The 66,513-nt window shown below is 37.4% G+C and overlaps 5 protein-coding genes across 5 annotated transcripts; all 5 read right to left on the reverse strand.

Moving 5' to 3' along the window:
- Positions 1 to 19,758: 19,758 nt before the first annotated feature.
- Positions 19,759 to 20,520, reverse strand: LOC139716683 (melatonin receptor type 1B-like). Its single transcript, XM_071628213.1, has one exon. The coding sequence runs from the start codon at positions 20,518 to 20,520 to the stop codon at positions 19,759 to 19,761; it is 762 nt and encodes a 253-aa protein (XP_071484314.1).
- An 18,016-nt stretch (positions 20,521 to 38,536) lies between these two features.
- Positions 38,537 to 42,640, reverse strand: LOC139716736 (thialysine N-epsilon-acetyltransferase-like). Its single transcript, XM_071628267.1, has 4 exons — positions 42,523 to 42,640; positions 41,549 to 41,716; positions 40,223 to 40,263; positions 38,537 to 38,787 (listed from the first exon to the last, which is right to left on the reverse strand). The coding sequence occupies exons 1-4, from the start codon at positions 42,638 to 42,640 to the stop codon at positions 38,575 to 38,577; spliced, it is 540 nt and encodes a 179-aa protein (XP_071484368.1). The 3' UTR covers positions 38,537 to 38,574.
- Positions 42,641 to 45,692: 3,052 nt separating this feature from the next.
- LOC139716684 (uncharacterized) lies at positions 45,693 to 46,325 on the reverse strand. The gene has a single exon (XM_071628214.1). The coding sequence runs from the start codon at positions 46,323 to 46,325 to the stop codon at positions 45,693 to 45,695; it is 633 nt and encodes a 210-aa protein (XP_071484315.1).
- A 598-nt stretch (positions 46,326 to 46,923) lies between these two features.
- LOC139716685 (uncharacterized) lies at positions 46,924 to 49,827 on the reverse strand. The gene has a single exon (XM_071628215.1). It carries the CDS (start codon positions 49,825 to 49,827, stop codon positions 46,924 to 46,926), a length of 2,904 nt encoding a protein of 967 aa, XP_071484316.1.
- A 3,922-nt stretch (positions 49,828 to 53,749) lies between these two features.
- Positions 53,750 to 60,405, reverse strand: LOC139716737 (thialysine N-epsilon-acetyltransferase-like). The gene is made up of 4 exons (XM_071628268.1): positions 60,288 to 60,405; positions 57,605 to 57,772; positions 55,647 to 55,687; positions 53,750 to 53,962 (listed from the first exon to the last, which is right to left on the reverse strand). The coding sequence occupies exons 1-4, from the start codon at positions 60,403 to 60,405 to the stop codon at positions 53,750 to 53,752; spliced, it is 540 nt and encodes a 179-aa protein (XP_071484369.1).
- Positions 60,406 to 66,513: the final 6,108 nt, after the last annotated feature.

The following is a 66,513-nucleotide window of genomic DNA, read 5'->3' on the forward strand; positions in this document are numbered from 1 at the left end:
TTGGTTTTTCTTTTTTTTTTCTTCTTCTTCTTTTTTTGGTACTTCTTACATCTATTGGCAACGAAGTCTTGCGTAACGCAACATCGTCGTCCATATAGTCGGTTGGTCGTTGCCCTAGCTGCCTGATTAAACTTTTACATATTATTGTATAAAGCCTGGGTTTTGCACATGAACTCTCGATACCTTGCAAGTCAGGTTGTTTGGCCTGCCCCTTGTCTTTTGCTGTGCTATTTTTTTCATTTGGTACTCTGAAACACATGTCGTTGAAACGTAACAATTTGTCACCTTTATCACGCCAGGTGTTCACATAGGCCACTTTCGTTTGAGGCGTAATGTATGTACCATCCTGGCCTTAGTGAGAAAGATTATCAGCCATTCAAAAGTCAATTTGAAAAGTGAGAGTCAATGATGTATTAAATGTTTCATACGGTATCTTCTGGCGACGAAGCCCTACGTAACACTCCATCGTCATTCACAGTCGGCTGGTCGTTGCCCCAGCTGCATCATTAGACTATTAACATAGATTTACAGTATGAGGTCCTCGACTTTGCACATGAACTCTGAATACCTTGCACGTCATATATTTTGGTATATTAATTCTTGAAGATGTAGGTCCAATGTGCTTGTGTTTGCATACACAATGACATGACTCATGATAAGGAAATCCTATGTAACAATAGAACAATTTTTTATGTTACTGTTGTTAAACAATTGTTATTAAAAGCGGGTTTTAGGGCTATTTTAAAACTTGGCAGTGAATTACGTTAGCTATAACAGAAGTCAATGATTTTCGCCCCAACCGTCCTCCATACACTGTATAGCATCTTCCGACGGTCACATTCCTTGAAATTCTTTTTTCGTTATTGTTTGTACATCCAATTGCTTTATTTTCTTTTCTTTTCTCTTCCCGCCACCCACGAATGATAGCCTCCAAGCCGTTTAAACTGTTGGCTACATCCACAGACATTATAAAGACGCTCATCGTAATTTGCGTAAAAATAGACTCAATGATTCAGAGCTCGCGGGTCATTGCTCTACTCCCCTCGTTAATTTCAATGCTGTTTATTTGTTCTGAAACCTGAAGTAACAACTGGCGTGAGCACTGAAGAATCCCTTACGTCACAATCTTTTGAGTTTTGCCACCCCGGCTCCAAGAGTGAAAAGTTTGTAATTCAAAGGTGAATTTTATTCTTTGGAACATTACTATTGTGTGTTGAAATGGGGACACGTGTCATCGTAATATTATGTAACGCATTATTGTTGTATGATAGCTAACAGGTTCTTTTACCTGCTCCCTGGCTTCTGCTGTTACACTATTTTGTTCTTTTGTTACTCTGCATAACACATGGTCGTTGATACGAACCATTTTATCATCTTTGTCATGTCACGTGCTACAGGTCTGTTTTCTTTTGGGGCATTATGTACGCACAATATCTTGGCCTCGATAGAAAAGCTTAAATCAAGGACTCTCGTTATTTATCTATTTATCTATCTATTTGGAAAGTGAGAGTCAATGTGTACAACAATACCTCATAGTATCTTTTGGCAATAAAGTCTTACGTAAGACACCATCGTTGCTCACAGTCAGGTTGATCGTTGCCATATAGCTACTATTACTTATAGTATAAAGTCTTTGATTTTGTGAATGAATTCTATTTTTTTTCATATATATATATATATAGCGAAATGAACTATGATAAGGAAATTTTACAGTAGAACATTTTTTTTCCAATGTTACTCCTGTTAAACAATTGAATGTTTGTTTTATAAAAGAAACAATTATTTTTTATTAGCCACTCAAAATCATTTTATTTCAGCCATTTTATTAAGTAATTCTATGTGGGTTATTCTAAAACTTGCTAATGAATCACGATATATAGCATAGCTATTATAGAAGTTAATGGTCTTCGCCCCAACCGTCCTCCATAGACTGTATTGCTTCTTCCGACGGTCACGTTCCTTGAAGTCGTTGTTTTGTTTTGTTTTGTTTTCATCTGATCCCTTTATTTTCATTTCCCGCCACTCGTAAATAATAGCCTCTAAGCTGTAAAAGCTGTTGGCTATTCTTCCACAAACATTATAAAGACGCTCACTGTAATTTACGTAAAAATAGACTCAATGACTTAGAGTTGACGGGTTATTGCTCCACTTCCCTAGTTAATTTCAATGCTGTTTATTCGTTCTAAAATGTGTAAAAACTGGCTTGAACACCACGAAGAGTCTTTTACGTAATAATCTTTTGAGCTTTGCTACCCCGGCTCCAAGAGCGAAACGTTAGCGATTCAAACGTGAATTTCGTTTATTGTAACATTACTATTGTGTGCTCAAATGGGGACACGTGTCATCGTAATATTACGTAACAAAGCATTGTTGTTTGATAGCTAACAAGTTGTTTGGCCAGCTCCCTGGTTTTAGCTGTTTTATTATTCTTTTGCTACTCCGAACACACGGTCGTCGACACGAAACATTTTTCATCTTTGTCATATCACGTGTAACAGGCCAGTTTTCGTTTGGGGCTTTATGTACGTAACATCCTGGATTCGATAGAAAAGCTCAAATCAATGACTCTCGCCATTTACAAATCTATTCGAAAAGTGAGAGTCAACGTGCCCAACATATTTCATACGGTATATATTTTGGCAACGAAGTCTTACGTAAAACACATCATTGTTATTCATTTATGGTTGGCTGGTCGTTGCCTTACTATTCAAAGCTGCTCAGTTCAATCTTTTGCACATGGGGCTGCAAAGTTTCACCCTTTCAGAGGGTGCTCACCTCTTATGAGGTGTTCGACTGGTATTTATCCCTAGGTTAATTTTAATATACCAAGTCGCGTCTCAGTTAGCTGTATCTTAGTTTGTCTCTTTGCTCTTGTTTTCCATGAGGGAAATTACAAAGCAGAGATTGTTGTACTTTCCGAAACGTATGAAATGACTATGGGCTACTGCCGCCCCCCCCCCCCCCTTGGGATTTCTGTGACGTAGGAGACCGGAGGTGTCTAGTGATTATTGATTCCGAGATAATTATATATGCATATACATGTAAATGTTTGATATGTTTGAAGAATAATTCAGTGATATGGATGATTTCTTTTCCTGCCAAGCAAATGTATATCGGTAAATAGCTGATTGTTTACATTTTTTTTCTTGTCAGTGGGAGCTCTGTCCACTTCCACTCTCCACTGCCTAGTACGTGTAGCACACGTCCTTGCTTGTTAAATAAGTTCATGTTAGGCATTGTACACGAGGCCATGGCCTTGTGTACCATCCGCAACGATGTTGATTCTGTGTCATCTGTGTTCGTGTTCATGTTCGATTCTCCCTGTTCTGTGTGTGTTTCATGTTTCTCTGTACGAATTTCGGTTTCCTTTCTTCTTTTAGGTCTGCATACCCCCACGTAGCTGCTGAGCTCTAGGACCAGACGGGAAGCCAGCTATTAATTCCCGAATGTTTTATATTTTAACCCATGGCTAACGCAACAAATTTTGCTTTTAATTCTTTGAAATAGTGATGAATTCTATAACACAGTAAGGCACTCTGAATCTGATCATGTAAATATTATTTCCAGTGTATATGAAGATTACATATCCGATAAATACAATACCTCAACACAAGAATTTGAATATAACTTTGACTCAAATGATCCAGTCCAGAGTCCATCGTGTGTTTATTTGACCGAAAATCAGTATAAAAAATCAGATTATGAATACAGTTGGTGAAAAAATTTTTGTTAGCTCACTTTAACATACGCAGTATTAACAAAAATTTTGATAAGTTGCGCTTACTCTTAGAAAACCCAGATCATAAATCTTGCTCCATCATAGGGTTAACAGAAACATGGCTGAACTCTAATATCAGTCATTTATTTTCTTTACCTCGGATTCGAATTTGTATTTAGAAATAGAAGCGAGAGAGTTGGTGGTGGAGTTGGTTTATACATCTCAAAAAAAATTTAAATATATTATACATGAGGAGATTAGTGTTATGAGCGATGTACTTGAATCCCTTTTTATTGAATTGATAAATCCACATGGAAAAAACATTATGATTGGCGTAATTTACAGGCCCCCTCGTTCGAATTTAAATGATTTTTTTGACTGTTTTGCAGGATTTAGTACAAAATCCCATGATACTTAATAAAGATACATTTTTTGATGGGCGATTTTAATATCGATCTCATGAAATGTAACTCCCAAAAACAGTTCAAAAGAATTTATAGAAACATTAATGTCTGCTTCGTTTTTACCATTAATCTCCAAGCCTACCCGTGTCGCCAGCCAATCGGCTACCCTCATTAGACAACATTTTTTTGTAATGTTTTTCCACTTCCTGAGTCTGGTATCGTCCTCTCAGACATCACTGACCATTTTCCTATATTTACTCAGGTACCAATTAAAACTGATTAAACAAAATAATTATTATAAGCGTCGTAAGATTACTGCAGATAATCTTATAAGTCTTCAAAAACAGTTTAAAAGAAATCGACTGGTCTTCTGTATACAACACTACCGATGTCAACTTGTCTTATGACTATTTTCATATCTACTCTTACCATCCGAAATCGATAACCATATTCCCCTGCGTAACATAAAAAATAGATATTATAAGCAAATTCCAAGACTCCCGTGGATAACCCAGTCTATATTACGATCTATAAACAGGAAAAACAATTTGTTTTATAAATATAGATGTAATCCCACTGAAAAAAAATAAGAAAAAATATGTTTCATTACAAAAACACACACTCACCAAATTATTACGTACGCAGAAGAAAATGTTTTATGTGAATCAGATAAGCAAATACAAAAATGATATTAAAAAACACATGGAAAAACATTAAAGAATGCTATGAATACATCTAACAATTCATCTAATATTTCTGAAATTCGGTGGGGCAATGCCTCCAGCAACACTCCCGCTGGCATGGCGGAAATATTCCATGACTTTTTCTCTTCAATTGGGAAAAATTTTTTCTCAAAATATTCCTCTTTCTAGTAAATCTTTTAATGATTTTTTAGATACACCTAACTCCAAAACTATATTTTTTGACCCAACATATAAAGAAGAAATAATAAAGATTGTTGCTAATTTGAAAGAAGGAAAAAGTCCTGGCCATGACGGAATTGACAACTATTTGATAAAAAACATAATTCCTCAAATAGTGGATCCCTTAGTACACATTATTAATTCATCGCTTACAACTGGCCATGTGCCAAATAGCATGAAAATTGCGAAAGTAATTCCTATTTACAAGAAAGGGGAGAAGGATGATGTCAATAACTATAGACCCATATCTCTATTATCTTCTATTTCTAAGATTCTTGAAAGAATAGTTTATATCAGAACAGTACGTTTTCTTAAAACCTGCGACATATTCTCAAACTTTCAATTTGGATTCAGGGAAAATCACAGCACAACACACGCACTACTTGCCCTCATCGACAAAGTCACACACGCACTCGACACACTTTCACACACAATAGGTATCTTCTTGGACTTCTCCAAGGCCTTTGACACGATTAACCACGGAATACTTCTCGCCAAACTGTCTCATTATGGAATACGTGGAAAGGCCTTGGAGTGGTTCACGAGTTACCTATCAGAAAGATCCCAATTTGTACATGTCAACGGCTTTGACTCTCAAAGTAAAACAATTGCATCTGGTGTTCCACAAGGGAGTTTATTAGGCCCATTGTTATTCATTATTTATATATTAATGATTTTCATAGATCCTCGGAGAAACTATCATTCATATTATTCGCGGATGACTCTAACCTTTTTTTTTCTCACCCTGACCCAAACATTTTAATAAGAACAGTCAATGAAGAACTGAAAAAGGTTATACAATGGATATACGCAAATAAATTGTCATTAAATATTAAAAAAACAAAAGTTATGCTTTTTAGTAATTCTTTAAATAGCCTCCCAGGCAATATAACATTTGATATTACTCCTTTAGAAGAAGTTTCTTCCTTTAAATTTCTTGGTGTTTGTGTCGATAACAAGCTTTCATGGAGGAATCATATTGATAACATATGTAAAATTATATCACGTAACATTGGTGTAATGAATAGATTAAAATATTATCTTCCTTCATCTGCATTATTAACTCTTTATTCTAGTTTGATACTACCTTATCTAAACTACGGGATTCTTGCTTGGGGTAATACATGTCAGATGTTACTTGATAAACTTCTTTTACTGCAAAAGAAAGCGCTTAGAATTGTTTTTCATTTACATACCCGAGAACATACAGATGCTTTGTTTTCTGACCATAAAAATATTAAAAGTAAATGATTTGTATGTGTTTCAACTTGGCCAGTTTATGTTTAATTACAACAGTAACTTTTTACCTAAAATATTCCATGATTCATTTCATCGAAATAGTCATGTTCATAACTATCCCGACGCGACGATCCGACGAATTTCATCTTCCATTAATGAGAACCGCACATGCCCAAAATACATTTCTTTATACCGGACCCAGACTTTGGAATAATTTAGATAATAGTTTAAAAGATTCCCCCAAATTTGTTACATTTAAATACAAACTCAGAAAATATTTACTTTCTACTTATAATCTTAGATAATTTAAATTGTTTTGATTTATGCTTGAGCCTTCACTTGTCCTGATGTCGCAGCACTTGGCGTGTTCTGTGTGCAGACTTCTCTTCTTTCTTCTCTCTCCTCTTCCTTTCCTGTCTCTTGTTCTTCGTAGACTTGTATTGTTACCGTCTTCTCTCCTCTCGGTACTGTCTCGCGTCTTACAGTGTATACGTGAGGGTAATTGAATGTGTGTACGAACGTGTTGTCCTTGTCATATTTTCCCGGTACACGTGGTTCAGTGAGCAGTGTCCGGGCACTAGCATTGGTATTCTATATTTTTTCCCAACCGGTGTATCTCAAAATAATTACATGTATATTGTTATAGAATAGAATATAATTTACTCATTATTTGTCTAGCGATCCACGTCCGACAAGCTATGCTTTTTAGTGGATCACTATTTTCCATAATCGAATTTATTTTCCGCTCGCCCACGAAGTATTTATACAGTGTTTTCCTAAATATTGTACATGTTATATGTTGTTCTATAATATGTCTCGTATATATATTACATGAATCTTAATGCAAACGTATGAACAATATTTCATCACATGTATACTTTGTACTATGTTTTTTTGATTTTCGATGATTGGAAATAAACTATGATTGAATTGATTGAATTGAATCTGCTCCTCTACAGTATGTCCCCCAAAGAATTACCATCGGATTTCTGCACTGATAACTTTTCAAACTGAATTTAACTGTCTGAATGCTGTTTTTTACTTCAACAAAATATAACGTTCTTATCTGTATTTTGCAGAAAACCCCATTCAATTTGGTAAAGTGGTCACAGAGAAATGTGGATCATTTCAAAGCATGTCGTAGATCTGTTTCTTCCAAGTGTAGCATTTGGATGCTCTTGGAACTGCATATTAATGTGTGAACACAATGGACAAAACTTAGAGGGAAGGGATTCTTGACATGCTCTACAAAAATCCTCCTTTCTATTCAAATGACCAATGAAGCAAATCAGATGGGGTTTTCTGTAAAATGTACATAATAAATTACATTTTCATACCCTGAAATTGTGTTTGGATTGATTCACTATTTTCAAAGTTATCATTGAGGAGGGTCCCATTTTAATTCTTTTTGGACATACACAGAGACTCCAAAAAGAGACTCCCGCCGAAAACCCATTTTTGCAAAATCTCCCATTCTCCCGTTTGAGATTTAATTTCTCCCGCCCTGGCTCTGTGTCTCCCGTTGGAAAGGATTTCTTACTTATTGCTATCATATGTTGAAAAAATAAGCCTTAGATCGCACTAGAGAGCATCTAGAACCCTAGGAACTTCGCACACATCAACTTGGAGTCTCCCGTTTGGTAGGGATTTCAGGCGGGAGAATCTCCAGATCAGAAGGTGCTTGGGGTAGGAGTCTCTACATACGGGGGGGGGGGGACATAAAGGCACAGGGAATTTACTCAGTAAGCCAGTTCAGAGTAAGCTAGGTCAAGTGCACATGAGTACAAAGATGATCTTCTGTTTGTTTGTTTGTTTGTTTTTTCTCAGTTGGTTAGGCACTAACTTGCTTTCAAAGTGCATCTAAAGGCTTGCCAGACATAACAATTTACAGAGCTACTAAGTCTCACGCATTCTGCATGAGACTCATGCATTTAGGGCCTGTCTCACGATCTCACGCAGGGCACCTATTTTTCTCATGCATCGGGTGAAGTCTGCATAGTTCAAAGGATTCAAGTGATAGTTGCAATTGAAGGTATATTTCCCTTTTGTCTTTCAAAATTAGTAAGAAATAGTCACTTAAGTATGCACCAGATCGCATTATTAAGAGCTAATAATTCAAAAAAACTCCCTACCATGGGAGGGGTGACACCCTCCTCGTTCGCGTGCGCATGCGCGCGAGCGCCGAAACGCCGAGTCATGAAAATCTCACTCATAAAAGTTTTTTGAACTTTGCATCTCTGAATTTATGGATTCTAATCAACCATGTTCATACAAAATAATGATAAGCTCTTGCAGACCACGTGACCAGAATGGTCAGTCAATTAACACTTGAGAAACATCCATTTCATATTTTGCATTCATAGTATTCACAATCTATTGCTATTGATATTACCCCAATCTTGCTGTCAGGTCTACAGATGCTCTCATAAGGACCATAAACTGTAAGGATTTTTTTTCTTGAATAATTACTGCATAAGCATGATTGTTTACCTCAGTGAAATCAATAGCCCAACATACTGTATCGGTACAAATACCTTTTTCTGCTCAAGCACAAAGTGGAACCCCAAACTGGCTTTTTACCGATACTTCTGATGTGTAACTGGATCAAGTACGCAGGAGTCATTTTCTATGAGCCTCCAGCACAAAGCAAAAAAAGGGAATAAAGGAAAACAAACAAAACATTCATCAGGGCCTAAACAGAAACCACAATTACTACCGAATGTAACCAGAGCTCATCCAAATGCTGACTAAGCATTTCTATGCCACTTAATCCTGGCTCGTTTCCAAGTCAAATGTTGGTCTAGATTCCAAAGGGATTTCTACAAGGAAATTTTATGATCAAAGTATGATTTAGAAAAGAAATGCTTGACAGCAGAAGGGATTGTAATCTCACACTTTTGCTGCATTACATATTCAGAGATATGCTTAGAACTGTGCAATATCTGTCACAATTCATTGAAACCAGGGAGGTACGTGGCTTTTTCCATCTTCCTGTTGAAACATTACACGCAGCCACTTCCAGCATGCTTCTGAGAATCATCTGATTTGTACTAAATTTCCCCATATTCGGGGAATCACAATGTGGGCCCCCCCCCCAAAAAAAAAGAACAACAGCAACAACAACAACAACAACAAAAGTGCTTGGCTGATTGGAAAATTACCAGTAACATTTGCCTGTGACACATCTTTTTATTGTCTGTTTTAATCCAATGATGGATTCTGTGATTCTTGTGTCTATGTTTGATGTCGAGGCTGTGGCATAGTCAGTGGCGGATCCAGAGGGGGCACATGCCTCCTCTTTATTTTTTATTAAAACAAAAGAAATAAAAAGAAAAAATGGGGGTGCACATGCCCCCTTTATGTAAAGGCACCCCCTCCCCCTCCCCCTCCCCCTCCCCCTCCCCCTCCCCCTCCCCCTCCCCCTCCCCCTTTACAAAATTTCTGGATCCGCCCCTGATAGTGATAAGTTTGAAGCTGGATTTTTTAAAGATAGCTCTACATCACTCATACACAGAGCTCATCTGAATGTTTTACTGTCTACTGCAGATTGAGTATTAATCCACATAGAAAGACCAGAAATTCAACCTAACATAATGCAACAACGACCTACATATTGACATCACTTTTAAGATGATAATAAGGATTGAACAGGACAAAATGTAAAGGACTTACGTTTCCTTTTATTTGTATAACAGGTTTGAATGTTCAACAAAAAGAACAGTAAACAGCCCCGCTCCCAGATGATCTGAATGGCATGGAAATTCCATGGAAAAAATACAAATCCAACACTAATTGCCCTGTCCTACAAAATAAAAACAAAGCATAGCATACACATCATTTGTTTTTTCCACTGATATTCACAGAAATTTGAGACAATATCCCATAAGTATGCATGAGCTATTGCTCTTCAAACAACACCATAATAAATCTCAGTGTCCTCTACAGTGTAAACTATCAACATACAGTGTATGATAATACAGAGTAATCCCATTTTGCCTTCTGTGTACCATGTTGACTGCAAAACTTTATCACCTACTAGCATTTTTCACCCATATCCTGAATGCTGATTATAAGTTGCTGTTTTAAAAACAATTAAAAAAAAAACAACTACTACTACCGACAAAGGTGATACTCTGCATGAGCTGCAATGTCATATAGTCTTGTTCATATACAGCAAAGTGATATTTTATAATAAAAAATACTGAGTTTTGTTGCCTTAAATGTTTGAAAAACTGATAATTTTTGTGTCTAGACACTGAAAAAAAACAACAACAACAACACCCCACAATCATCGTCTACATCGCTTTTAAGACAATCAGTCCATTTTGAGTATTTTGGGGAACACTCATGATTATTCGTCATGCACAGTGTGTGTGAATGACATGGCAATTGAAGAATTTTCTTTGCAAATTCTATGATTCAACTTTAATACCATGCACAATATCTCAAACGTAACGTTTCCCTGACTCATGCTCCTGTCATTGTTCGGGCATGCATTGTTCAGAGGGTCCTGCAGGGGTGAGTTGAGGTGGGATTTCCCCTCCCCCCCCCCCCCCCATGTGACTGAATGGAGGCAAATAAACTCAATTTCTGCATTACTAACTATCCAAAACCTGATAATTCTTGTGTGCACTGTAAGAGTCTGTGGTTGTACGAATAAATGTACAGGAACTTCCCACACACAGACTCTTGGCCAGTCTGAACTTACAAAGCCAATTAGATGTGAAGGTCAGGGTAAAGTACAGCTTGAACTGCTTCACAGTTTGTATTTCAATCATACACTGCAAAAAGTCCAGTGTTAAAATATGAAACACTGAGCTGGTGTTAAAATTCTCAGTGTTCATTTGTGGTGGTAAATTAACACCTCCAGGTGTAACTTCAAAATACAAAACTATTTTTAGATAGGTAATTAGTTACTGCTCTTCTTGTTGATTTTGAACTTCAACAAGATGATCACGAACTTTCCGAAAACGTCCTTGATTTTAAAAAAAAATGTTGTGAACACATTTACTCCACAGTAACACCAGTTGGTGTAGTCTCCTATTAACACTTGGTAGGTGTTATACCATTGACAAATCAACACCATGTGGTGTCATTGTTGAATTAACTAACACCAGTGAAGTGCCAAACTAATTCATCACCAGCTTAAGTGTCAAATTAACACCACATAGTGCCAGGTGAACACTTTTCAACATCATCACAACATACTCTCTACACCTGTCGGTGTGGTACGTCCTCTTTCGTGACACTCAATCTATGTTAGATTTATCACCCACGGTGTTAAATCTTACACCAATGTTTTTGCAGAGTGGTTTAAATAGACTCTATCACTATACACTCTTCCCACTGACACCCCATCCTCTTGCACTATAATCATTTTCCTAAATATGAACGATTTAAGGTGCAAATTACTACGTCTTACAAAATGGTTCAGTTACAGTACATTGTGCTTTGAATTCACACCATATAAAGCTCCATAGACTGCATTCTCTGATAAAAGGCATAGCGATACTGCTGTAATTCTCAGAGGATATAGTGTGTGCTGGCCTGTTCAAATGGTTTTATCTGACATTTTCTGAGCACATGCTTTCCTGCAAACTTTCACAAGCCTTCAACAACTTCCTTTTCCTTTACATATTTGATCTTCACTTTCTCTCTCACCCTAAAAAAAAAAAAAAACTTTCTCAAGAGCCCTTGTGATTTGTGCACTTTGTACAGTATTTAGGTGAATGGCAGTGATCTTTCAGTGTTCTAGTATCTTATGACATATGGTACTAGAACTCTGAAAGATCAATTTCCTATCAAAAATAATCAAAATACACTAAAAATGTTTCCTTTCACTTTGTCTTTCTGGGAGCTCTCTGCACATGACAGGAAGAGATAACCTACGAGAAATTTCCAACAATTCCTCATAAATGTAAACAGGAATTCCCATAAAGCATGTATATGAATTAGTAATAATGAAACAAAAATCACAGGTACGGGTACCTTGAATCAGGCATAGTTGGGGGCCAATCGTGTTTTCTCATACATAGGCCCAAAACTTTGGAACAGCCTTCCAATATCTCTTCGACAAGCACCTTCTACTGATGCTTTCAAAAAGAACCTCGAGACCTACTTTTTCACTTTATATTGACAATTGAGTATATGAATATAAGAACGACCCAAGTCCATGGAAGACCATTTCGAGTAAACTAAAAAAAACTTCATATCTTTTTTGTTTGTCCAATAATATTCTATTTAACTGTGATGGGAAGGCAACATTGTTTATACAAATTAGAACATATATTATTATGACAATTAACATTAACATTAATTGTGGATAGGCCATTTTGTGTGATGGACTTGGGTCGTTCTTTGATTCATATGGACTTGGGTCGTTCTTTGATTCATATACATGATATTCTGCCATAGAGATGAGAGAAGGACGAGAGAGGGCGCTATAATATGAATGTAAGAATGACCCAAGTCCTTCATTCTTACATTCATATAAGATTTAACTCATTTATTTCAGGCACTTCCGGGGGTAATAGGATTTATCATTTATACACAAGATGAGTCCATGCATAAGCTACAATTTCCCATGTCAAACTGAATTTGGCCAAAAATTGGACTTGGGTCGTTCTTATATTCATATACTCAATTGTTTACCTGTAGGTATACATATATGTACATATATTGTTTGTTTGTTTATTGTTCTTTAATCTTCTGTGATACTCTGTTGTACCGTGATACATACTCTATTCCACAGTGCCACGAGTATCTTTTTAGGTCGAATGATCACTTTATAGTCTTGAGTCTATTATTATTTTCATTAATGCTTTCCAGTTTGTGGAAGTTGACTTCAGGGGTGCCAACCTTGAGAGTTTGGAGTAAGACACTGTGAGTGTGAAGGAGCGAGTGACCAAACCTGATCAATCAAGCAATGATAGGTGTGTGTGTGTGTGTGTGAGAGGGGGGGGGGAGGGGTTGAGTATGGTAAAGAAGGGGAGTGTCTCTCCTCCTCCTCCCCTCCCCCCCCCCCCTCCTTTCCACTGGAGAAAGCTTTGACAATTTTACATTTTAAATGGTGCACTATGGTGCATACTTCAGTCAAGATTTCAACACATGCAGGTAAAAGGAGTGTGCGAAAAATTTCTACATTTTTGGCTTGGGTATATTCAATGTTTGAATTATCATGGATCATGTGGACATTTTGATTTTTTTTTTTTACTTTCTTTCAAGTGTGTTTTGATCTGCATATAGTTCTTCAAAACAGAGAAGCTCAAATTCTAAATTACCATATGTCTCAAACCCCATGGGGAAGAATTCATGACTGAAGATAGGTTGGACACTAGGAATAATGTGTGTATACTTTTGTGGGAAATTAGCTACCAATATCTAAAACTCCTACTTAATATGTTACAGACTGCTTTAAATTTTTAGGCACCCTTCAACATATTCAGTGGGATTTTTTTTTTAAATTGATATTCACTGACATTAGTATCTTTATGTACATATATGTGTAAATACAGAAAATCAAAACTGAATATGATTTGTATAGTATAGGTCTAAGCTAGTGCAGAAACTGGATTTTCCCAACAGGCTACTCCACATCTTTGGGGGCCAAAGAGAGTCATGTCTACTGTTTAATGTGCCACAGCAGAGAAAATCACTTTTAGTTGACCCCTAATTTTAGAGTAGATATCTATTGATGTTTAAGTTCCTTTCACAAATGCTGTGATTGAGTGAATTGACATTTCATTCACATCTGTAAACAATCTGATGGCAATTAAAGGGGAATGATACCCAAGTATACATGCGGAATCAGTGAATGCAGCAATACCTGTCCTTGGTGCTACAAGTAGAACACAACACAAAAGTTTGAGGAAAGTTGGACAATCTGTTACAAACAAAATTACACTTCTAATGATGTTGGTGCTGCAATCGCTGGATAAGAAGACTACAACAGTTCATGATGTCACTGTAGAACAATGATATCTAGAAAATAAAGAAAATTCAACACATTTTCATTTTCTAGCATGATAAAAAAACCACTTAACTGGGCATAACTGCGATCAGATGAATGAAGTGCCCTTGAGTATTAAAGACTTTAACTTACCTCTTTCACAAAGCAGGGCCAAGGGAAATATACCCTAATTGTAGATCAGTAGAAAAAGTCAAGGGAATGTGTACTTAAAAATGACAACTCTGAAAACATAAAATTGAACACATATAGTCCCATTTTCCTCAAACTTCACCAGTGTGTCCTACAAATTTTGCTGCATTCACTCAAACAACATTTCTATTATTACTAGTACATCTACATAGGGTCATCCCTCCATTAAGTATTCATTTGTACATTTGTATGCAATATCTGAACTTTCTTTGTATGATATATGAATGTATATCTTTTTATGACATTATAGAATGAAGGGAAGTGAGGAGAGATGATTTAACTTAAACCTACTGAGCAAAAAATAGTACAATAATAACCAATACTAGCCTTATTCTACTATCTGTTTCTACACTACAGTCTTAAAGATAAAAAAAAAGAAAAAACGAAGGGCATGAGTCAAAAGATTTGACTGTATTCCATGCATACATCATATAGACTTAGACTAGTAAGAAAGTATTTTATCATATCAAAAACATCCAAATTGTACTTCTAACAATCATTTTCCAGTAGGCCTATCGGTGTTTGAATCAGTGGCTGATGAATCATACAATACGTGCGAAATATACAAGCTGTATTTACCTTCATACCACGATCAATAGAGAGTAAACACAAAAGAAAGTTTGTTCGCAGGCATATTTCACGCAGTACTTACCTCTTCACTGGTAGAGTTGAGCACCCCGTCAGTACAGAGAGGCGACCGCCCGCTGCTACCGGTCGAGCGCGAGATCCGCTGGCTCCTGCCAGAAGTCCTGGTGGTCGATCGATGCTGGTACCGCTATACCGCTACAATTACATGGAAGTGACCATGTCGCGTATTTTTGGAGATATGGTTTCACATTCATCTACAGGAGACCAGAGTGTTCTTTGATTTTATAGTTCATTGCATTTTACATGTAAACATGGCATTGTCCACACACGCTTCTTGGAGCATTGGCACATGCACATTCCATCTCATATGCTTCACTCTCGATCTCATCACACACCGTAATGCATTGTTCACCGAATTGAACGCGCGTGTAAGTTCATGAAGTGGTGTCTCATCATTGAGCTACATGTACTACTGTTTATTAGCTCCATTTACACACACCAATGACGTCACTGGGAATTTCCCTATACATAAACGGGAGTCGCGCATGTTGACAATCCACTATGCGGATGTAGGACCCTATCGGCGGGGATTGCGAACGCACAAGGCGGGGATGCAAAATCAAGTCGGTAAGATTATCTGTTAATTACCCATTAGAAAAACCGGCTTTTCGACTGACATGATTATAGTCCGGGTAGGTCTCACCGCCTGCGCCACGTTTTCAAAAGTGGGAGGGCCCACTTCCGGGTTTCATGAGCTATCATTCCGGGTTTCTTCGGCTGACAAGCAAAAGAAAGAAAAAAGAAAGAAAGAAAGGGGAGGGCAATTAAAGTGGTGACACCCTATGTAATCCTCATTCCTATATGTACGGGGGAAAAATGTGGGAGGGGGGGGGGGGGGGGGACGAGCCCCCACACCCGGTTCCGCCGGCCATGGGTCTATATAGTTTTATGGGATTTCGATAGAAAAGAGAAGCAAAAACAACAAGCAAAACCTCCAACGTGAGAGATCATGTATCGCCATAGTTCAAACTTTATTAACAATAACAATACACATTTTATACGAGTAAGCATAAGAAGTCACATAATATTGCCCGACCTCTGTCATTCAAATTACAATTATTACTATTCCAATATATAAAGATATATGCAGAATTATGTTTTTCTCACAAAATAGGATATTCACAATCAGTCTCCAAATCTGTTATGTCCATGATGTTATAACACGAGTGCTATCAAAATATATCATAATAATGCATATCAGTCAGCATGACGTATTGTATTATATCATGATATACGTGCAAAGAGACAGATTATGAAGTGGATGCAATAAGGATCTATTAATTTACAATGCGTCAAGCACTATAAGAAATTTGAGGTCATTCAGAAACAAGGATATGAATATGACTGAACATTTTGAATTACGTATTGAAACATAATACAAGCGCACCCTTGCAATATCCTGTGCTCTTGATATCATATAGCAACAAAAACAACAACAACAATCACGGAAAAATCTGCACCTATTTCACACACGACATTCAGTTTGCAAGGGACTACCTCATGTTCCGGATATAACAGTGCTTTTAAGATGTAGTAGACCCTCTACCGTGCCTATATAAACAAATATATAGGCCTATATTATAAAGGCCTTTTTTGAAATTGTTAAACTAAATATAGTTTAACAAATTCGAAAAAAGTAAAGAGCTATAACAAAAACACTATGTATAATTGATAAGTACGTGCTCTCAATTATGAGCCCTGCGTAGGAATGTAAGGTTATAGTATATTAGTACATAATGAACAAAGTGCTTTACCGTTTACATTCATATGCTATTATAGAATTATAAATGAAACAAAAGATCATTATCCGAGTATACGTATCGAAAATACTACTAGAGAACATTGGTTTAAAGGACACGTTCACCTTCATAAACATAAGGATTGAGAGAATGCAACAATATTAGTAGAACACATCAGTGAAAGTTTGAGGAAAATTGGACAATCGATGCAAAAGTTATGAATTTTTAAAATTTTTGTGTTGGAACCGCTGGATGAGGAGACTACTACAGCTTGTGAGTCATATGCGTACAACGAGTATAAAGAAAATGTAAAAGAAAATTCAACATATTTTCACTTTTTTCGCATAATAAAAGAGCCCTTGACTTGCCTCTTTCTAAAGGCAGGGGGAATAATATTACCAATAACATTTGTCGGTAACGAGTCAGGGGAATGTGTACTTTTTTCAAAAGATGGAATTTTGTGAAATTCTCTTTATATTTTCCTTATATTGTTGTACGCATGTGACATCTAAGTTATTCATACACTGCAGTAGTCTTCTCATCCAGCGGTTACTGCACAAAAACATCAAAAATTCATAACTTTTGAACGGATTGTCTGATTTTCCTCAAACTTTCAATGATGTGTTCTACTAATATTGCTACATTCTCTCAATCCTTATGTTTATGAAGGTGAACTTGTCCTTTAAATAGACCGTCATTGACCATGAAACCCTACATGGATAATTATTAAGTGTTTTATATTTCATTTCATGACTGCCGCTCATGTCCTTTGCTCCCGTGGCATTTATTGTCAGCCCCATCATCTGAACACAACATCAGGGATGTTGAATTGCATTGAAATGAATTGAATTGAATTGAATTAAATTGAATTAAATTGAAATAAATTAAATTACATTAAAATGAAATAAATTAAAATGAATTAAATTAAATTAAAATGAAATAAATTAAAATAATTTAAATTAAATTAAATTAAATTAGATTAAATGAAATTAAATCAAATTAAATTAAATTGAATTGAATTGAATTGATAACACTGCACTGGTCTTACACTCCGCATTGCTCTAGGCTTGATGGACAGCTCCAACACATTTCATTTCATATTTCACTTCACATTGATGCCATACATACCAACAACTACTGAGTAAACAACAAAAAAAAGGACGAACAAACAATGTGATATGCCGTGTATACAGTGAATCATGACTAGAAAGTTGTTAGCGTACGAGATCTATTATACATTGAAGGAACCGCAAATGTGATGTAAGATTGTAACTGCCGGTTTCAGCAAACGGATACCAATGTGAATACGTCTCGCAATTTATTGTAATTGTAGATCAACAGGCCACAAAGAAAAGTTAATACTGGATGATGACATAACCACATAAAAGCCAAAAAAGTAAAGTACAAAGGGCAAAAGAAGTAAAACAAAACAAAAACGAATGAGAAGAAGAAGAAGAAGAAAGAAAGAAAGAAAAGAAACGATAACGAAGAATTGAGTGAAGAAAAAAAGAAGAGCTGACATTATGAATACAAAAGTATAAACATATTGTACAAGCATAGTCATATCTACCATCAGGTTCATGACGAATTAACGAATTCAAAGTATGAGAAATGTAATGTGAAGTACAATGATGATAAGTAAACATGATATAGAAATGATGATGATTATGATATATGGAAGCAAAATGCTGAAACCAGGGGTAACTAGCAAACGTACACTTCAAATTGATTGGCCATGCATTCCAAGAGGATAACGTAAAATAACGGACAGAGAATAAGAACATTACTTGATTAAATCTCCGGGAAGATCATTCGAATATTTATTTGGTTCGGTTAAAACAATCGTTTTCTGAGCTTTCCCAAAGAGTGTGCGAGTACGTGATAAGGTGAAACCGGGAGGTGAAAGGGATATAGACAACAATACAGAACTGTGTCGCCTTGTCTTACAAAGAAACAGAATAAGCAAAACAAAACAAAACAAAACAAAACAAAACAAAACAAAACAAATTTGCTATCTGTGAAGACGCAAGGACTTTTCCTGAGCATACTTGGACAGAATGTCTATATGGGAAGTGTGTGTTACGTAGGAAAATCCGCCCGTCGTCAATGGGTTAAAATAATCTGATCTACCATGCCCAGCTCTTGGATTAGTAATTGTAAAATTGATTTTGTTGCCCTAACACTACAAAAGTTGAAGTCGGTCCCTCAACTTCTTATAGGCATATACATGACGGTAATTCAAACGAAATCCTACTCTCTCTCTCTAAAAAAAAAAAAAAACCCACACACACAAAAAAAACAACAACTAGAAAACTCACATTAGAATAAGAGACCAGAAAATCTAAATAAGAACCATGACTTATAGCGCGGGGGTGGAGTTTAACCATGGATATTTGACCCAATACACACTAACACATACTCGCACACACACTAAATAGGATCCGCGATTCCTGTTAAGTTCTTCTGTTTACATATTTCATAATTTATTCTCTTTCAGAGATTTTCTGAGAAATCCATTTGTATGAATCTCATTCAAAGGCATTTATCAAACCACAACAGACTCTATATGGCAAATGACAAAATTGTTCGAGAGCCAGTACGGTTTTAAAATACTTCAGCCTCAATTTCAGTATGGTAGGCATTATGTAGATCTTGAGAAAACGAACAAACCGAAATTTACCAAAACCTGGACACAATGTGAGTGGGAGAAAACACAGGTCATAGGTCAAGGGGTCATCCAGGTCATGGGTCGGATCTGTTAATCTCCTTATTTCAAGATACAGACTTTTAAGTGTTGATTCAAAGTTTACCACAAACCTTGGGTTTCAGTCCTATTTTATTTCATTACATTGCATTTTTTTCGTTTATTAATCCACGATGAAATTACAGAGAATATTCCCCTCCAGTGAATGGCTGACAATTAAGTTATTCACGACAAAATTATTACATTCACGTTCACGGAGTCCGCGTCCAAGATGGAATCGACCTTACCGATGCTGGAGAAAAGGTAGATGACAGCGTCCGGTGTCCAGCAGACCACGAATGTCAAATTCACCACAAAAATGAGGGTGAGAACACGTTTTTGGGCACTCAGCAACCGAGAGCGGGCTGCGGATAGGCCTACATCTCTTTTATCCTCATTGTCAAAATGCATGTGTCGACGGGACAGAGCGCGAGCGGAGAACCCCTGGGTGAACGCCATGATCATTATCGGCAGAACAAAGTGACTCAGTAAAATAACAACCCAGGCGAGGAATTCTGACAGCACTGTCTTCGAAATGACCTCGCAATAATAGTAGGTCGGCTCAACGTAAAAGCTTCCAAACACGAATGTCGCCTCAAAAAGCGCGAAAACCCAAATGAAGCAAACAGCGAGTATGACGTGCCCCTTTTCCAGCAGCTGACTAAACTTGATTGGATAGACAATGGCAAAGTACCTCTCAACCGATATCGCTGTTAAGGTGTAAAATGAGGCAGAGACAGAGATCCAAAAGAGAAGAGACGGAAACATGACACGGCAGTAGAGCTCCCCCAACCAGGTAGGAGGAACTCGGATGGCTATGGGAAAAGGAAGTGCGAGAACAGACGTGACAAAATCTGCAACAGCGAGAGCCCCCATCAGCGTGTCTGTGAAATGATTGGCGTTCCTGCGTCGAAATATGACCACAATAATTAGGAGGTTTCCAGTCATGCCTATCAGGGAAAAATCAGCTGAGGAACTGTCCAAGAAAAGCTGAGGCCAGGTAACCACACCCAGGCTGGTTCTTCCAGGTCTGTTGGGGCTGCCGAAGTTGAGGGGACGTGAGAGTTCGCAGCGCCCTCACTTGAAGCGTTGCGGAACGCCATCATCTGACTGCTGATGTGGACGGCCGAAGTCTCTGCTCGTGGGATGGAAGTGCTCAAGGGTAATTCGCTGCCACCAGAGGAGTTCCTGCCTGGGTCTGCTTGGGCTGTTGGCGTTGAAGGGTCCACAGTGTCGATTATATCGCCGTCTTGCGATTTGGCAGACCTTGCTGTCAAGATAACGAGGATGGTGATGATGTAGTAAACAGCCATCTCCATGGTAACCCTGAGAGGGGAAATCAATTTATATATCAAATGATACTATCACAGAAAGACAACACATTCTTTCTCTTCTTATGTAGTTTTGTTTGCACTGTGCGAGTTATACTATCTATCATGACCGTGATAGGTCTAACACGAGATGAAATACAAAGAGACGCCTATACGCTACCATTATCAATGGACATAATCTTTAGTAATCCTAACTGACCGGATATTCAATCAGAAAATTATTTAGCTCTTTTATAAACCTAAAACCACTGGAACATCTCGTCTCTCGCTGGTCTCAAAGACGTTTCCGCGACGTGTCGGCGACATCTCCGTATTTTCGGTCAAATCGCGGAGACTATTTTTGCTTGCGAGGTCTCCATGGGTGTGTTTATCAACTCCTTTTCTCGGCAGAAACAGGTTTTCCAAACAGCTTTCAAGGAATTTTTACGAGTTGATAAACGCAAAGCTGTTTTGAAAGCCCTTTCGGAAAGCCTTTTCGAAAGCCGCAAATATGTGGCTTTCCAAACAGGTTTCCTAAACAGGTTTTCAGAAACCTGTTTGTAAAAGCCTTTTGAAGTTGATAAACGAAAAGCTGTTTTGAAAAGGCTTTGCAGTAGGCCTATTGTACTGCAGTTACGAACAATGCACGCCTTATAGTATTATGACCTCTTCTCCTCAGGTCGAATTGCGCAATGGCTGTGCAGTGACAGGCCCGTTATCGTGTTCGCGAAGAGAGTTGATAAACGCAACCATTTTGGAAGCCGTTTCTAAAGGGCTTTGGAAAGGGCTATCGAAAGCGCTTTTGAAATTAAACAGGGGAAAGTTCATAAACGCAGCCAAAGTCTCATGCCGCCACTCAGAAATATTTGAATTATGTGCTAAACTGGAGCTGCCTCGAGATAGGAAGACAATTGATTCATGTGGCATTGCATCATGACTCGTCACTCAGGAAGGTATGTCTTTATGATGGTAATTGCTTTTCGCTGTCCCTTCTTAGAAAACAAGCGGCACTTTAATAGTACAGGGCTTTGTAAAGGGCTTTCGAAATGGCTATGGAAAGGTCTTTCGAAAGGGCTATCGAAAGGGCTTTCGAAAGCCGTTTAAACAGGGGAAAGTTAATAAACGCAGCCCAAGATGTTTCATCTGCGACCTTGCGGAGACTCATTGGCAACATAACGGAGACATCCCGGAGACGTCTTCACGACTGAGAAGACGACTCGGAGACGTCGCGGAGACGTCTCCGCGACTTCCGGACGATTGAATTATCACCTATTTGGAAACGTCTCTGAAGTCGCCCTGGGGTCGTTTCCTTTGTGAGAGCGTAAGGCACTTTTTGGTCTTTTGAGTTGAATGAGTCACGGTGATTTCTTCTCCAGTGAGATAGTCCTTTTAGTGTTCACTATAATTATGTATGAATTATGAGAACCAGGTGTGTAAACCGGTTTTTTCTCCCTCAGCATTGAAAGAAATCACGAAATACCAGTTGTACACGCGTACATGGTCAATTATGATGATAATTATATCAAACTAGAAGCCGTATTCTTGTGACTGCCATCACATAAAAATTGAAGGGCGAGCAATGTCTTTCGTGTCTTTGCGTGGTTTCATGAAACTTGTTGCAAGCTGATATAATCAATGAGTTTCAGATGTGAAGGTATATAGGCTAGAGTTCATGAGAGGTTTCTCATTGTGTCTCACTTAGGAATGGGCAAAACATGAATCCCCACCTCAACCAGCACTGTACAGTCCCTTTAAAACTTCGTATGTAGGAGACACGTCGAAACAAACCCATCGGTGTCATCTCGTTTAATACAATACAATACAATACATTATAAGGCGCTTCAATACGGATGTTTCTAAGCACACAGTTTACCGGAAAATTTATATTTAGTCCATCGTCCCTTGCTTCTTATCACATTGTTTCTCATTATCGCAAAGATAGATAAATATGGTGTTTGACTATATTCGTTGCATTTCACTAAGCAAATAACTCTACACTGTAACTTTGCAAATGAAAATGTGCAGCGGAAGATTAGAAACCTTCGAACATTATCATTTTGACCTGCAGTTTGAGAGTTGGAGTTCAAAGTGCAGCAATGATTTCATTGTAAACCCATCACAACTCATCCATGGTTCTACTCATGATGTGGAGGTCAAGACACGTGTGATGTAAGAATGTTCTCCAGTACCACTGAACATGGAACTACAAGACCTGTCTTGTGTCATTTATACAAAATAGAGAAAATAGGAAAGAAGCGAGTCAGCTGTAATGTTGCAAGATATTATCCACGTTAACATGGAAAACTCCAAAGAAAGAGACGATGGTCTCAATTTGTTGACATCTGAGAAGTAGCTGTAGAGGGAAAGTACTAACATTCCATTTCCGGCCTTCTATAACACAAAGCACACAACGTTTGCTGTGAAAGAATAATAATGACTCGTTCACTTTTACTTTCTCCGAAAAAAGAATATGACTGTTCGATCGATTTTGTCTTGGTCTGTTTCGATTTTCAAAGAGGGAATGACAGCAAAATATACGACCAACCTGTCAAAACATCAGACTACAAATTTGTGACACAGTCGGAAACATGTTACCAATTTACGATTTATATAAATGATTTAAAACAAAAAGAGCACTTAAAAATACCACTATTTACTGATTTAAAGGAAAAAATCGAATCCTTAAAAGCAAGTCAGACAATGTCTGATGATGCAATGAGAAAACAGCGAAAATTAGATCACAATATGACACAAATTAAGGAAGTTTAAAAACTGAAAGGGGAAATCAAGTCTAAATATAAGTTAGTCTGATAAGAAAGAGTAAAATATTACAAGTTCAACGGTACAAATTTGATAGAAATCGGATGAAAAATAAGGAAGTTATGGCATTTTGAAGTGTCGCTATTTCTTTATTTCATTCTTTTATTTTTTTTTTTTGGGGGGGGGGATAGTTTTTGAATAGTCAATATGAATATGCAATGGGAAAGTGAGCATGTCATTCCATCACAACTTACCGTATGTGATGATATCTATAATTTGTACTTACAATTTTGAAGTTTCCAGTTTTTCATTCAAACGCAATTATGCCCGTGGCTCAGTTAAATCCTCATAATTAATCTATCTGATCACAATCTGAAGTTATTCAACAAGGAATAACGTCATGTTTCAGAATTTATAACCATATAGGCATTGAATTTAGGGATTGTTTGTAAAAAACAGAGTAAAAAATCGCGTTAAAAGAGCATTTAAAGGAAATTTTTAGGGAATTAACATATTGAAAAAATATCACTTGGAATGATTATGATCATAACATATGGGGGTACATTATATGTGATAATGGGATTGTGAGATCTTCGCGAGGGAGCGAAGCGTTTGTAAAAACAGACTATAAAAGTCGCGTTTATAGAGCATTTAAAAGCAAATTTATATTTAATTAGATATAGGGGAAAATATAGGGGAAGTCCTTCGTACTATGATTACAACATACGGTGTGGGAGGGGGTTGTATCCCCTCCCACGATAGGGACTTTTTGTAAAAACAGAGTATAAAAGTCGCGTTTATAGATCATTTTGAATTAAATTTCTAGGGAATTAAACATAGTAAAAGAAATCACTGCAAAGGACTATGATTACAATTTATGGAAACAAATCATTTTACTTTAAGTACGGGCAGAGCAAGCAAGCCACTTCCACTTTGCCAATCATCTGAAATGTGATCGCATTGTTCGAGCAATAAAAAACATTCAAATACTGCTAGAAAGCAGAGAAAAAAGGAAAACTGCAAGGTTTACGGTACTAAAGGTATGTTTCAGCGGACACACTCGAGAACGCGAGACTACCATGTATACACTAAATTCATCCATAAGTTGGTATTAGTTTATAGATATAATAATGTATATTGTTAGTGTAATGTAATTTTCGCATTTTCAGTTATAAAATTGACAACTTTTAGAAAAGAAAAATGCGTTTCTTGTTCATTTTGGTCTTTAAATAATTGATTATTTATTTCTTACAGGGGCACACTGGGGGGGGGGGGCAAAAACTCGTTTTGCCCCCCCCCCCCCTCAACATTTTATTTTTGGGGTGTTTTTTTTTTTTGGTGGGGGGGGGGGGCAAGTGCCACCCCTGCCCACCCCCCTCCCCCCCCCCCCTTCCGGCGCCCTTGCTTATAGAGGAAGGATGACAGTTAAATTATATTCAAATCAAATTATGGATCAAGTAAAATTACGTACGGCCAACGTGAATAACAGACGAGGCCTTAAACACTCGTGGGAGAGGTTGTTGAGGAAAGTATAAAACCTGCATTATTCGGAATTCCATCTTTTTAAGATAGTCCTGATATTTTGTCATTATAAAGTTCATCAAGATTTTATAGTAACAACTCATCCACAAATCTGATTTAACACCTCTCTGGCTATTGTTTGGATGTACAAATTTCAAGATACTCAATTCTCTTTCTCTTTGCCATTGGGAGCAGTTTTTAAAAAAAATGTTCGAGTTATCACATTTGATGCATACTGTTTGGTCAGTTGTATCACAAAACATCCTACCATATTAAAATTTCGCAATAAAGCCTTATCAATGGCAGACAACGGAGATATTTATATTTTGTTCAGTAAACCATCGCTGGATAGACGGTTTATTTTAGAAATGATTAGGTGATCCGGGTATCCTCTCGGACCACCTTCTGTATCTGTACTGATTCTTTGTTTTTCTTCTTTCTTTATTTCTCCCCCAAAGTTGTGTAGAGTTTAGAAAGTCCTCCGCCTATCAATTTCAAAATTATACCATATAATATTATGTATCGTGTCCCAAAGACGACAGATCTAATAAAATAATTGTGATCAGTCGACCGTGACGTCACTATGACGTCATTATATGAAATCACGTTTTCATTCATATCTCATTAATGCAGTGGAATTTCTCAGTGAAATTTACGTCTCATTGGCCCGAATTCACGAAGGTGGTACATATGAAACTATGGTTTAAACCATGGACAAAAACCATGGAGCGCCAAGTGTCGCACGGAATATTTCGTTACGAAATTGGTCATTATTTTCGTCGACAAAATGACCGTTTCGTTCCAGAATCATTTCATGGACGAAATGTTCATTTAGTTACAAAATATTGCCATTTTCTTACAAAATAATTATTTCATCGAGGAAACGACTGATTTCGTAACGAAATATTCCATGCGACACTTGATGCTCCATGGTTTTTGTCCATGGTTTAAACCATGGTTTCATTTGCACCACCTTCGTGAATTCGGGCCATAAATATAGTTCAAGTCAAGCTCTTTCTGCTCATGTTCTCAAAATTCATCTTTCGTATACACTTAAAACGTACGCGTTCTCGCTCGTTGAAATGTTGACATGCTCCAGTCGAGCTCAAAATTTATTTGGGGTTTCAGACCATTTGGAGCATTTATTTATTTTTTTTTATTAAAACAATTGGACAGACGCGTACGCGCGCGCGCATATACGCACGCACAGCTCATATGCAATGGAAATTTCCCGTTTTTTTCACACGGATCGGATGTCTGAAATGTCAAGGAATAATTCTACCAAGTTTCAAGTCAATCCGATTCAATATGACGTCATACGGGCCGGTCAAGGTTGTTGAAATTCCGCGCGCGCGTTAATGGCGATAATATGTGCCAAAAAACCGCCAACTTTAAATCCAATTTTACTTGTCAGGATGGACGGTGACCCCCCCCCCCCCCCATTTTCTTTACATATTCTGAAAACTGATGAGTTGTACATGTCATTTCATGGGTCGGCGATGCTGGAAAAATGATTAAAAGATATCAAATTTCTTTAACGTAAATTTTCAAATGACGTCATCGAATTTCAAGTTCACTCTAGCGCATCTCACTTATCCTTTGCCGATTTTCACCCAGATTTCAGTATGTTGTAGCTTATTAAATGCTCTTTCATAAATGTGCCATCACAATTTTGATTGGATGATCTCGTGAAAATGGATTGAAAGTAACCTTGTCAAATTTGACCAGTTTACGTGTTATCTATAATGGGAGTGCAGTTTTTCTGGAAATGAAAATTGACATGATTATCTTTTTCGAGCACTAGCTCACTTATCCTTCAGTGAATTTCTCCCAGATTTTAATTTGTTGTAGCTGAGACTTTGGGCTATCGTAAAGTACCCTCCATTTTTTCAAACGATGTAGGGATCATGCCGAAAAACCTTTTTTAAAATTGGCACTTGGCTTCGATGTAACGTCATTTTGCTTAATACACAGAGCCAATGGGGGATGAAATAGGTCAGTGCATAGCGCATCGGACTTTTAATCTAAAGGTCCTGCTTGGGTTCGAGCCTCACCTCTGCTTTTGGCTTTTTTTAAACACTTTTTCCTTCTTTCTCTTTAGTTAGTCTTATTCTCCCTTCCTAACTTTATCTTTTTCTGATCTTTTTTAATTCTCCTCGTTCAAATTTCTATACAATATACCTTAAAGGACAAGTCCACCTTCATATACATTAGGATTGAGAGAATGCAGCAATATTAGTAGAACACATAAGTGAAAGTTTGAGGAAAATTGGACAATCCGTTCAAAAGTTACGAATATTTTAAGTATCTGCGCAGTCACTGTTGGAAGAGAAGACTACTACAGTGTATGACGTCACATGCGTACAACTATATAAAGAAAATAAAAAGAGAATTTCACAAAACTTTACTTTTTGAGCAAAGTGCACAGTTCTTCAACTTGCTACTGACGTATGTTAAGGGTAATATTATTCCCCCTGCCTTCTGAAAGAGAGAAGTCGAGTGTTCTTTTGTTATGGGAGAAAATGGAAATATGTGGAATTTTCTTTATTCTTTCTTTTTATCCTTGTACTCATGTGACATCTCAAGCTATAGTAGTCTTTTCATCCAGCCGTGACTGAGCAGAAACTTCAACAATTCATAACTTTTTAACGGATTGTCCGATTTTGCTCAAACTCTCACTGATGACTCTATTGTGTTCTACTAATATTGCTGCATTCACTCAGCCCACATGTCTATGAAAGTGAACTTGTCCTTTAACATTTTCTTTATTTTTCTTTCTTTCTTCCACTTTTTGTGCAATAGATCAACAACAACAATGGCTACCAACCCCATATTTTTCACATGTTTAGTTCATGTCACGAACATCATTTCATAAAATAACAACTACTTCCTAAGACACCATCTTGGGTAGGTAGAAAATTAGGGTGAAAGGTCAAAAGTGTTTGATCCTGTATCTTGGTAAATACACGTCCTATATCTTTCCCACATTTTGCACACGTATAAGGAACATGTTGCAAGAATCATTTTACAAAATACAAATTTGCTCAGATACCATCTTGGCTGTGTAAAGTGGGGTCAAAGGTCATGAATAAACTTAATTCTGTAATCTCATTAGTGTGCTTCTGGTATCACCGTCATATTTTGCACACACATGGACCTCGATAGATGGATCATTTTGTAAAATAACGACGCTTTGGTCGGACGCCATTTTGGCTGTGCAAATGGGGTATTATCTCTATGGGAGTATACATTTTTTCTGGAAATGAAAAATGACATGACTGTCTTTATCGAGCACTAGCTAATTTCTCCTTCCTTGAATTTCTCCCAGATATTATGTTGTAGATGAAACTTTGGGCTATCGTTCATGTGATCCATATTTTTATTGGAAGTCGGGATTACGTCCAAAGACCTGGTTGAAATTGACGCTTAGCTTCAATGTCGGGAGATATGTCTTTCTTTCGGTGACTTTCTTTGCAATAGCTCAAGAAAAACACGCCCTTTCACCCCACACTTTGTACATGCTTAGTCTGTGTCATGCACATCATTTCAACAATTAATTCATCAGACACCGTCTTTTGTAGGTACATTAGTGTCAAAGGTCATAAATGTTTCTTCGTCCTGTATCTTGGTAACTGCTTGTCCTATATTATTATCTTTGACATATTTTGCACACGTATAACATTTCGCATGAATCATTTCATAGATTAACTAACTTTTGCTCAGATGCCATCTTGGAATAGATCGGATCACCAAATTTGTCAGTGTTGACAAATTCAAATTTAGTTTTATATAACTATTGTTCACATTTTGTATATTTAACAATACTTAAAACTGACTGTATACTAACATTTTACACTGGTTGTTTCTGTCCCTGTCTCACATTTTAGAACTATTTGAATCACTTAAGCAAGCCTTTTGTATATCTTCAAATGGGAAATAATGCTTTTAAGTGCATATCGGACAAACTTTTCTTGAAATATCTGTAAATTTCTGTATTTGTTACTGATCAACAATTTATAAATCAGTAAAATATGCCCTCTGCAATACTACCTTTTAAAAGACATTCCAGTAATTTGCAGTGGTTACAATATTTGACACCTTTGTCGTAGCAATTAAACTGTATACAGTAATTCTCTCACTTTTATGCATGATTGGAAGAATTTCTAAAATGACAAAATAAGTTTGGGAGCAATTACCTTGAAGTCAACAGTGTTGTCAGTAGTGAAGAGGAGCGACGAATCGTAGACGAAACGTGATTTTGTTTGACTCGGAGAAAGGATCTCAGAGTTGACAAAGAGAATCCATTCGCAGCCCATGAAAAGCTTGCCGAGAGAAGATTGGCAGTCAATTGGCATCTACACGTATCTCAGACTCAAGGAAACTATTTAAGTCCCTTAGAATTGGTTCAACTCACTCGCGCTCGCTCACTGTCTTATTTTCTCCCTTTCAGGCAGAGTTGTGATGTCATTTCCAATCACAATGATTATAGGGGGCGTGTCCGAAGCTGGCTGCCAATTGGTAACTGGCTGATAAAATATATAGTAAGTGCAGGTGTGATTGGTTGCCAATGAAGGCGACTTTGAGAGTTTCGTGCAAAGGATTTTTGCACACACACAGAAAGAAAACCTTTTTCCCTTTTCCTTTTTTTTTTATAAGGGGACTGCATATTACAAGCTCTTATTTTTAGCAGTCCCCTCCATTTCCAGCAATTTTGTTTCTACCTTTACCATAATGATATAACACTGTTTTTTCTCCGTTAATAATTCACCCGTGTCTTTATTACATGCTATCACGTTCATCACATATTGTTGTACCAATTTCGTGATATTATCTGTATATGCGAAAATTTCATTGTATTCCTGATTATTTGTTTGTTGGAAATCAAATAAATCAACTTGAACAAGTCGAAGGCGTGGAACAAGATCCTTACCTTTCCACTAGGTCATGCGCAAAGAGGGTATATATATATTATTATTACTATTATTATTATTTTATTTGGCAGAAAACATGCAATACATAATCAATTACAAAATTCAAAATAAGCAATCAATACAATAACACAAAAATACCTTAACACTGAATGCACCTGACAGGGCCGCCAGGCATTGGGAAAAGTTAACTAAATAACTAGTCCGCGGACCGCCCTAACCTATATCCCTTCCAGGCGCATCCAGCGTTACAGATTTTTGTGCCACTGATTATCATAATAAGATATTCATAACTGTACCTTTTAAAATCTCTTACATAAAAATACAAACTATGTAAAAATCCTTGTATATTTCACAATGTCAAATCGCAATTTACAAACTCATGATCACACCGACAAAAGGGTAACGTAGTTACAAAACAGATCCCTTTACTCTCCCAACCCTTCCCTCACACACTCCCCAAATTAAAAATCCTATCACACACAAAAAAATCAGCCACCCGTCGCTCCCCCCCCCCATATTTCCCAACAAAAATATTTATTCATTAAAATAAAAACCCTGGATATGTGTCTTTAACCCCGTTCCCTCACAACCACCCCCAATCCAAAAAGCAAAGTGATTCAGAAACACGAAATGAGACTACAAAATACAATATCTGCGAATTGAAATAAACAATAAATATACTGGACAGGGCTCAGTGGATTGGCTGTAGTTGTCACGAGGGCATACAACAAAGCTGGAAATCTCCGGTCGACTCGTTTCTTTGTCTGTCTTTAAGTATGTTTGTTTGTTTGTTTGTATTTTGTCTACTTGTTTTAGTCAGATACTTTCGTAACAGGGATATTTTGAAATAGACCAACAATGAAGGGATAGGTGAGTGTGACACTTCGTGAGAAACTCTGATGGCCAAAAGACTTCGTCAACATCATTTTTTTTTTTGACGGTTGCCAGTTGATTTGCTGGTTCCTAAATAAAAAGAAAAAAGCTTGCTCATTGTATTCTTTTAATTGCAAGTTGAAACCTTCCTTTTTAAGTCCCAATGAAACAGCGATAGTAAGTCCTAATAAAATTTAAAAAAAAATTGTAAATTGCACTGAATTTGGAATGGGTTTAGTTGCTGCAGGAGTTGTATGTATCTATAATGCGTTTTCTGGGTAAAACCAATTCGTGCTTTTCAGTATTATGTACAATGATGTCTATACACGAAAGTGAAGGGACGGTGCAGGTTGGGTTCATTTGCATATTACAACCGTGTATTGTGTTTGCAGTCTCCATTGTTTTTATCGAAGAGTCTTGAATAACAATGAATCTAGATTTGAAGTTAAAACACAGTCAAAGACGAAAGAAATGCGAGGCAATACAAAGATCCACAACACCAACTAAAAACAGATCGTAAAACATGTTTTACATTAAGATGAAAAGGGCCACACACATTTCTTAGGGTTTTGCCCCACATTGAGCAAAAAAAAAAAATTGACACAGAGGATGTTGATCCACAGTGGCGGCATCTAAAATAATTACATTTAGACAAGACATTTAGTATTGTTCAGGTGACACAAGCATTAAAATACACTCACATTGGAGATTTTAAGTCCGCGGCCATCACACACGTCGTGTCGCTACCTTATTAAATGTTGTTTGCAAGGTTACGAACTCGGTTTATTAAAAAAATATATATATATATGTTTGATATTGCAAATTTCGTGTAAGGATTCTCTGTAAATCAGCCTCTGGGAATTTACGCCCTATACAGGAAAAACTTTATCTATGTAGATTCATTACATTTATCTCGTCCTGACGTTTTGTATAAATTCTCTTATATACACCTGTATTTGGCAATTCACACATTCAATGTCTTGTTATGTTGATGTATTTTTCTTTTCTTTTCGTGAAACGTGGAATATGGAAAAACAAAAAGTTAATGTTTTAAACAAGGAAAGATCGAGAAAATAAATATCTTTAGGATGATCTAGTTGCGAGAAATCATGCAGTTTGTACTGATTCCTTTTCATTCATATCATGGACGGAAGTGAAATCACTATACTATTAAAGAGGGTGATATTCTGTGACGGTAATAAGTTTTGTTTCTCTGTTAGTCTCTCTGTGAAGCAATTTGCAAAGGTTGCTAATGTGCACTTGAGTGTTATGAGTACCAGTACTATTACACCTGATGTTTCCCCATGTTTGATTGTTTGTTTGCTTTTGAACAGTATTGTGAGGGTGTGCCACATGCTTTAATTTTGATTGGCACAACGTACAATTACGAGGACCACTACACCCGATAATTTACTATAAAACTAGGCTCTTATTATCTCCTTGTGAGTGATCAATGTCACAATCAATCTCTAGGGTGGTGTGCAATTTGTTAACAATTTCCCACATTCTTGGCAATGCAATATACAATTAGTACAACACTTGTATTTTCACCCTCATTACTATCATAGATAGAATCTGCGTCTTTTTTAAAATTCGTTGTGCAGTGATAGGTCGTTGATTTTAATCAGTGATTCCTAGTCATTTATATTGTCTATTGACGTCAAAGTGTACAGTTCGATCTTAATTGATATCTAGTTGGATGCATGTTGTCAACGTCCAAATAATGGACCAGCTTTGGCAACATTGTCTCTTAACCCAGACGTATAAGTGGGTACCCAAAAATGTTGGGGTGGTAATACTTCTCTGGGAGATCAGTGTTAACATTAAAGAGGCTTTATATACCTGTGTAAATGCAGCAACACCATACAATTAGAAGTATATCGTTACTATTATCAGTATGATTAAAACTTCCAAGCTGTGTAATTTGCCATGCAATAAACATTTGCAATATCAAAAGAACAGGCGAAATTATTTTTCATAATTTTCTGCAATACAAAGATCCACTACACCAATATCATTATATTCATCATCATCATCACTTTATCTGTCATATATATATATATATATATATAATTATATATTCATGTATATCTGTTTTTCAATGTGAACATTGTTTGCAAAATAATTAGGTAATCGTTATTCAGGTGATCCAAAAGTATACGTCAGACTTCATAGCAAAAACCGGCAACCAAACAAAACAAAACAAAAACAAACAAACTTACAATTTGAAATTTCTAAAGGTGCAATAACATTACTTTTATTTTTTTAAGTATATGCATACTTTACTTGGCATCCAATGTGACATTTTTATTCACATCTGTCTTCATTACAACTGAATTACATCAGTGACATCCTGCACTGAAATGTCTTTTGATGTGAGAATGAGCTTACACAGCTCGTTTGCTGGTCTTATTTGGCTACACTTGGCTCCACTTTGCTTGGCTACACTGCATAAATCTTTAAAATCAGACAATGGGCCAAGAAATCACATAGCAGTCTATATACTATAACTTATGTTTGATCTGAATACCTTTTGTGTAACGAAGTTATGTTTGATATATATGAGTTTTATAATCACAAGTTGTGTGATACTTACGCAATGTTTTTTACTAATTATGTTTCATGACAAGCTAAGTTTTGTGAAACAAGGCATGTAATTTTTATAGCACATACATTGTACATGATAATGTGCTGAGAGTTAGGTGCAAAAGCTCCATGTAATAAAATTTGTCAATTTGATATTTTCAAAAATTCATGCACAACGTACACGAGTATGTTACTACACTGCACGGTTCTTCTTTTAAAGCAGCATGTTTTGTGTATTTTTGACAGTTTTATATAATTTTACTTTTGTTTTTACTGACTTCTTGCAATTTTCGTCACTCCTCCATATCTACATACTCAAAGCACAGCCATTACTTGACAATGATCTGCTCTGTTCAACTGGTATAATTACATTTTCCCTTTTATTTGAATCTCAATAATCATTTGGGATAGAATTTAGGAGTACAACAGCTGTACAAAACAACCAGCTACGTTTACAGTGTATACTGGTATAGCTACATTTTAACTTTATTTGAATCATGAAATCATTTGGGATATAATTTGGGAGTAGAACAGGTGTACAAAACAACCAGTTATGTCTACAGTGTCCTACATTCAATTGAATAATCACATCACTGTATAAAATTAATGCTTTGTAAATGGATCTATCTAAACGTTTGATGTAGTTTTGTGCAAAAACTGCGATGTGACTTAAAGGACAAGTTCACCTTCATAGACATGTGGGTTGAGTGAATGCAGCAATATTAGTAGAACACATCAGTGAGAGTTTGAGCAAAATCGGACAATCCGTTCAAAAGTTATGAATTTTTTAAGTTTCTGCTCAGTCATGGCTGGATGAAAAGATTACTATAGCTTGTGATGTCACATGATTACAACGATATAAAGAAAGAATAAAGAAAATTCCACATATTTCCATTTTTCTCGCATAACAAAAGAACACTCGACTTCTCTCTTTCAGAAGGCAGAGGGAATCATCCACTTACCCTTAACATACGTCAGTAGCAAGTCGAAGAAATGTGCACTTTATTCAAAAAGTAAAGTTTTGTGAAATTCTCTTTTTATTTTCCTTAAATAGTTGTACGCATGTGACATCATACACTGTAGTAGTCTTCTCTTCCAGCAGTGACTACGCAGATACTTAAAATATTCATAACTTTTGAACGGATTGTCCAATTTTGCTCAAACTTTCACTGATGTGTTCTACTAATATTGCTGCATTCTCTCAATCCTTATGTACATATGAAGGTGGACTTGTCCTTTAAGGAAAGGGAGAGACAAGGAGACCAAGTGAGAAAAGCTTTGAAGAGATCAGGTTCGGCATTCAAGATCAACAGAGTGGTCAAGTGAAATGTCGACTAAAAGGAGAAAAAGATCTGACGCACAATACAGATTGCAAGAAGCTACAAAGAGGAATCAGAGCAGGCAGGACCATGAATTTGTCTCTAACGAGCTATTAGCAGAAAAACAGAGGAAGTCAGTAATTTTTGCATGAATCAAGCTTCACATTTCTCATTGCACAAGCTATTCATCACACATCACAATAGAATCTTGGGCTTCAGGTAACTTTGCATTATTGTTGTGAAGGGCATTAACAACTTGACAAATGAATTGTTATGCCCAAGTCTTAAGTCTACTACGACCTCCTGGCTCAAGGAGCTTTGTTGTAGCTCAGTGAACAACACCACAACCTCCATGTTCTAGTCCAACAATTGGAGGGAGTGCTCTCCACATGTTTCCCATCTTTTGCACATCATAATTAGGACGGAGCTCATGCATAAAGTACAATCTCTTTAGCAAAGAATGATTGCCCACATTCTTGTTGGCTTTACAGTCTCTTGTAATGACATAAAAATATACTAAGTGTATTTCAGTTCAAAAGTAGTGTTTTGTAGATTTTTTATTTGTACAATTAAAATATCAACCAGAATTACACTATAAAATCAATTTGTTGGAACACTTTTACTGCACTTGTACAGAGAACAAAGACACTTTTCTTCCTAAGTTGGTTTTCTCCCCTAAAATCTGACTTTCTTGTAGAGTGAATTTAATATAACACTAGCATTTATAGGGTTTGTTTTCATCACAACTTTTGGTAGGCAGTAACACAACAAACACCCGTGTACAACATGCAACAATTTAAAAATGATCAGCATGTACATATCGAGAGTATCATCTTATAATTAATCTGTTGCTACAGTGTATATCATTTGTTTTCCGAGTAAGAACAAACTCAGGTACTGAAAGCTCTTAATCCTGACCCATTCACACGTGAGAACTAATTTCCACACCTGAACGTTCACACCAAGAGTGGGCACACAATGTACCTTCATCATGTACAGATCTATGAACTGAATTGAATTGATTGCTTTATTGTCCACAATGCGAAAGTGGAAATGCGCCTTCCACCAGCGTTACACACAAGAGATACAAACAGATAACAATTGTTCATTGAACATATACGTCACAGATTACAAATAACATGAAACATAAATGTTTCGCATTACTTGTTGCAGAAAAATAAAATAACCATTATACAATGTATTTATAATACATATTACATATATCTCATTCAATTCATTCATTCAAATAAATTCTACAATCATTATACTTATTATCAGAAATTCAACTTTCAGCAGATATTCCACTTCTAATCAATTTTTTTTTTTTCACATATATTATGCTTCTAGGCCATAATGCCTACCAAATTTAGTTTCAACTGCTTCAAAACTGTGGAAGTTGTTCACTCCACTAGATTAAAAAAAAACACAAACAAACAAACAAACAAACAGACAAAAAACAACAACAACAACATGCCGTTACCATTTCAACGCTTTGTCAAATACAAACACACACAAAAAAATGTCTTGCATAACTACACCTATAAATTATCATAAATACCAATTTTAATGATTGCTTAAATACTATGGGACTTATTCAATCCACAAAATTATAATAAGATTATGATTACCATGGCAATGCTTTGTCCGACAAACACCCGTGTAAAATTATGTGTTCCACATCTATACCTCAAGGCCATAGTGCCTACCAAATTTGATTTCACTTGCTTCAAAACTGTGGAAGTTGTTCACTCCACAAGATTTCAAAAAAAAAAATGTGGTTACCACGGCAACGCTTTGGCAAATACAAACACAAAGAGTGTCTTGCATAACTACACCTAGGGACTGAACTAACTCAGGACACTGATTTATAACTCAAGTGTCCTGACCCTTTCACACATGTGAACTGATTTCCACACCAGAAAATTCACACCAGGAGTCAAAGCATATGAATCTTCAAGCACAGATCAGATGTAGGTACTGAAAACTCTCTGTCCTGACCCATTCACATGTGAGAACTAATTTCTACATCAGGACATTCACACCAGGAGTGGAGGCATATGCATCTTCAAACACAGATTCAGGGACTGACAACTTCGTTGTCCTGACCTATTCATAGGTGGGAACTGACTCCCACACAAACACATTCACACCAGGAGTAATACTGTAAGGTGTGAACTGACTACCCCACCAACACGTTCACACCAGGAGAAATACTGTAAGTATCCTGACACAATTTCTCCTATCCAGTGAACCAGAGAGGCTGTTTTCGCGCATACCAAGAATGTGTAATTTGAATCACGATTTTAATGACCTATCTCTCGATTGATGATCTAAATGATACATTTTGGTCATTGTTTGTGCAGACTGGAATCGGAAAGGGTGATTTGAATTGCATTCCTATTGTGATTCAAATGGCGTTCCGGAGGTGTTTTCCATTCATGACTTACCAGAAGCATGGAAAGAAACAGCAGTGCATGCGATCATGAACTGAGTGTAAATCGTCTGAAATAGGGTTGAGTTTTCCCCCGAGACCGAGTTAGTCTGGATCCTTCTGGAATAAAAGGCGGTTTTCCAACTTTTATTTTTCTCAAAGTACTCCAAAACGACTCATCATCCGGGCAAATTGCGTCAGCCAGTTAAAAAGTTTCTTTGTAGACTCTTCGATATATTGCAAGCAAATATGAAATGTTGCCAGACAGGTTTCCAAACCCTTACCAAAACTATGTTTTCACTTTAATGTACCACATTCAAGTTAACTGTAATAGAAAGAGAGTGAAATATTGCAGATCAACAGAACAGAAGCTTCTTTCTCTTAATTATAAAAAAATAAAAAGTTTTGGGACTTAGTTGAACATTTCCTATTTACACCAAACATTGACAGTTGGTGGAAACTACAATCATGTACATACGCAAACTAGCATAGGCAATCATAGCTTGACTTCATATCTCTTCCATTACTTGGTACAAAAACACATTGTCAAATTTTTGCTTACAGTCAACAATTTAGCATCAAAAACCTTTTTGCCTGAAGGTCATCATCATTACAATACTACATTCATTTCATGCAAGGGATGCAACTTATTACTGTATATGCTGAATATTTCGCAAGGTTGTTATTTTCACAAATTTTGCCAGTCAGGTGCTATTTGTGAAATTAAAGATATGAAATTAAAGATATGAAATTGACAGATGCATATTTATTTCTCCGTTCAGTACAGTACTCCACAATCTTGAAATTTAACCACTCGCTAAATTGTCAGGAAATCCTGATTCGTGAAAATTTAGACTTGCTACATATATGGCATATACAGTATACCCTTTATGTTAAAAACATGAAAATCCAATCGAAATTTACGCACAGGTCTGTGGGACTTTTGTGAGGAGAAAAGATCATCACCTTCTTCATTCTGCATACTAAAATCAATGGATGATCCTAATATCAATGTTTTGTGAAAACATGGGAGTTTCAAGTTCATAACTTTCTTGTTTTAGATCCAAGTTACATGTACAAACTTCATTATAGCCAATGTAACAAGAGGAGCAGAATTTGTACTGTAATACTGACAGGGAAGTGGAAAAGCTGTGCCATCACATCAATGATGTGATGTGATAATGATGTAATATTTGAAAGACTACACTGTACTCCTGCATCAGCGCCCTTTTGCTTCCAAATTCATGACACGATGCTATTTTCGGCAGGCATCACAAGCGAAAGTCTAACTTGGTATTTTCCCCTACCTTGACCACATAACTGTGAGCAAAATTATGTAACTGTTCTTCGAAGAGCGTGATGTTGTGCCACTCTTCCTTCTCTGTCAGATTTTCCCCTCCAAGTCTGGTATATAGCGCCTTTGGTCGCTCGTTCCAGGCAAGGACGATCCAGTTCATGCGAGTACATCCTTGTGCCACTGCAGTCTAACATCAGATGGCAAAATGGAAGACAGTTTGCATGGACATGTATTTCAATACAACAAATATCGAAATTTCTCAAAGACTTAAAGGGAAAAATCCAGTCCAAATATGACTTAGTCTGATAAAGAAAGAGTGAAATCGTACGAGTTCAACGGTAAAAATTTGACTGAAATCGGATGAAAAATACAGAAGTTATGACATTTTAAAGTTTTGCTAATTTTTCAGGAAACAGTTCTTGAACGGTCAATATGAATATTCATATGATGGCATAGTGAGCATGTCATCCCCCCACAACTTGCCATATAGTTTGTACATATACATCTCAATACCAATAATCTTCTAGTTTCACAAAGAATCTAAAATCGTCCCATTCAGTACATGCACACACCTTATCTGAAAACACAACAACGAATACTGTATACGCTATAATTTTCGCGTACATAAATTTTTGCGAATTGCCGCTGTCACACATTTTCGCGAGTGGTTAAATTCGCGATTGGGGGACCAGAGAAAATATGAAGTGGCAAAGAAAGTGTGAATTTTCAACTTACTAGCAAATAAGAATGATACTAGTTATACACTGCATGAAAAAAACTTACCAAACTCTGCGAACTAGTAAGTTAGAATTCAACATTTTTGAATTGGTTAAGTCCATCGCGCTAGATTTCTGACGAGTGGTCCCCTTGCGATAATGGATTGGCTCTCTACAGTATTCGTAAGTAGATGTGGACGTGCGTAAACAAGCTTAGCCAGTATGGTCTGTTCGGTAAGCCGTGACATGGTATACTAGAACTGAAATGTTCGTATCATCAAGGCAAGGGTTTCATTTTGGAAGGTAATATTTTCGCGTGTTGTTAATTTCGCGAATAGCTCCCGACTCGCGAAAATAAAACCCCCGCGAAATATATAGCGTATACAGTAATTGCCATAAAATATGATTTCAATCAACGCTTAACAGATTCCTTTTAAGAATGTAATGGCAACCACAAACTGATGCCTAAATGGCATGAATGGTGACAGAACTATATTTTGTTCCAAGCATCAATAATAATTACCTGGCATGTGTCAAAAACAGCCAGTATTTGAATGTAAAAAAAAGAGAGATCACATATGACTGTATCTAAATGCAACAATCTTCAGATTTGCAATGTGAGAAAATATAACATCAAAACATTATGCAAAAGAAAAACTTTTATCAACTGAAAACCAAGAACTGTCATTGTCATTAAGGGTTGAGTGAAACATGGCTTCATGTAGTCTTTTTTTTTTCGTATGTTGTGATTCACATTTTTTGTTTCTCACTGAAACTCAGGATTTCCATGTATGAGATCAAAATATAGTATACAAAGGTATTTGGAGTCCTTCATTAAACTATATACATGTACAGTGTATTTAACATTATTCCATGTTTCACTATTAGAGATCTGTTGACTGTTACCTTTGCAACTGCCTGCATAAGCGATGTGCCAAGACCTGCTCCTGTTAAAAAATTTAAGAAAGGAGAATTATATATATATATATATATATTGTATCACATCTGTCACTATTAAAAGAATGATATCATTGAACATCAATTTCCTGCTTTTGGCATTTTTAGATGCTTTAGACTCTATATTATGTTCTCCTGTGATGTTGTCAAAAAAAAAAATAATAGTAATTACCCATGGCAAGAAATCAGGCAACCACATTAATTAACAGTTTTGAGTAAACTGGCTTTAAAATTTAGATGAAATCAAGCTGTATTTTATAATAATAATTGATATGATTTATAGTGCCAAATCCACTCTGCAGAGTGCTCAAGGCATTTTATATGCTTTAAAACTACAGGATGGAAATAAAAAATGATAGACCACTACCAAAGTGTTTTGCAAACCAGGAAAATTTTGCTTCCTTCATGTAGTACAGTAGGGATGATAAAGACATGAACATATTTTACTACATTTTACTTCATTCTGTCTACATGAATACATACTATTGTAAGTAACATGTGAACAATAGGTATATACAATAGAAGACACAGGGTATTGACCTTCTTCACCCAAGTGAGAAGTTTGCACTCTTATTACAGCACTGTCTTTCATATGTACACACAAAATAGCAGACCTCTCTGGCATGCTATTGACACCATATTCCTTGTGACTAACGATAACACTGTTGAGGTTCAAACATAATACTGTGCACAATGAGTTACGCACTTTGAATGTGTCCTGATTCCAATCCTGCTGATTTTTTCACAGATCTATTGCTTAAAATCAATTGATTTTTTTCCTCATGAAATTGCCTACTTCTTTGTGTACAATTCCCCGCAAGTCATTTAAGTACTGTGAACCTTGCAGTATCCCCGTGGAAATGCATAGCTTCTCAACCATCTCCTTACAGCATTCTAGAATGCTGCCCCCTATTGACAGGGGATGAACCAAATGTGATAAACCATCAGGGCTGAATCACATTTGTGCATTATGCACAGTAGTACAAAACAAACTGTCAGATGGCACAGATACCCTAAGAAACCAGAATGGAATTCTGAAGTTTTCTGAATTCTAAACCTTGTGAGCACATTTGTTCGAAACTGGCAAAGTGGGGGAGCAGATATTTGTGTGAAAAACAAAAACAAAAACAAAACCCATCGAGGTCGAACTCATTTTGTTACAACATATACTTTCTTCCCACAGACAGCTGCCCGAATGTACTTGGGACTTGTCTTCTATGGGTAAGCACGTACTGTACATGTTACTATAGTCATGCTAAAACTCACAATGATTACCTCTATGCTTTGGTGTGACATAAACGTCGTCTAGGTAAACAGTTCGTCCTTTCCAGCTGCTATAAGTATATGAAAATGATGTGTAGGCAACGGTCTCCTTGGTAACGCTGCTCTCGGCTACCAGAAGATGAACAAAGGGATGCTCGCAGAATGCATCTCCTCTCAATTCTGCAAGGTCACACACAAAACAACAATAAAAAATGATTACACAATCACGGAATGCACTATCACTTCCATGCGTGTTCCCAAATTCTGCACTGAGAAAGGTTTTAGAGTAAGCACTGACTAGCAAAAAAAAAAATTAATAATAATTTGTGATATGTTTAAAATCGAGGGGAAAAAATATTAAAGAAAATAATAAAACATGAGACAGCTAATTAATGCAGACTTGGGGAAAACATTAACCAAAAGATTCATCTGAAATGCTGAAGGGAGGAAGGGAGATACAAAAACACAAGGAGGAAGGTAATTCATTAGTTTCTAGATTGCAATGGCAAACATTAGATGTAAGATAAAAGTGCTTCGGTATGACTATCACAGCTTTATAGAGATTAATTTTGTGGACTCAATTAATATTTAGCATAAATATCATCTCCAACACTGCTATCCCTCTTCCAATTTCAAACTCTGACACTGAAATAAGGCAGCTCTTGAAACTACTCCATTGATTGTCAAAATTATCTCCTGCCAGAAAAGGGGAATCAAATAGTGGGCACCCACAAATAACACTTTATTAATATATATAGGCTTGCCTTGTAGGTGAAAACTCAATTTACCAGATACAGTATATTTCACTGGGTAATGTTGCATACAGGATTTCACTTTATGGGTTTTATTATATGTGTAGCCTTTTGCGTGCTTGAGGACTACTTGGCAGAGAAAATCCTATAGCATTTCACTCACAGTCCAAAGCTCAAGTCACTGGCACAGATAGGATTTAAATATGTTCAAAAGTGCGTCAAAAATGATCTTACTGTCTGCTGTCATTTCCACTTGGTCTGGCATACTTTCGTAGGCAGCTAGCTCACTGATCAGTCCAACGATAGCCTCGCAATCGTCCGGCCCAGCTTTTCTGATGATATACGATGTCATGGTCACCAAATAACTTCTGCTGGATTACATTGACCGTCTGGGAATCAAGGTTCTATCAAATATAATAGCTGCTGTAAAACCTTCGGACTGAAGAGAGGTGGGGAGGAGATACGAGATAAAAAAATAGCGAGTAAAAACAAACACTCAAAGCACTCATAATATGTCATAGTTATGGGTAAACTCATCCTCTATCACCCTCATTACAATATGTACAAGGGTCTGAGTTTACCCATTAGGCCGAGTTGTTGCCCCTAAACTACGGGATTGGTAGGTGAGAGATATGTTTTGGGAGATTAAAGGACAAGTTCACCTTCATAAACATAAGGATTGAGAGAATGCAACAATATTAGTAGAACACATCAGTGAAAGTTTGAGGAAAATTGGACAATCGATGCAAAAGTTATGAATTTTTAAAATTTTTGTGTTGGAACCGCTGTATGAGGAGACTACTACAGCTTGTGAGTCATATGCGTACAACAGTATAAAGAAAATGTAAAGAAAATTCAACATATTTTCACTTTTTTCGCATAACAAAAGAGCACTTGACTTGCCTCTTTCTAAAGGCAGGGGGAATAATATTACCCATAACATTTGTCAGTAACGAGTCGAGGGAATGCGTTCTTTTTTCAAAAAATGAAATTTTGTGAAATTCTCTTTATATTTTCCTTATATTGTTGTACGCATGTGACATCTAAGTAATTCACACACTGCAGTAGTCTTCTCATCCAGCGGTTACTGCACAAAAACTTCAAAAATTCATAACTTTTGAACGGATTGTCCGATTTCCCTCAAACTTTCAATGATGTGTTCTACTAATATTGCTACATTCTCTCAATCCTTATGTTTATGAAGGTGAACTTGTCCTTTAAATAGCCTACCTACCTACATATAGGCTATTTAACCTCCCTAAACATATCTATTCACCTACTGCTTAGTATCAGGTTTCACTCATCCTAAACAAAATACATTTCATCGGTATACCCTTGGCCTTGCCCTTGGTTCAGGTACAAGTACGTGGTGTCGAATCTCTCACCAATCCCGGAGTTTAGTTGACCGATCGACAACTTGTCGGTCAACTATGTTAAAACTCCGCCTCGGGATTGGTGAGAGACAAGTATGCTAGGGCGAAAAACTTCTCATTTACAATAATGACATTAGCTGGGTCAGAACACCCAGCAAATGTCATTATTATAAATGAGAAGTTTTTCGCCTCAGACATACTTGTCGGTCAAGGAGTTTAGGGGCAACACTAAAATTCATAGCTTCTGGAGGGATACTGTGTGTTATCCTCCGCAGGTTCGACTTCACCGATTCGCAACACCTCGGACCAAGCAACTCTCGGTAGAAATTGAGCGGTCGATTTCATGAAAACAAGTCTAGGGTTGTGAAATGTTTGAGTCACCTTCAACAAATTGCCTGATATCGTACCAAATGCTTGGCCACACTCAAGTATCAAAATGTGTTTCATATTCGCGAGAAAACGTAGTAGGCCCTACAGTTACCATGCTTACCGGTCGCTATTCAGGAGCCGGATCGTGCTATCAGCTGTGATCTGGCCGGCTGAACCTGCAGGATCTGGGACTGGTTTTCGCACTGGGGGCGCCCATCACGTGCCTGCTTCTCTGCGCACTTTGAGGCTATAAAAGGCGATTTGTCAGAAACAGGTGTACAACATTGAGAACGCCGGTTTCTGATATTGCTGCTGCTGTTGTTTATTTTTTAGGGTAGGGCTTTTGATATAACATGCTTCTTCTTTTTTTTGCCCTTTCCGTTTCTTTCTTTCTTTCTTTCTTTTTTTTTAATCAAAGGGTGGGCGGTGTTGTCAGTTGTTTGTCTTGATCATCGGTAGACAGTTAGCCCGACCATACGACTAGCAACAGGGCTGTGTATAGGTAGAAGACAGTGTACTCTTTTAGCTCACACGCGTGCATAACTCCGGCCATGTACTAAAACCAGTCCTGTAGTTCAAATTTTCACGTGCCTGCCAATGTCTTTTAACATATTAATTTATTGTACTTGTTCATTCTTTTTTTTTTAAGGCAGTTGAAAATAAATTCAATTCAATTCAACATAAATCGATAAGCATTCAGTTGTTGTAGCTTTGTTTTGTTTTGTTTTGTTTTGTTTTGTTTGTTTTGGTGGAGTTTTTTTTTTGGGGGGGGGGGTGGATTTTTGTGTTTGCTTATTTAACTTTGATTAGAGTAGCTTGTAGCTGCCCATGCGATAAATTACCAGTTGACAAACGGGACGTAGTTGGAATCGGTCAGATATTTATTCTCAACGGTCGTACCCGTGAAACTCTTTGGTGAACATTATATCACATATAAGCAGCTTGTTTATGGTTCGTTGACTTTGATTCCTTTTCCTTTAAAGATTTCGTTGCTGAATGTACCTTCGATGTTTTCTGTAGTAGCTACAGACGTGAAACTGATCTGAGCGTATAAAATCATTCTACTATTTGGTTACCATTACAAGATCAAAGGGAAGCGCCTGCGCGCATACAATAATCAAAGCATACCGCCTAGCGTATTCTAGGGCAATACGCGCATCTAACAATACCGCCAGGGAGAGTAACTGTTGCCATGGCAGCAACCTAATGTTATTTGTTATCGGTTGCCAAACAGTCAAGCGTTGTGCTTATTATTGGCAATCGTTCTGTATGCAAATTATTAACATGTTACTCATGTAATTATACTACAGATGTATTGCATAATTGATGAAAATGATGAAAATTGTATAAAGTATACTACCGGTATTTTGTACTTTGTTAATGAAATTGCAGAAAATTGATGTATTTGAAAAAAAAATGGCATACAGAGAATAAATAAATCAAATCAAATCAAATCAAATCAAATCAAACCTGGGGACTGCTGCCACACTCCCACCCAAAATCATCTATGATTTTATTTCACATTAATCACTTTATTATACATTTAATTTTGTGTAAACAAAGGTTTGATACCAAACCAATAGCGAAGTATATCACAATAATAATCAATATGCCACAGCAAAGTACTGTGAAAACCTTCAAAAAATATAACATAGTCAATAACTATTCTGAGCTTTTGATGAGAACGATCAGTTTGTGAACAGGTCGTTCAATTACACTTCTTTTGTGGAGTGATTTGCCTTGCTCGTCTAGATCTGGAGTTGCCATGAGGAGAGTCGCTCTTCGAACCAAACCATCATCACTGGAGATGGTCTCAATGACCTTGGCAATTCTCCAGTCCGTTCTGCAGAGACTCTCGTTTTGCAAGATGACAATGTCGTTTGCTTCAATGTTTGGCTGTGGCTGTGACGAAGTCTTTCTTGCTTGTAGGGTGTGAAGATACTCTTTCTTCCAGCGTGCCCAAAAGAGGTTGACTAAGTATTGGACACGCCTCCACCTCTTTCGGAGATAGAGATCTTCTTTCACGAATTGTCCTGGAGGGGGTAATACGAGACCTGATTTCATTGTCAGGACATGATTGGGAGTCAATGGGAGTGGGCCGTCTGGACACTCCAGATCTTCGACGGTCAGAGGTCTACTGTTGATGATTGCCATCGCTTCATACAGGAACGTTCGCAGAGAAGAAGTTGAGAGTAGAGTGCCCGACGGATCAAGTATACCATTCAGGACGTTCCTGACATTCCTGATTTGCCGCTCCCAGACTCCTCCCATATGGCTCGAAGCCGGCGGGTTCATCCTGAACTCACAGTTGATCTTCAGTAACTGGGTAGCTATTTGATTTTCATCCAGTTGAGAAAGGCCTTTTTTTAGTTCGTGCTTTGCACCCATGAAATTTGATCCTTGGTCACAACGAATGAGGCGAACGTTTCCTCGCGGATTGCAATGAAACATCTCAAACTATTGAGGAATGCGTCAGTAGACATGTCATCTAGCACTTCTATGTGTACAGCCCTCACTGACATGCAGGTAAGAATGAGTCCATATCGCTTCAACTCCTTTCTCCCTTCCTTGATGGTGAAGGGACCAAAACAGTCGAGTCCACAGTATGTGAAAGGAGGTGAAGGTTCTACTCTGTCTTGTGGTAGATTGGCTTTCATCTGTCCTCTTGGCTTGCCTCGGAATCTGATGCAGTGAACACACTTGCTGATAAGAGAAGAGACAATGCGTCTGCAACCAGTGATCCAATAACCACCAGAGCGAATAGCATTGATGGTTAGATTCCTTCCTTGATGTGCCGTTCTTCGATGGTAGTGTAAGGCGACAAGTTTAGAGAGGTGGCTATCCTTTGGTAGGATGACAGGATGTTTTTCACCATACATCATTTCTGCCTTCTTCAACCGACCTCCCACCCATAGCAGATCGTGGTCATCTCGAACGGGTCAAGCTGTCTCAGTGAGTTGGACTTCGAAGTGGCTGGGGAATCTGATTTGTCGAGTTGCTTTCTTTCTTCACGAAAGGCTTCTTTCTGGATTGCGCAGATGAGATTCCTCTCTGCTACTTGTTTGGCTTCGACTTCGTCAATGCTCAGACCCCTTTTCCTGTAAGAGCACTTTACTATGACTGCTACTGCTTTCAGTGCATTTTCAAGGCTGGAGAACCGTGTCAGCCTTTCTTCGAAGGACGTAAAAGTCTTTGCTTGTGTTGCGTGAACAGTGGCAGATTTCACTTCAACATCATCTGGAGAGACTTCTGCAGTAACATCTTGAGGAGGAATCTCATTCTCCCAAAGAAACTTGGGTCCTGTGAGCCAGTTTGATGCCAGCATTTCCTCTGTCGTCAATCCTCTAGATGCATGATCTGCAGGATTTTCTGCGCTGGCTACATAGTTCCATTGTTCTGGACGCGAGGTCTGACGGATGCGTTCGACGCGATTGGCAACGTACATGTGGAATCGCTTTGTCTCATTGTGTATGTAGCCAAGAACAACTTGTGAGTCGGTCCAGAAGTGGTGTGTGGCAGAACTATAATCGAGTTCATTGTCCAGGATATTGGCAATTTTCACTGAACAAGTAGCTGCTTGGAGTTCTAGTCTTGGGATTGTTTTTGGCTTGAGAGGACATACTCGTGCCTTTGCCATAACCAAGGAGCAATGGACGCGACCGCTTTCATTCTTTAGACGCACGTAGGAACACTGACCATATCCTGTCAATGATGCATCTGAGAAGTGGTGCAGCTGAACTTCCTTGGGAGTTCCAAAGTCTTGTGGTTGGAAGCAACGGGGGATTTTCACTTTGTCGAGTTTCAACATCTCCTGTCTCCACTTTTCCCATCGTGGACGGAGCTCGTCAGGAACAGGATGATCCCAGTCCATCTTGCTTCTACACATCTCCTGGAGAATCTGTCTCCCAACTAGAACCAAGGGTGCAATCAAACCGAGAGGATCGTAGACGGAGGCAACTGTTGCAAGAATCCCACGTCTTGTCAAGGGACGGTCTTTGAGGGTAAGTCTGAAACAGAACTCATCAGAGTCGATGCACCAGTGTAGGCCGAGTGCTCGTTCAATGGGCGTAGCGTCTTGCTGGCCGAGTTCAAGACTAGTCTTGGCAACAGCAGCACGTTCAGACTCAGGGATACTGCTTGTGACTTCTGGACTGTTGCTAACAAACTTGTGCAAACGCAAGTTACCTTTGGCACACATGCTCACTGTCTTCTGAATGAGGTCAATGGCTTCTGCTTCAGAAGATTCACACTTTAGACCGTCATCGACGTAGAAGTTTCTTGTAAGAAAGTCAGCAGCTTCCATGCTGAGCTCCTTATGGTCCTTCGCGATTTGCTTTAGTCCAAAGTTGGCACATCCTGGGGAGGAAGTGGCGCCGAAGAGATGGACCTTCATTCGATAGTCCACTGGAGTCTTGGAAAGATCTCCATCTTCCCACCACAAGAAACGAAGGTAGTTCTGATGCTGTCTCATGACGCGGAACTGATGGTACATCTTTTCCACATCGCACGTGAAAGCAATGGGTCCTTGGCGAAATCTACACAGGACTCCAATCAGAGGGTTGATGAGGTCGGGGCCCTGTAGGAGATGATCGTTTAGACTGGTTCCTTGGTAACGAGCACTGCAGTCGAAAACGACTCTCACTTTGTTCGGCTTCTTTGGGTGATATACCCCATGATGTGGTATGTACCACTTGTTCTCAACTGACAATTCTTCCGCAGGAACCTTTTCTGCATCACCTCGCTGAAGAATTTCGTTCATGAATGTCATGTAGTGTTCTTTGTACTGAGGTCGTTTCTGGAACTGACTCTTCAATCCCTTGAGTCGACTCATGGCAGCTTGTCGATTGTTTGGTAGAGTGGGTTCACCATTCTTGAAGGGGAGGGGCATTTCATAGTATCCATCATCCCTTTGGTTGATTCCATCTCTGACGATCTGCAGAAATTTCTTGTCATCCTGAGACATTGCATCTGTTCCTTCGATTTCATGAAAGTCCTTTTCCATCATCTGAAGGAAGTCTGCAGTCGTGACATCTTTTAGCTTTGTCTTGTAGACATACTTCACGTCTGATTGACTGTCAGTCAAAACAGGAGCTTCTACCTTCATGCTGACAGTACGATATGATTGCCCGAATGCATCAAAATTGTCTGTAGAGTACGTCTGAGAGCCACCAACAATGCTCCATCCTAATTCTGTTTCTACTGCGAAGGGCTCATCATTCTTTCCAGAGAAACAGTTCTTTGGGGCGAGAGCTCGAGCGCAATTGTATCCAATGAGCAGACCTACAGGGCAGTCTTGCTTTGGTGCGAGTTGGTCTGCGAGACAGTTTAGGTGAGGCCACTGGATTGCTGTCTCTGGTTCATCAAGTGGAATTGAGTTCCTGGAGTAAGCAGCAGGAAGTGGTATCTTTTCGGCCGACTTGAAACCACGAACTACAAGGTTCTCATATCTCCTACATGGAATATTCGTACAGTTGTCTGTCATAGTTGTCAACCTCAATGTAGCAGCATGTGATGGTACCTGCAGTTCTTCTCCAACACTATCTGCAATGAAGGTTGTGTCTGACATTGTGTCTAACAGAGCGTAGACCAGTATCTCTTTCTCGGGACTGTCCAGGCTTGACAGGTATACCGGCAGAACCATTGATGTGAGAGAAGCGTCTGTACCTGATATGGCTTTGTGGCAATTTGCTTCTTTTTCTTTGGGAGTCTCCTTGGCCTTGGTAGACTGCATTTCTTGTTTGTCCTTGTTTTCTTGTTTTCCTGCTGCAGTTGACTGTTTGAATGTGTCGTCGTGCATACAGGTTCAGGGAGAGTAACTGTTGCCATGGCAGCAACCTGGAGACTGCAGCCACATAGCTCCCCCAGCAACTACACAAACAACTTGAAACAGGGATTCTGAAGTCTTCACTCTTTTGGTGCCACTTCTCTCGCAAAATCGGCTGACAGGCAAAAAAAAAAAAATGATAATGATAATAAAGTCTTCATTTTTAGGCCACCTCTCAACTAATAAGCAAATAAAAAAGAAGAATAGCTGAAGGAGGTTAAACCTATACCCCCTGCCCCTCTCCCCCCCCCCCCCCCCCAATCAAAGAAAAATTGAACAAAGTATAATGAGCCCAACTTTGGGGGTTCAAACCCCCTAGTGAGTACAGAAATAGGAAGGAAGCGATATTCAGTAAGAACTGTAATTATGTAGCATGTAACATGTAATAGGCTGGTATCTAACTAACCTATAGGTAACTCTCGTTTCTTTTGACGCAAATGTATGTAAATAGGGAGCTTTAGATTTTGACGCGCGGACGTTTGAGCCGACGCTTGCCCTGGACGTTCTTCTCTCCCTGCGTCGTGTGGAAAAGGAGCTTTAGATTACGCTGGGACGCAACGTATAAAAAAAATCGCGCCCCCATATGATTAGTGCATGAAGAAGCTCTCTACGTCGCAAACTGTGCGGACGTGAAAATAGCCCAGTACGCGTAGTAAACAACTCAGGCGACGCAAGCTAAAAATAGATTGACTCTACGCGCGCTACTGCGCAAGCTCAGAACATGTTTTTTTTTTTTCCTTTGAACGTCCGCGCGTCTAAAATCTAAAGCTCCCTAATGACGAATGAGCACAGTTAATCTCTGAGAACATGCGATCTTTGTTATGCGCTTCCCTTGGGAATCTTAGCTTGAATCAAGATTTGTTTCCTGTTGAAGTTTTTTTGTTCTGTTTTTTTTTTTGAAATCTCGTAATGATCTGTCTCTATCCCGTACTATGCAGCAGTCATGAGGCAGTATCAGTATCTTCAAGGTTTGCTTGTCTTTAACTAAAGAAGCAATTTCATGTTTGGATGTATATATATATATATATATATATACTATGAATACGGCAATAAATACGGATGAACCTACTGTCAACCGAGTGAACTTGTTCCAATACTTCTGTCTAAAGCTCTTCCTTTGAGGATATCGAGCACTCTTCATAGAAGGATAGAATCACCAAATAGAATCACCAAGTGATATATACAGTAGTCCTATATGTATACTTGTATATACACGTAATATATGCATATAGATATATATATATATATATATATTGGCAGCAAAACTTGCACAGAGACGTGGCTGATGTTGGGTTGCACCCTTTTAATCAAGCTTTCGGGCGAAATGCCCTTCTTCAGAATTCGTATTATTGTCCTTGCATCGCCCCGCCATGTTCTGGTTATACATATATATATATATATATATATATAGGCCTATATATATATATATATATATATATAGGCCTATATATATATATATATATATATACATACATATATATGTATACATAATATATATATATATATATATATATATATAGTATATAATATACATGTATGTATATGATATATTCAAATTCAAATTCAAATTCAAACTTTATTTTCACTTTCTTTCTTCAACAGAATGTATAAGAAACAATATCATGAACTTGACATGCGACTCGTTGTAAATATATATAACCAGACAGGATTAACAACATATTCTTGTCTACATGATCAGTAAAATAAAGATACATACACTCTATATATACACACTGAGGAGAAAAAAAGTGGAGGTACCCACTCAAAAGACTAAGCTTGTAACATGTGGATACCTCTGAGGGAAAGGGGGAAAATGGGGTGAAAACTTACAACTACAAAGAGTGCGGGAAACTGGGGAAGCGGGGAATAGAGAAAAAAAGAAAGCAAAAGTGTGAAAAAAAAGAAACAACAAACAGGGAAAAGTGGAAGAGAGAGAGAAGAGAGAGAGAAACCAAAAATATGTTGATGCATACACCAAGGGCGAAAGCCCACAGAGACAATTAGCCAGGTGTTTTCTAAAGTGACAAATTGTCGAGCAGCTTTCCAGCGGAAGAGATTCAACTGTGAGGACGAATGAACGAGAGCACGTATAGAATACTACCAGGTAGTAAAAATAAGTGATACCTCAAGAGAACGCAGCCTTTCAGTCAAAGAAGAGAAGATGATATCGTGCTCACAAAATATATTACAAAATTAAAAACATTCAGTTACATTATAAGACTTCAAAAGAAGCATTTTCAATCTCGTTTTAAAAGAATTCAATGAAGGGGCACTTTTTATATCCATAGGAAGGGAGTTCCAGAATCTTGGACCTACATAAATAAAAGTCTGTTGAGCTAACAAGGTTCTTAACAGAGGTAAATGAAATTCATTTGATTGATTTGAATGAAAACAAACAACACTCATCTTTCAAAAGCATCTAATAAGCTCAGATGGACTCTTTTTTTTCATTTATTTTTCCACTCCCAGCAAAAACATTAATATTTTACAGATATTGAATACATATATTTCATCACAATACATAATAAAAGATAAGCTTGTGGAAAATTTTTGAAATGCTGGTAGGGTGCATTTTTCTCCCACACGTAATATTACGACAATTCATAACATGATCGATATACTGATATATACATAAAAAGCGAAATTACAAAAGGAACTAGGATATGGAAACCCAACAAACCCGAAAAAAGACACCCTGGACAAATCCATACACTAAGTTGCTGTCATGCAGAGACCCTGCTATTTAGTCATTCACATTTCTGTGAATGTATGCCTATAGTTTTCTTTCTTTCTTGCTATATGGTAGGGAAAAAACACCCAAATTGTGAATTTCAGGTCTGAAAATGCAAAATCTCCCGATAATGTGGGAGGTGGGGATAGCTCCTTCCTCGTGAGCGGAGATATGGGTGGGTCGTTAGATACATGTGTTTGAAATTGCTTGATTTTCTTGTTTGATGCCCAAGTTCGATGATATCTGTGCCAGCACTCTGCTTGCCCAATCTGTCTTTTCAGTTCAGTTCAGTTCAGTTCAATTCGATTTATTATACTAAGTAACCGATTGGAACTTGGCGTAGAAATTTGTTATTTTTAACGGCATTCTGTGCTTTGGTCGCCGATTGGCACACATGCTAGTAGGCTTGCCAACCTTACAACAAAAGTTAATCTAAGTCGAATTTGAATGAAAAAGCTTGGCATGTTTATTAATAAGCTAAGTTTAAAGATTGCCCTGGCTAATACAGACTTTCTGCTATGGAAGGGTATACTGGAAGGGTTGTGTCATCATGTTAATGACATGGCGTTGTATTTAGAACACTTTTCTTGGCATCTCAGTGCCCTTTTTGCTTCCAAGCAGATGAAACGGCACTATTAATCGGCCTACAGCTGTATATGAAAACCAGAAGCAATATATAGCGGTGTGGATCTTTCGTGAATATGGAGTCGACGGCCCTTTTTGCGGCATGAAACTTTTGCGAATTGCCGTCGGCATTCAACGCATTGTGTGGACAAAACCTTTCGCATGCATTTTATTTTTGTGAATCCTCGCTCCTCGTGAAATTCGCGAAGATTTCACGAACGCTACTAATTTCTGGTATCCATTCATTTCATTTTATTTCATTTGCGACGTAAATATACAATATGAAAATTTGCACATAAACAAAGTATAGTACAATGTGACTTCTGCATATTCAAATGAAATTTGAATGCACGTCATTTGTTTGCAATGAGAGAAAACATATACTTTTGAATAAAGAAATGCATGGGCAAACTATAACTGATACGTAACAAAGAAAAAAAATAAAGTCAGAAATGGATGGGACTGCTAAAAAGCCCATAGGCTAAAAAAGCCTATAGGCCTATACCACTCAGTTACGCACAAAGATATTTTCAGAGGACGTCACAAGCGTACGTCTAACTTGGTATTTTCGCCAACCTTGACCACGTGATTGTGAGCAAAGTTATGTAACTGTTCTTTAAAGAGTGTGATGTTGTGCCACTCCTCCTTCTCTGTCAGATTTTCCCCTCCAAGTCTGGTATATAGCGCCCTCGGTCGCTCGTTCCAGGCAAAGACGATCCAGTTCATGCGAGTACACCCTTGTGCCACTGCAGTCTTACATCAGATGGCAAAATGGAAGACAGTTTGCATGGACAGGTATTTCAATACAACAAATATCGAAATTCCTCAAAGACTTAAAGGGGGTCCAAATATGAGTTAGTCTGATAAAGAAAGAGTGAAACCTTACGAGTTCAACGGTAAAAATTTGACTGAAATCGGATGAAAAATAAGGAAGTTATGACATTTTGAAGGTTTTTTTTTCAGGAAACAGTTCTTGAACGGTCAGTACGAATATTCAAATGATGGCATGGTGAGCATGTCATCCCTTCACAACTTGCCAACTTGCCTTTGCATATTCATATCCACTAGCTGTTCAAGAACTGTTTTGCAGAAATTAGCAAAACTTAAAAATGTCATAACTTCCTTATTTTTCATCCGATTTCAGTAAAATTTTTACCGTTGACTCGTAAGATTTTACTCTTTTTTTATCAGACTAACTTATATTTGGACTGGATTTCCCCTTTAAACGTTATCCCATTCAGTGGTATGTGCTCACTCCTTATATCAAAAACTCAAGAATAATGCCATGAAAATGCCATGAAAATGAAATAATGCCATGAAAATGAAAAAAAATCAAGAATAATGCCATGAAAATATGATTTTAATCAAAAGATTCATTTTGAGAATTCGATTGGAACAGGAAACTGCTGCTTAAATCACATGAATAGTTACAATATTAGTATCTGTCATTATTAAAGCATCAAACACTAATTATGTCTCATGAATAGCCAGTATTTGAAAACACAAATCAACTTCACAGAACCATACCACTGTGAATGTCTAAATGCAAAGCTCTTCAGTTCAATTCAGCAATATTGTAGTCTGGATATCTATTCCTACTCTATTTTCTTATTCAATCACAAAATTCAAATGTGAAAGAAAATATCATTTAAAAGAAATGAATGCGAAAGTCTATAATATATCAACAAACAACCAATAATTTGATAGTTGGCATGGCCTCTTCAGGTTGAGTGACAAATGACTCAAAGTGGTATTTCTTTTGCACAATGTTATTTTGGCATATTTTGTTTTTTTGCTGATACACAAGATTTAAAGTATGCGATTGCAAATACAAAGACATTTCGAGCCATCCACAGTACAAGTGGTATTATCTGACATCACGAGAGTATACCCGTATCAGACATCCGAGCTGGTAATCCAAAACTGAGGGGGGGGGGGGGGGGGGGGAGGAGGGGGGGGGGAGGGAGGGTGATGAAAGTCAGATAAAAGTTTGCCGTTGATAAAAACTTCTAATCGTGACACGGCAACTTTCAAAAACAGCATGCAATCTCAGTTGCTTTCTGTGTGGGCGTGTGACTGTGTTCACAGATTAATGTGCCCATGGAGCTATTATATTCGTAGCTCCATAAAAATATGTACCGCATTCATGCCTCTGATGTGCATGTAGTTAAAAGCACGAGCTGCCGCCGCATGGGGAAAACGAGAAATTGGGCTTGTTCCGCAAAGTGTACATTTTATAAATTTCCGTTATGTGCTCAAGATATCTGATATGGGTGATGATAATTATTTTGACTGGCCATTTCGAGAAAAATTACATAATCATATTAGCTCCATCTATATTTCAACCAATATCATATTCATATCCACTCAAAGTCAGTCAATATTATCATATTAAGCATGCAGTATTTAATGCTTAGAGGCATCTGTGGACTTTTACCTTTGCAACTGCCTGCATGAGGGATGTTCCAAGACCTGCTCCTGAAAAAAGAAGAAAGAAGAATGATACTTTTGCATCATAATATACGTCTGACCGTCAATATCAATGAAGTCTGATATCCGCGGATATCAATTCGCTGATTTTGGCATTTGTATATATTCTTCTAGACTCTTTATGCTTTCCTGTGATGTTGTACGGATTGACTTCAAAATAATAGCCTTCCACAGAAATGGCCAAAAAAAAAATCAAACAATCATATTAACACTTTTTGAGTAAACTGGCTTTGAAATTTGGATGAAATCAAGCTGTGTTCATATTTGCTTCAAAATTAGACGAAGCAGATTTAAACTGCCTTTATCAGAGAAATTCAGAAATGAGAAACTATTACTAAGGAGTATTTTCCAGACCAGAATATTTCACTCAATTCACAAAATTTAATAATGAAGGAATGATTTAGACATTAAAAGAAATCGTTAATTCACTACTATTTGTCTTACTATTTGTAAAAATAGAAGATACAGCTCGGCTATTGACCTTACTCACCCAAGTGCAAAGTTTACACTTTTATTGCAATACTATACCGTAACCACTTTGGAATGCTATTGGCATTACATTCCTTGCAACTAAAGATGACCTTGTTGAGGTTTCCACATAATACTGTACGCAATGAGTTATGCGGTAAAGTGTTGCCCGACTCCAATTCTGCTATTTTTTTTCACAAATCTATTGCTTGAAAGAGTATTCGATTTTTATGAAGGTGTCTACTTCATTGTGTAAAAATCCCTATTAATGCATAACTTCTCAACCACTTCCTTGTAGGCCTATCACACAGCATTCTGGAATGATGCCCCTTTTTGGCAAGGGCTGAACCAAATGATATAAACCACCATGCAGGGTTGAATCACATTATTGTTCATTATTCAGAGTATTACAAAACAAATTGTCATATGGCACAGATATCTACAAAAACGAAAGTGTAGTTTGTTTGTTTGTTTGTTTGTTTGTTTGTTTTGTTTTGTTTTGTTGTTTGTTTTTTGACCTATTATAGTTAGCACTTCTGCTTGAAACTGGGGACCATGTGGAGACCAGAGCGATTTCAATAGCACTTTTATTATGATGAAAAATACATCAAATATAACAAAACAAAGTGATACATGATGTCCAGCTAAGATAAGCAATAGAATATTGCACACGTTATCATATAACATGGTGGTCAATCTATCAAAGTTTGAATCTATTAAGTGCCAACGAAATACGATATGGAACCTATACTTAAGTGCAACCTAGTTAACCGTAGGTTCCAATATTGAAACCGAGCGTAAAGATCAAGATAAGGAGCACGGATGCAAAGCATGGTAGGACGAAATGTAGAAAACAAAAAGAAAAGACAAAAATACTCCGGGATATAGCAAATTCCTCCCAAATTCAGATGAGGAGAACAAAGACATATGCTGCATGCGAATTAACAGTTGGTATCATGGTAATGTTGCCTGTGTAGTGTAATAATGTGATTTAGACAATTAAAAAAAAAGTTAACATCTGGGTCCTCAGAAGAGACGGGGAAGTATTTGGAAGAGGAAAAACACATACGAACAATAGAAGAATGATCTACCATCCATTTCCAAGGAAGTGAGCAAAACAATGCCAGCTGTTACCGCGCCCCCGAAGTATAGAGCAGGAAGAAGAACACTGGAATTATTCACTCGGCTGTATAGATTCAAATCTACCATGGAATCTAAAAAAAAAATGATGGCCGCTTGTTGTTTTAGACAGGTGGCCGCTACACACAAGATCTTAAACATGTCTTCCCTCTCTGGGGTATTCATTCTTCAATGGCGACATACGGCATATGGTCGCTACAGACAGGTGACCACTACGGCAGGTTTTGACTGTACCTATTAAAAAAAAAATCTCGACAAATATGTCATTATGGTAAAGCTGAAACTCACGATGATTACCTCTATGCTTTGGTGTGACATAAAGGTCGTCTAGGTAGACAGTTCGTCCTTTCCAGCTGCTGTAAGTATATGAAAATGATGTGTAGGCAACGGTTCCGTTGGTGATGCTGCTCTCGGCTACCAGAATATGAACAAAGGGATGCTCGCAGAATGCATCTCCCCTCAACTCTGAAACACACACAACAATAAGAAATAATAATGACACGATTTCATAATGCGTGCACTGTCGCTTAAAGAATACTCCTAACTTCTATGTGTTTTACAAAGCCCACGAAGTATATATGTATTGTTCCTCGTAATTATTGTATATATATATATATATATGTATATATGTTGTTATATAATTCATCTCGGATACTACATGAATCTTTTGCAAATGTTTGAACAATATTATTTCATGACATGTATATACTTTGTACTATTTTTGATTTTCATTGATTGGAAATAAACTATGATTGAATTGAATTGAATTGAACTGAATTGAATTGAAAAATACATGTATGCATTTGGAAGGATTTTAGCGTGAGCATTAGCTGAAATACTATGGACTAGTACACAATGCATTGCATTCAGAGTAATTTCCAGGGTACATACTCATTGATGTCGTGTCCTTGCCGCAATATCCCATTATGCTAACGTCTCATAACTGAGAGCACCTTGTATACTCATGCACTATAGCGTGTGGTAGAGTGCCCCATTCATTTCAACTTGCCATGGGTATTTAAGATCACATCCCTCGACATCAGTGTCCATATACTAGTATAGTAAACACAATAAAAATGCAATGGTTCGAATGGAGATTCAAATTTGGGTAAACAGAACTCTTCCCTATTTGGAACCCCTGGACGGTTAAGCCATAAGTCCATTACATCAACGCTAAATGCCATTTTCAGAAAATACAATATGAAAGTTACTATTTTTCAAGATCATTTGTCCATACACAAATGGAAAGTATGTTTTGCATTATGCTTCTTTCACAATCCTCACGATAGCAACATAATATAGGCCTACTTGCAATTTAATAGCTACAGTTGCACATTTATCAATACAAAGTTGATATGAGTATAATTTAAAGCTTTTGTGATCAAAGTTCCTTTGAAAATTCTGTACTCATGTAAGCGTTATACACATATTACTTTGTACGACTCTATATGGAAATAAAATTATCTGAAGAAAAATATTTCACTGGGTAAATGTTGTGTATGGGATTTTATATATGTTTTTGTTTGTTTGTTTGTTTGTTTGTTTGTTTGTTTTGTTGTTTAATGAAGTGTATTCCTCTGTATGTTTGAGCGCTACTTGGCACAGAACAATCTATAGACTTTTACACACTGTCCAAAGTCCCTGGCACAGACAGGATTAAAATATGTTGAAATTTGCTTAACCTTTTTTATTTTTTCCCCTCACTGGGATATTTATTATTCTCTTTCATCCGTACACGTGATACATCATATTTCAAATAACATCATACTTTTTTCGAATTCAATACAATATAATATACATCAAGAAAAAAGGTGTCTAAAGAGACACCATTTTTGCTGAAACACTTGCAACTTATGATTATTTCTTGCATTAAATTTCTCTTTATCATAATATTCCCTTATACTATATTTACATAAATCAAAACGAGGTATCATTTTTTTTTAATTTTACAAACATAAATTTCATATCTCACAAACATGGCAATACAATTCAATGCCGAATTGTTAATACCCCCCAAAACCAAATGATTTATTTTCCGTCGTAAATGTTATTTCTTACCCCGTGTTGACATTAATCCATTCTCGTTATACTTCAACCCACAATCTATCAACATATTGACACTCACTCAAAAAATGTATTAAAGTCTCAACATACACATTACAAAATGAACATTCTTTTCTTTCAACAAATTAGTCCAATTCTATTCAACATCTTATTTGTATACAAAATTCTATTAAGTATTTTAAACTGAAACCATCGTAAATTAACATCCTCCGTGCTCTTGAACGGGGCCAACGAAAAAGATTGCCATTTCTTTTCTTCAAGTTGTATCAGTTGTCGCCATTTTAAAAATCTTTTACATTGATATACATGATTTCTATTCTTTAACAAAACAGCATAAATATGTGAATATCCTTTACGATGTTTTATAACCAATTTTAAAATATCAGGTATAATTGGTTTATTTTTTATGCCACATACTTTACTGTCAATTGGTTTGTGTGTGAAATTTGTGCACATGAGACTCATTGGTACAGGAACACACTAAGAAATACGGGTTCAAATTTGAACCCCAAAACTGTCGCTATACAGCCACTATATAGGGTGCAACTTTTCACCCAATAAGCAATTTGCACTCGTAGAGGTGCAATACGCGGAATTTTGAACCTGCAGGGGTGCAAATTTGCACCCTCAGTTTTGTGCTCATCAAGGGTGTAAACATGCACCATAAACATTAATACATTGTGAATTGAAAATTTGGACCACGAGTACCGAGGTTTTACTCGTATGATCAAACTTACTTTCTGATGGATATGTCTGCATCTTTGTAAGTACGAATATAAACATTAAGAGATTTTATTTTCTTATACTTGCACAATAAAAGGTGCCATTGTGCACCCCAGGGTGCTGCTATAGGGTCAAATAGGTTGCAAATCTGAACCTTTATTTTTTAGTGTGAAGGGTTAAAAAATGGTCTTACTGTCTGCTGTCATCTCAACCTCGTCCTGCATACGTAAATAGGCAGCTAGCTCATTGATCAGTGGCACGACAGCCTCACAATCGTCTGGCCCAGCTTTTCTGATGATATACGATGCCATGCTCATTGAATAACTGCTGCTGAATTACAATGAAGTCTGGGATTTGAGGTACGGTACTATCAAATAGTTGCTGTAAAACCTTTGGACTGCAGTGAAAGATATAATCAAGAGAGTGAAATAATCAGAGGATCACACAGTAAAACAAAGGCTCTAAGAACTCGTATGTACATTATGCGTATGCCTCACTTAACCATCGATGTAATGAAAAATATACTTGCACTGATTAATTTGTTAGGTACATGTATTGAAGTTTTGTAAGCTTTGTATAAATGTATTGTATAGTAATGTAACGAGAATATTAAGTGAGGGGACTGCACTATACAAGTTCGCTTTTCAGCAGCCCCTCATTTTCTATTTCCATCAAGTCCTTAATAAAACAAGATGTATTTCTGCTGATTATGTGACATTATGTTACAAGAAAATACCACCATTTTGACGTTTGTATTACCCATGTATATTGTTCGGAAATGAAAATAAAACATGAATGATGAATGAATGAATGAATACACAAACATAGCTCTTGAAAGAAATTACCAGAGCTGGCATGGGTCTACGGCAGTGTATTATGTTCCCTATGTGGATCAAGGAGAATTGGTGAAAGATGGAAATAATTTACTTTCGATGTTGAATGGACGTCTGCTGAAATACCAAGTAGGGAATGCATGAGAAGTTTAATCCAAATAACCTCAATATTAGGGAGCTTTAGATTTTAGACGGGCGGACGTTCAGAGGGAAAAAACATGATCTGAGCGTGCGCAGTAGCGTGCGTCAACTTGACCCGCGCTACTGCGCACGCTCAGATCATGTTTTTTTTTTTCCCTTTGAACGTCCGCGCGTCTAAAATCTAAAGCTCCCTATTATCGTATTCTTGACTGGGTTGTGCTCAAATTATACAGATAATGCATAAATGATGCAAATCTCTTGCAATTATTGAAATCTTTGTTGTCCGGAAATAACGTCTATATATAGTTGAATGATTGATATTCTCTCCTTAGACGTTTTCTAATTCAGTTGCCTTCTTATAACAGTAAGATACATTATTATCATTTAGAAGAATTAGGTATATAGGAGAAATCATTAAAAAACATTTTCAAAAATTATCTATGTTCTGTTTAGATCCCTCTGACGGGCAAATGTCGATCAGGACAGATATCTTAGAAAGACAATGCTAAAATGAATAATCGATGATGATGCAGCAAGTGTTTGTTACCATTGATCTTCAGACATATGCTGGTAGAGACATCGTAATTCAATGGTGCCAGGTGAAAATATATTAGTGGTCAAAATTTCAGAAGTAAAAATGTCGGAGGTGATCATTTCAGGGGTAAAAAAATGACCGAGGTAAATAATGTTAGTGGTTAATATTACAAAGATGTTATTCATCTATTTGTCTATTCAGTTACTCATTTTATTGCAATTAATATACCGTACATTTACCGTCATTTCTGACATTTAAAAAGTTGATACAGAAATCTGGACAATAATACGATCCGAGGATATGTTCAATTTACAATGTGAAATAAACTAACTATACGTAGGCGGATATATATCAGGAGGAGGGATGCTGGGGTCTTTAGCCACCCCTCCCCTTTTAGCCATCCATCGTCCCCTTCGACTCCCATGTGAAAATGTCGATACATGTTTGGGCGGGGTCATCCCAGTAGACCGACACCCACGAGTCATACAGCCCACGAGTTCGACATTGAAAACAGGTCCATGAGTCATACAGCTCACTAGTCATACAGCCCATGAGTTCGACACTAGGCAAATAAAGCCCATGAGTTCGACACTAGGTAAAAACAGCCCACGAGTTCGACAGATACAACACGGCGTGTATAGTGTGTCGGTCTCGTGGGCCTTGTTGGCTTAGTGTCGAACTGATTGGCTGTATGACTCGTGAGCTGTATATCTTATGGGCTGTATGACTTGTGAGCTGTATGACTCTTCAAGGGCTGTATGACTCGTGGGTGTCGGTCTCGTGACGTGCACCCGTTTGGGCAACTGACGAATATGATTTTCTGATACTGACTAATGTATGCCAGAATATCTAGTTTCTGTCTTCTTCACAATAAAGAAAAAGTCTCAAAGTGTTTTGGTTTTGTTTATTTATTGTTGTTGATGTTGTTGTTGTTGTTGTTGTTGCTGTTGTTTTTGTACACGCTACGCTCTCTCGCATGAAAAAGTTGAATGAAACAGAATGTAATAAAACTAAGACAGACTTACTTACCGGTCGCTGAGTGACGTGATGACCTGCTCTATTCGGCTGCACTCATCGGTTGCTGGGCGTGCGAAGATACTAGCACTTGAAGAAGGGACTTTAAGATTGAATTGCTACTTTAATAAGTTATACAGAGAGACCCAACAGTAAAATGAATTATAACAAGAAAAATATAATTTGATCAATTCAGAAACATGAAAGGCAGATTATTATTACTATTTTCTTTTTTTTTTGGGGGGGGGGGGGCTTAAGCCTAAAGGGAATAGGAATGATTATGTTTCAGAAGATAACAACTCCTAAAAGATTGAGAGACAGTATATTTTGACACAATATCACAAAACGCCAGAACAAGATCTGACAATGACATTCGTGGTAGCGACCGAAATTCCGACAGGGGGACGCGTTGTTCAGCTGTAGTTTGCCAACTACAACTGTAATTTGTTTAGAGTTCTTCGTCACCAAGTGTGAATGCAACGGCAGCTGCCTGTGTTACAATATCTATCCGTACGTGCGATAGCCTCTGATGATCTCTGGTCAGTTCTGTTAACAAGCACTGCTTTGTTTTATGATTTATCCTGGTGTTGCGTCATATTATGATTGACTTCACACGTAGTGGACACGATCGAGATACACAGCCTTAGGTCACAAGTTCAAGTCTGCTTAAAAACAAAGAATAGAAGGGGAAAACAGCTCACAGGAAAAATGCTACCACTGTGCCCTATTTGTTTGTCGATGGTTTCTGTGGTGTGTGTGTGTGTGTGTGTGTGTGTGTGTGTGTGTTTTGTCAGAATCATATCTGCATACTTCCCCATTTTTCGGGAAAGGAGTATAAAAGGGTACAAAAAAGATGACAAAGAAACGAGAAAAAAAAAATGAATATGCACACACCCACACCCCCACACACAAAACCGCCGTCCCACAGCCCATCCCCCATTAATAATAATGAAAATACTTCGCCTATACTACAACTACTACTACTACTACTACTACTACTACTAATACTAATAATAATAATAATAATAATAATGATAATAATAATAATAATAATAATGGTAATGATAAAGTTGATAATAATGATAATGATAAACAAGAAAAAGTTGCTCCACCTCTGTTTAGATGCAGTCTTTAGGTAAACTGAACATGGCATCGTTATAAAGTGCTCTCCACAATGTCCTCGGGGAAAGAAAAAAAATAATGTTCATTACATTGTAATGCACTAGCAAACCGTTAGTCTGTACGTGTTTTTGAAGACATTTTTCATTAGTCCGAGTCGTTTCAAGGGTCAAATCACTTGTATTCAAATGTTTTCATGGAAATGCCCCTGCATATCTCAGTGAACTCATCAAGCCATATCATCCTGGTCGTAATCTGCGCTCAAAATCAAAAAATCTCTTCTCTGAAATAAGTGTCAAATCTAAGACATATGGTGATAGGTCTTTTGGAAAAATGGCACCTTCATTATGGAATAATCTCCCTCTCAGTGTAAGATGCATTTACAGATTTTGATAAATTCAAATCTGTGTTAAAAACTCACCTTTTTGACAATTGTTTATTACATGTTTGAATAGAGAAATATGTGATAGATTTTGTTTCATTAATCTTATGGCATTATGTGTTTCTAAGAACTGACTATTATTATTATTACTGCTCCACCTTGACATAACACAACACGTGACAACATGTGGTATATCTTGTAATCAAACAAACTCTTCTGTCTATTCCAATGACACCAATACAGTAGTATATAATCTAAACCACTCCCCCCCCCCCAAAAAAAAAATAAAAAATAAAAAAAAAATAGATAGGGCGGGTGGTGAATTTTTAGTTAACTCACTGCATTATTATTAAAGTTCATTATCAGAATATAGCACAATGTATACATGTCTCCACGGGACCTGATGATGATGATGATGATGATGATGATGATGATGATAACTGTTATTATTATATATGTAAGAAAATTCATTTGATACGATTGACTTTACTTTACATTTGAAGACATTTTTCATTAGTCCGAGTCGTTTCAAGGGGCAAATCATTCTAGTGGTTGCAATCTTTTAAACATAATTTTATTTTCAGCGTTCGAGTGCGAGAAAGATGATGAGCATGAATCACTCAGGCGATTAAGATAATTATATATGAACCAAAACATGTATTGTGTGGAAAAGTCGTTGGTGATTTATTCGCAGGCAGAAAGTATACATAAAAATTCCAACTTTAAAAACATCGTGTTGGGAAATGTAAACAGTACGTTCATGAGCGAATGATTTTAATGCTTCCTACTAAACTTATTTGTTAGCTGGGAATAGAAAAGAAAACAAAAGAAAAGTCTCGCTTCGTGAGAGATGTATAAGCAGACGACGGATGTCATTAACGTGGAGGTTGTTGGAGTGTATAGTGCACCAACCGTATAATGTTTCACACGAGACAATAGCAGAAAGACAGCTAATTAATCCTCCGCTCGTGTGGAATCAAGCAGATGCTCTTAAAAACAATTCAAGCGGGCATTATTATGAGTTACAGGCTGTTAATTATGTCAATCTGATGTGAAAAACAAATTGAGAGCCACTTGCAATACAACCTCACAGTTTCAGACATCATACAAACTATATAGGTCACACATTCCATAAATTACTCGTGATGGAGAGGGAAAAATAGGAAATTATAACACAGCAGGATTGATGCACTTCTGCCCAGACAAGAAACGGGAACTGATTCAATGTAATATACATAAACGTGTATAAATGCTAATTTTTCAATTTTTCGTATCAACACACACAATGCAGTTTTATACAGTGCATGAAAATGTGGGAAACGCTAAAAATTACCCTGTTATTAGCTGTCAGTCTCCTGCAATACATTGGGACTGAAGAAGTTTGGAAATTAGTAATAGTTGGATGTATTGGTGGATGTTTAGTTGGATTTGTTTTCTTATTTTCCACGTCTTTGATTTGCATGACGCTAATTTCAGCACTTGCAAATAACTAAATGATTGGGTACAAGAGACTATTGTATATGTCTATACCTCTTTTACAGTTTATTATACACTAATACACATTCGCCAGTGCACGTCCCACAGGACCAGTTGCTAAGTGCCCTCATATCCAATGGCATGAAAAAAAAAAAACCGAGTAAGATGTATCTCTAAAATCAAAGCAAATGGGAAATGGGAAAGTTGGATACAGTAAATTCATTATTTCCAAATAGGAATGGTGGAATTGCATAAGTCTGCTTTTGATATGCTCTGCAACTGTAAAATTCACCCATCCTTACGCTCTATATGGTTAGGATTCAGGCCTATATTGTGAACTCTTGTTTTATTGCCCTCTGATCTTGTGTTAGATACAGGGGCAGATCCAGGAATTCTGGAAAGGGGGGGGGGGAACACGACTAATATTTCTGGTGACACTTCCGGGTTTCATTTCAGTTTCTTTTTTTTATTTCTCTTGTTTTAATGAAAATGAAGGGAGGGGGCGTGCGTCGGTTACGCCCCCTCTGGATCCTCCACTGAGATACACTAAAGTTTTATCAGCTTGGTTTGTGTGTGTGGGGGGGGGGGGGAATGGTCATTTCATTTTGCATCCCTATCATCACGACCGGTAACTTGCAGACATAAGGCCATGAAGTTATTATCTTATGGAAGAATCATTTTCTTGTAGAAGTTATTTTTCTTATAGGCCTATTTCCCTGCAGTTTTTGCACACCTGCTGGTTTGGTTCTACTTTATTTCAAGATATATTTTGTGTTTGCAATACTTTACGTTGTAGTTTCTGGTAGGCCCTACATCATGTCCTGCACATTCAGTTATCTTTGTAGTCCCTGCCCTCTTGACTTGATGAATAATGAGTGTGGTCTCTTTTTCTTTTCCTTTCTTTCTCTCAACTCCTGCT

Source organism: Diadema antillarum, unplaced genomic scaffold, assembly GCF_040938485.1.
Source record: "Diadema antillarum isolate AM-2024a unplaced genomic scaffold, OU_Dant_1.0 scf00000069, whole genome shotgun sequence".
In the NCBI taxonomy this organism is placed as follows: Eukaryota; Metazoa; Echinodermata; class Echinoidea; order Diadematoida; family Diadematidae; genus Diadema; species Diadema antillarum.

What these genes read in the sequence shown, in the direction of transcription:
- LOC139716736 (XM_071628267.1), bottom strand. Translation starts at nt 42,640, where the DNA reads ATGACATCGTATATCATCAGAAAAGCTGGGCCGGACGATTGCGAGGCT. An exon ending in AGTGGAAATGACAGCAGACA is followed by an intron (nt 41,717 to 42,522) that starts GTAAGATCATTT and finishes GTGACCTTGCAG; the next exon opens with AATTGAGAGGAGATGCATTC. An exon ending in TTATGCAGGCAGTTGCAAAG is followed by an intron (nt 38,788 to 40,222) that starts GTAACAGTCAAC and finishes ATCTGATGTTAG; the next exon opens with ACTGCAGTGGCACAAGGATG.
- LOC139716737 (XM_071628268.1), bottom strand. Translation starts at nt 60,405, where the DNA reads ATGGCATCGTATATCATCAGAAAAGCTGGGCCAGACGATTGTGAGGCT. An exon ending in GGTTGAGATGACAGCAGACA is followed by an intron (nt 57,773 to 60,287) that starts GTAAGACCATTT and finishes TGTGTGTTTCAG; the next exon opens with AGTTGAGGGGAGATGCATTC. An exon ending in TCATGCAGGCAGTTGCAAAG is followed by an intron (nt 53,963 to 55,646) that starts GTAAAAGTCCAC and finishes ATCTGATGTAAG; the next exon opens with ACTGCAGTGGCACAAGGGTG.
- LOC139716683 (XM_071628213.1), bottom strand. Translation starts at nt 20,520, where the DNA reads ATGACTGGAAACCTCCTAATTATTGTGGTCATATTTCGACGCAGGAAC.
- LOC139716684 (XM_071628214.1), bottom strand. Translation starts at nt 46,325, where the DNA reads ATGAACCCGCCGGCTTCGAGCCATATGGGAGGAGTCTGGGAGCGGCAA.
- LOC139716685 (XM_071628215.1), bottom strand. Translation starts at nt 49,827, where the DNA reads ATGCACGACGACACATTCAAACAGTCAACTGCAGCAGGAAAACAAGAA.